Source organism: Neolamprologus brichardi, chromosome 9, assembly GCF_056152115.1.
Source record: "Neolamprologus brichardi isolate AB-2024 chromosome 9, ASM5615211v1, whole genome shotgun sequence".
In the NCBI taxonomy this organism is placed as follows: domain Eukaryota; kingdom Metazoa; phylum Chordata; class Actinopteri; order Cichliformes; family Cichlidae; genus Neolamprologus; species Neolamprologus brichardi.
In genome coordinates, this window is record NC_142112.1 from 30,777,321 (window position 1) to 30,849,409 (window position 72,089).

Below are 72,089 nucleotides of genomic sequence, written 5' to 3' on the forward strand. Positions count from 1 at the left end.
GTATGAGCATGTGTTGTCTTTGAAGAGGTAAAGAAATTGAATTGATTAAGTGTAGCAGAAGATGAAAACAGAAGAGCTTGCTGGTGGAATTCAGATTTACTCAAGCCTGAAGTCTGTGCTCACACTCACGTTTGCAAGTAACCTAAAAATGCCGCGTCACTGAAGACGAGCAGCAGCACGCTGCAGTTATGCTCTGCTTCACTGATCCGATACTGTTTCGTTACCGCTCAGTAAAAATGAACAAAAGCTGACACTTGATCCACTGTGGAAAATAAAGTTGTGGATATCTTCATTGCCCTCCTGTGGTCAACGGGTAGCTGTGTTACAGCACATTCCTCCTCACACTGCAGACCAGGAAAGAACACACTGAGATTTGAAGAACGGTGTCGCCCCGAGGCTGGTCTTGTCTTGTTTGGATTCATTTTACGGCTGAAGCCAGATGCCAGTGCTCAATTTCAAAGCCCCGCCATCATTGTGTGTGTGTGTGTGTGTGAGAGAGAGAGAGAGATGTTTGACCGGTTTGACAACCTGCCCAGCATACAATTTTTGACTGTTGTTGCAATTTTTTGCTCACCTCACACACTTAGCATTGGCAAATAGAAACATGTATTCGTGCACAGAAACACACAAACACACACATACCAGATAAAGGATAATACTCTTTGCAGGAACTGTCTGACCCCATATCCTGTATTCCCAGCTGTTACCCAAGAGTCACGCAGAGACAAAGAAATAGACAGAAAGATAGATAGAACTTCCCTCCTCTGTGGGGGTGTGTCAAAATTGTGTCTATTACGTCCCAGAGGCAGACCTTGCATTTCAGAATTTCTGATTTCCTGAATGCACCTTAGCACACGCACATACTGAAACACAAACACACCTGCAAACTATGCCATCTGATGCCAGAGATGATGCTCCTGTGTAAGAAACAGGTTGCTACTGGAACAAAAAAGAGAAACTGAGGACAGAAAGGAAAGAGAAACAACAAGTTGTGAAATAGACGGTAACTGTGGCAATTTTTGGACTTATGAAAGATGGATGAATGAGAATATGGGAATAAGGAAGACACAGAGCAGAATGAAGAGGACAAGTCTCCACAGGACGCTAGGATACATATATAATTGCGCACAAGCATAAAAAGACTCTACAGATGCTTTTGAGAAGCATCAGGTAAGCCATTTAAAGTTCAAAAAACTTATTTAATTAATCGAAAATATAATGTAAAATACCCTGTGTAACGCTTGTAAAGGATGCACACAATATGAAAAACAGCACTGTAAATTCTTAAATGAAAGATGAGAAGAATGTGTCATGTTTTGATTTCAAGGAAAGCCAGAATGTGGGAAAAAGCAAGGGTTAAGCAAGGAATAGTGCTGTTGCCATTCTTCAGAACAAAAAAAAAGTGATGATGATTTTATTTGTGCTCCATCTACATGTATAATTTATTCAGACACTCCAGTTGACATTCTGCATATTTCATGCAGCAAACCCTGTAGATTAACTTTTATTTAATCAGATTCTTGTTATAATGAAACACAGTAAAGCGTAATGACTTACTTTTGTGAATTGATTACAGACGTTTTACTGGAAAAATGTAGCTGCTTGTCTTTAGCCACTGAGGCCGAGTCTGGAATTTTAAAGGAATAACTCACTCATAGTTGCTCTTGTCTAATATATATCTATACATATTTATACATATTTTGATCTAACATGCCCATAACGTCAATGGGTTTTCAAAATGCACATCAAGCACAAAAGTTTGGGTTAGTTTTAAGGAAGATAATAACTGTTAATATAAAGGAACATTTGTTATGATGGTTGCAATAATAAAAAGAGTGGCTACACTAGAAGAAAGTGCAGAATCACAAACAATATTTACTATTGTCTAAAGAAGGAAAAGAAAAGTGTCTCGTCAGCCTATTTTCACCAACAAAGAAAATATATTTTCAAATTAGAAATGAGGTTTTTGCAAAAATCAATGTCTCCCTTTGCTTTAGCAATCATTAGGCAGTAATTTGTAGTAATAGTTAGGCGACTGGATGAAACAGCCTAAAAGAAATGATGACAGTGTATATTTTCAGATAAATAATGGGTAACAACGACATCGGTACCTGACTTTGGATAAATGATGGGGCAGGTTTTCCAATGTTATTTGTTATTCCACTCAAATAAATCTACGGTCAAGTAGATCAAGTAATTGTCAAGTAATTAACATTTTCAATTAAAATAACACTGTTTCATGCTTGGAAACAGTGTTACTTTAATCGAAAGGGAGGTTGTGTATAGGAAATGAATTACTGCTGTACCATGTGTGAAACAAAAAAATACATAAATAAAAAATTTATATATAATACATATATAATTAATAATGGCCGGTAATGAATGTAAACCCTTCTCTTGTATCTCTGAAAGGCTGGGATGCAGTTGTATTACTTAAATTTTCAATTACTACATAAAGCTTTTCATGTACAGGTAAAGATTTGTACTTTTTGAGCATACTGAGCAATTATCATAGAGCATTAAGTGCTGATGAGGCAGATGGCACATTTAAAAACTAAAGGCATTGGAAAGATTTGAGAATAAAACCTGTGTATGACTTGAAAAAGCAGAATTATGTAAGATGATAGTTTGTTTTGCAAATTCGCTCAGTCATTCTCTATCAGTTATTCTTCACTTAAATGTTCTCTTGTCTAGTCTACACTGCATGTACCTCAGAATGATTTGATTTTATATTATGTTTGGGGGAAAATACTTCTATTTTGATTTTTATTAAAGATTCAAAAATGATTCTTTTTTATTATGAATACAAAGAATATGCCTATATTTTATGTGAGGAGACACACATCACTAATATTAGATAATTTTGCAGATTGATTGATCAGATTGAATTAATTTAGATTTTTCATCTGAATCATCATTATGGTCAAGATTGAAATCTCAATGCTAAATAAATGTTGAATCAATGCAAAAATACTAACCCACTTAATAAAGGTGGATTTATAGTTCACTGGGAAATTATATTGAAAGGCCATTGATTTATAGTTGAGTGTGAAATTAAAGCTATTATTACTTGGACAATTCCATCGCACCCCTCTTTTACAGTGGTCCACCCCATTTGTTCAGTAGTCACTGATTTATAGTTGACCGGGATATGATATTTAAAAATCATGGATTTATGGTTCAATATCACTGAACACAGAGAATACATCAGGTAAGCATTCACTTATTTTCTAATATTTCAATTTTACCAAATCTGTTCTTAACCAGTTATATTTATATAAAAATATTGCTGAACACTCACCACAGTGATACATATTCTAGATGTTTGACTGTCAAAAAGGTCATCAGTTGAAATTAGCTTGCTAATGTAACTGATTACTTAGATGATCAAATTATGTTAGCTAAGATGAATTAGAGAAAGATAGCGATATCTTGAGTAGAAAACATCAAATCTGAAGAAAGCATGCTCATTCCTTATTTTTTCCATTTGCTTTATTCAGGTTTTGGTTTTGTTTTCTGGTGTAGATTGGGCGACTCAACAAATGGAGGAAGTGACAGTCTGAAAGTTCTCCTTTATCTACAGGCAGTTCACAATTACAGTCCAGACCGGGGCAGGACATCATTCACTGCACGAGTGAATTCCCCGAAAAGTATTTTAAACTAATGTGATTCAATAAATTAATTTTTTTTTAAATGATGTCAAGTTGTCTGTTGTCATTTATATGTTAAAGCCTAGTGTTTAATGCAACAGTCAAAATGTTTTAATCAACATCATTACATTATTTACCACAACATTAGATAAATAAATTATATTATGCTGAAGTATTTTAAGTAATTTTTTTAACATCATTTGAAATTCCACTTCACGTCCTTTTGATCTTTAGTTGATCATCATCTCAGTATTGTTTTAATATTAACCGAGGTGTAAAAATGACCAAGAATTAATGTCAGAATCCAATGTTGAGTCAATGAAGTTTATGTTGATAGTAAAAAATTGATTTAACATTCTTTTAGTTATTGTTTTCTGTCTATATATATCTATATCTAAATGTGTATATATATATATACACACATATATGTATAATATTGTGCTCTTTCTAAATTTTACAAGCATGAACTGAAATTTAGCCACAAAATGACTCACACAAATATAACCTACTGGGTTCTTTTAAAGGCGTGAATGTAGTAAGGTGCAACCCAATCTCTATGTGTCCACCCTTGCCCCATTGTCAACCTTTCAGTGCACACAAAGGCACATATAATACAAGATCGTGTCAGTTTACGAGGAGAGGAAAGGAGAAGTTGAATGTAATCCCACAACTGAAACAAAAACTGACACGAATCTACATTTAGAGAGACACAGACGAGTTGTATTACATAAGTACAGTAAGAGGAAGCTGGCACGCAAGTTGTTCTTGTTTAAAAAAAGTTTGAAAATTCACTTTGAATAACATGATTGACGTGTAGAAATTTGCAAAACAAAATAAAAAGAGAGAAACGGATGAATAACTGACTGTGGAGTGTGTTGCCTCTTATTTCCAGGAGGATGTTTGACCTTTGCTTAGAGGGGAGGTGGAGATGGAAACCTTATTTTCTTCTCACCATCTTGCTTGTGTTGCTGAGAGCTGCTCCTACAGGTAATGACTTACTCACATAAAGACAAAAAAAAAAAAAAGGAAATACTGATTTTTATTTAATGGAATATTTTACACCATAACATATTGCTGACTTAACTTCAAATTAAGTGTGCTATTTTAGTTGGCTCTAAGCCACCACTGAGATTTTATCTGTCTCCACTGTGTCGAAGTGCAATTAAAACTTTTTGTCTGGATTTCTTTTACCCATTTGCAGCACTTGGCAATTTCCTGGGAGACACTAAAGCAGTATTAAATGGTTGTAAAGACCACTGGACCCTGCAGGACAGGACAGCCGTGCCCCTCCTTTATGAGATGACCATATGTGTGGACATTCGTGTGGTCCTCCCTGGTGCTTGGGTGGCCTTCTCTTACCGCTCAGCCTTCGCACCCAGGCCCGAGTTAGGCCTGGAGGGAGATGAAAGAGCACTATATGGATGGCTACTAGGAGTGCGACACCGATTTCCTCTCCAGCTGTCCCCAACGCATTGGCACAGAGTGTGTCTAAGGAGGGATATAAAGGCCAAAACTTTTAGTCTAAAGGTAACACTGAAAAGTGTTTGACAAAGCATTCAGATATTTTACTTGCATAAAAAGTAACAATGCAAGATTGTAAAAACACCCAATATTATTACAAATTGATGTATTTGTATGTATATGTGTGTAATTTATTTAGTAGTTACAATAAGAAGCAGCACAAAAGTCAAAACAACAATTTTCCCATGTTAGCACAAACACAAAACAAACAGTGTTTGCAAAAAAGAGAAAAACTGTTACATAACTGAAACTTGCAAAGACACTGCACATAATGAGTGGAATTTGAAATAAAATACAAAACAAAAAAGGACAGGTACTGTTTAGACAAACACAGTTACAGTTTTGCAAGAAGTTGAGTTGCTGAGTCTATGTTTAGCCCTCACAGTCAGGCACGTGCAGAGGGGGGGGGCACCCGCCCCTTTCCTGATGGGTGCCCAAAGTGCCCTTTTGTTGAGGCAACTTTAAAAAAAAAAAAAAAAAAAAAAAATTTTAATGTGTGTGTGCGTGCGGAGTCCTGTCTGGGCCCCTCAACAATAATATTTAACTATTAATCACAGTTTTGCTAAATAAAAGGATCTGGTTTGCATCAGTCACATGATCACATTTAACCAATGATCGCCCTTGACGGCAGAACGCGCTGGTTACGAGCTGGGAGCGAGCTGGGAGCGAGCTCACAAAGAGCACGCGCATTTTTAGCGGTCCGGAGCTGTAGGAGAAACACAAATTAACTCAGAGACACGGACTGATGCTACAAAACCAGTAAGTAGGTGTACAGCCTACACTGTAGTGTGTAGCACACAGGAGTATTAGCTTATTACGTACACGTTGGTAAGCTGTCTTGTGGCAACTGACTAACTGAAACAAACGAGCGTGCTGTGTGTGCAACAGCGCGACAAACATTACCTGTCCTTTTATTAACTGCACAAGTAGCGCTGCTCATAGCTGCTAGCTCACTGTGTAAGGCTGTCATGGGTCTGTAGCTCTGTCACCGTTTTAGGGAACATATTTAGTTTTAAAGTTTTTAGAACATATTTAGTTTTAAAGTAAGTTACAGGGCTTTTCCTGCCTTTCTGGAGGGATTATATTTCACTAAAAACGATCTAATATGCATGTCCACATAATTATGCATTATTATAATATTTTAAAAAACACAAGCTGTATTTTAAAGAACATACATTAAGAAGCAGATTATATTAGATTTATATTTTAAATAAGACAAAATTTGGATTTTACAGCAGTAAAATTATTGTATCTCTACAGTTTAAAAATGTAATAAAGTTTGCCCCTGCACAGAGTGGATAGTGAAACAAATGGAATCATAAATACATTATTTCATATTTATTACTTCCCCCTCCTCATGGCTTTATTATTGTAGCTCTAGTAATAAATAATAATGTAAGGATTCTGGATCAGCACCATGATGCCCATAGTATATACAGTATTCTGAAGAAGGTCTAAAGTGTCACTGTGTGTGCGTGCATGTGTTTGTTTTATGTATATGGATTTTTTTATATTATTACTCATGATATAACATTGGCTGGTAAGGACATGAGGAGGAAACAGTAGGAGCTGTGTGAGGCTACTAAAGGAAGTGCTATAACATTTTTCTGTCATCATTTTATTATAGATTAAGTGCTGGAGTTGTTAGGTGTGGATAGTTAGATAGTTAGATAGTTTATTGCAATAGCAAGTTGTGCCTTGTTCTCAGATAGACAGCAAGTGGAGAGATATGTATGAAATGATGGGATGGAAGGAAGAAGAGAAGCAAAGAGTGATTCACAGGCAGAGCCTAAATTATTTCTCACAGTTTTTTGTTGCCTTATGGTTCCAAGCGCTGTCACCAATCTTTGCATTTTGTTGTTATCTCATGATACTTGTTTAATCAGCTACCATCTCTCCTATGGACTTTCTAATGTCTACAGTCTCAAATCAACACTGCCCTGCCCTTCCCATATTAGATTCTTGATGAATGTGTGTTGCTGTGATTCAGCCTGGTTCAATGTGCCCCTTTTTAACTTTGAGCACCCGCCCCTTTAAACCTCTCTGCACGGCCCTGCTCACAGTGGTATGAAAATAGATTCCAAAGAACTGCTAAGGGAAATATATATTAGCTTGGTTGTTTTAGGCAGGCCAGGCAATGCTAATGACTGCAATCCCTTGCTGTCTCAGTACTTTTTTTGTAGATACACTGTGATAGTTTTATAAAACCATAAATAGCAGGTTAAGCCTGTGAAAGATAAAATTCTTTTTAAACTTTGTCAGAGAAATTGAAAGGATAACATTACTTTATTACAACTTTATCTTATAAATTTACATTTTGGCCATCATTTCTCTTTCTGATAGCATTTCTTTTCCAAATAAAGACTTGACTTGGCAAGCCAGCCATGTATATTAGTGGACATCTACTTGGTCTAAGTTTAAAATGCAACTCAGTGCTGCTTTGCCTTACATTTTACCTACTGTGTGGCTTGCTGGCTACTAGTATGGATATCCTCAGTGTGCTTCAGCTTCATCTTTATGATCTTTAGGTCTCTTGAATGGATAGACTTGTAGTCCATCAGAATATGCATGTGGTTAGGTTAATGAGGATAGTAAATTGACCATAGGCATGAATGTGAGCATGAATGGTTGTCTGTCTCTCTGTTAGCCTGGCAACACTTTGGCAACCTCTACAGGGTGTCCTCTGCCTCTCGCCCAGTGACAGCTGGGATAGGCAACCCCCCCCCCCCCCCCCCCCCCATGACCCTGAATCGGATAAATGAAAAAATATCGATAAAATCGGTATAGTTATGGTTATGTGACTAAATTTGATCTAGTTTTTTTTTTTTAGTTTGCCTGCCTTCAAATGTGAGCAAAAAACAAAAAACAAAAAGGACAGACATAGAAACATCTAACTTTTTTAATTGTTCCAGGTTGATGGGGACATTATAGCAGAGAGGACTGTCATCGCTCAGGCCATCCCCTCCCACGGCTCTCTGTGGATGGGCTGTCGTCCCAGAGATCCACCCCCAGGACCTAATCTCGGAAATGTGGAGCTGTACTTGTTCCGCATGTGGGCAGACTTGGGTGCTCATGGGCCCTGCGAGGACGGCACTGTGATTGGCTGGAACGCCAAATACTGGGGAGTGACCAGTCCCAGCGCAAGGCAAATAGACCCCAGCCTTATGTGTGGTGAGCCAGATATGGAAGAATAACCTTGTCACGGATCATAACTGTTCTAAAGTAGATCTATTAATATTAATCATGAATGGACTGCCAAACTAACAGTGGCTGCATTCATAATAAAATGCAGGGCTGTCTTTTCTGTCACAGAAACAACCTTAATGTTAGCCAAACCAGCATGTTATTAAGCATTTATCTGATCCTGCCTTATTAGAGAAGTTGCTACAGCTTTGGAGTGTCACACGAGAGATTTCACACCAGAAATAAATTTTCAAGTCTTCCTTAAAGAGTTGAGAAAAATACTAGAAGTAAAAGTGATTATTGAAAATTGAAAATGTAAAACAATGAAAAAAAACCTTCCAAAGTAACAAAATAATTTTTAATCATAAAAAAGCAGAGCAAACATTTAGACATATTAGACAATTAACATTTAGACAGTTAACTTTCAACAGTAAGCACCCCCCCCCCCAAAATAAAAACCCAAACCCCCCCCCCCCCCCCCCCCCAAAAAAAAAAAAAAAAAACCCAAAAAACAAAACTACAGGAATGACACTAAAGCCTTTGCAGTACTGAGTTTTAGGCCTGCAAATTCAAGCTGCTACAACAATCTAAACTTGTTGGATGTATTCTCATTACGTGAATCAGACAAAACACTTCTTGCGAATATTTTAATATTGGTATCTCAATATTATTAGTTAAGCATGCCAATATCATTTGCTTAAAACAATAACATTGCATGCAAAACTTGTCTCTGTTATCTTTATGCCTATCACTTGTTCCCATACCACTGCAGTGCATGTTCTCCAAGCATGTTGAATGTTGAGTGTTGCATGTTTTTATGTGTCTTGTAGACCACAAACGGTTGAAACGTGGGGCTCGTGCTTACAGAAGCATTACTGATGGTGTGTATCCATGCGACTAGTGTGACTTAGACACCAGTATGCATGCTGTGTTTATTTCTCTAAATGTATGAATATAAAAGACTAAATATGTGTTTGTCCATTAGAGGATATTTCTATTGTTCATTTAAGACTGTGTAAATGTGGATTCTCACCTAAAACATAAAAAATATTATATTATTTTATTTTTACATAACCAGATGGCCTATTTTTCTGTAAATATGCTTTTCAGGAATGTTATTGCAGTGTAAGAGATAGGAGTACCTTAACAAAAACTGTATCACAATAGCGCAGAAACAACAAAGAAAGAGACTAGAGGAAATCTACCTTGTTTTTACAATGCAAAACCTGTAAAGAATTCCTTCACATTTACAGCAACTACACTGGGAGCTGGCCGGTCCCTGCTGCCTTCATCTGGTAAGCATCACCCTGAGACAAGTACTAAAATATACTCTAATAACAACCCACAGAAACTTCTTGTTGATGACTACTTTGCATATTTTTTTCACTATCTGTATAAAGAGATTTCATTTTGGTCCATTATTTTAGCCAGTAATAATGATTTGTGAGTTTGTCTTGTTACATTGGAGGCAAATCAGAAAAAACAACAGAAATCAAAGGATATTTTGTGGGATTATTTTGAGTTAAGATTTCTGTCTTTCGTATAAATTACAGGTATGTCACAATAACATGAAATCATAGAAGATGGCTGAAATTTGATTTCTGGGCTAATCATTTGCTGTTAGATATGGTCAAATTATTATACTGCTACATACACCCACCAGCCACATTATTAGGTACACCTTGCTAGTGTATTTGCCTTCAGAACTGCCTGAACTCTTTGTGTCATACATTCAGCAAGGTGCTGAAAACATTCCTCAGAGATTTTAGTCCATATTGACATGATAGCATCACAATTGCTGTGTATTTGTTGGCTGCACATCTATGATAAGAATCAATCAGCAAATCAAGGTGCTCTACTGGTTTGAGAAATAGTAACCACAGAAGCCATTTGAGTACAGTGAACTCACTGTCATGTTAAAAAAAACAGTTTGAGATCATTTGAGCTGTGGTCCTAATAGGATGAATACAAAGAGATAGACCTGGTCAGTCATTATACTCAAGTAGGCTGTGGCATTTGAACAACATTCAGTTGGTAGGGGCCAAATGTTTGTCAAGAAAAAATGCCCCACATTGTAGCATTATTATTACTGCTACTACTACTTGACACTGTGGGCGGGCCTTGGAGGTCCAGGGCTATCCAATCAAGTTACTGTGCTCCCTCAGCTGAATTCTACTAGTATACTTTAACTACAAGTTACATTAAGTTACATCATACAATTTGGGAAAAACCCACATAATCAGCCATATAACTGATAAGTTTTTCCAGTCCAGTAGTGTAGTGCTTCTGCCGCAATCATTATAACCGGCATCAGAGAGGAGGCCACTCACTGAGTGGATGGCCCTATGCAGATCAGACTATGGGAAGCACCCCTCATGTCTCTTTGAAACTAAAAAAGAGTTCATAGCTTGTGCAGCTACTTTTAAAGCATGACCCCTTGGAAAACAAATGGAAATATGTTGAGGATGTTGTGAGCTCACAGTCAACTGACCAAATGTGTGGTGAGGTGATTGGCAGTCTTCTGCACCTAGAGTTAATGTCTCTCATCTCTGTCATCTGATTTGTCATTATGTGATTTGAATTTGGCTCAAGAACCAACTGTCAAACTCGGTTGTCCATCCAATTTATATTCTCTGGTGCCGACCCTGCACTAGCCACATCAGTTAATAAAAGGCTGAGTGCACCAGATTTATTACACTAGATTCCTCACTATCTGGATGTCAGAGCAGAATCTGAGATTGATCACATCAGGCACCCAGACCTCCCTCTCCCCAGCCACCTCCCCCAGCATGTTCCACTGGGTCTGCCCCACAGTGTCCTCCCGGTGGAACATGCTCAGAACACCTCACCCATGCAGCATCACTGTCAGAGGCCTGAACCACCACAACTGGGTACTTTCAATGTGGAGAATGCAGCTATATTCTGAGCCCCTCATGGATGGCTGAACTCCTCACCCTATCTCTATCTCTAAGGAAGAGGCCAGCTACCCTTCAGAGAAGGCTGAAGGGTAGCTGCTGCAGCGCCAATCTGTCTTTGAAATTCTAGAAAAGCATTATTGGTGGAATGAAGTCAGATGGGTCATCAAATTAAATTTTTCACACACACAACCATACACAGTATGACGAGGTGGAATGCTTGCAGCTGTGCAGTGCCTGACCATTAAATGACAGTAGGTTTACAGTAAGATATACAAATTTACAGGTTACTACAAAATGTACAGCTTTAACTTAGAAATTTACAGTAAAAATGTGAGAAAAAAAACAGTTTACGTAAGAGATTATTAGTCAAAAGAAATTATAAGTTATAAATTATAGGAAGTGTGCAAGAAAAAAAACCAGAGTGCGTGTGGTGATGTGTGTGAGAGTCCAGTCCTATAGTGATGTGATATGTGTGAGAGAATCTAGTCCTAGACCTGGTTCAGGTCCCAGAATAGCCTGGGGGAAGAAGCTCCTCTTCATTCTCTCTTTTTTGGCCTTAAGGAAGTGGAAGTGATGGGAGAGGTCCATCATAATCTTCCTGGCTTTGGTCTTGCACCACTTGGTGTAGATGGACAGCAGGTCAGGAAGCTCTGATCGAATGATGCATTCGGCTGAGCGCACCACTCTTTGCAGCTCTCGTCTCTCCTGCTTGGTGCTGTTCCCAAAGCAGGTGCAGATGTTTCCTGTCAGGACGCTCTCGATGGTGCAAGAGTAAAAGTTCTTGAGCACCCTCAGTGGCAGATGGAAGTCCCTGAGTCTTCTGAAGAAGACGTGAAGCTGGTGTTCTTTCTTAACGTGCGGCAGGACCATGACAGGTCCTCAGTGATGTGGACACTCAGGTATCAGAAACTGTCCACTCTCTCCACTGGCGTGCCACTGATGATGAGGGACTTGTAATTCCTCGTCTGCTCTAATCAAGAGATTAATGCATGTGGTAGTTTACCATCATGTGATACTTCTTTAGAGGGGAGGGAAAAACAAAAGCAGGTTCTTCTTTGGAGTCATCACTTTCATGCCGTTCTCACACTAGTAGCATCATTCTCTCAACTATTAATGTACTTCTGGAAACAGTTCTCCCAACACAGACCCATATGTGCAAAAGACACTAAAATAATTCTTGAAACTTTTTTGCATATATCAAAACATGTGAAGTCTTTAAGACACCTAATGATTTTAAACTTTTACCAAAACCTTGCTGTCTTTGGTATGAATACCAGAACTACAAAAATGTTGGAATTCAGAGACAAAAAAGAAATGTGAAGGATTTACTCTACAGTTTACTCAGTATGACTGCAGAAACTGAAAAAAGTCAGATCAGACACACGAAACTATCTTCATCTTCTTGTTCTATATTCGGCTGTTCTATTTAGGGGTCGCCATAGCCAATCATCAGCCTCCACCTCCAGCTCTGTCTCCTGTTTTTCTGACTATGCCACTGTCTCCAAACCCTACAACATAGGAAGTCTCACTACTGTCTTGTAAACCTTCCCTTTCACTTTTGCTGCTATCCTTCTTCACAAACCACTCCAGTAAAATATATAAAACATGGAACGCAGCACCAACTACTCTTTGCTACAGTGAAGTCACACATATAATTACAGTATGTGCTTGTGTGTAATTAGCAGTTCCATGACATGCACTTGTCTTGATGCAAGACTGAGAACATGTGTTTAGATTTGCTCTCAGTTGACGCATAATTTCACTACTACTACTGACAGCGTGTGACCGGCCTTACTCTTTCTTACATATTAGAAAAAAAGAAGTTTGCTTTGATTTCATTGCAAAATGCTAATGCAATGATGGAGAGTATCCAGGTAAGTCAGAGATCTGTAGTTCTGTTTACAGAGGTGTAACATTTAGATAGCAAATGCATCAACATGTGCAAATGTGGGTGGGAAAATGCATTCCTGATATGAAAACTGTATCAAAGCTATCAAGAAAACCTAAAAAATGACAGATACTGTCTAAAAACACCCAAAAAGCTAAACCCCCACAAACAACTAGATAATGGGACCAAATAATGGAATGGAGGGTATTCTATTTGCCAAAAATTAAAAGTTGGCACCTGAATATTTGTTGTATTTCAGTTTCCTCCATCATATTCTCAACAAATAGTCTTTCAGCCCCAGCACCAGTTTTACCTGTCACTACTAATCACATTCTCCGCACAGACACTACAGCTTCGCCTCTGAACTCAATCCTGCCCATGAACACCAGTTCAGCTAATCAGATCTCAACAAGCACCCACATACCGCCCGTCACAACTCCGGCAGCCAACCAAAGCACACCTGGAAGATTATTCACATCAGGTTAGCCTTTGCTAACATGCAGTCACTCGACATTTTATGTAACTGGAGATTCTGTTTACAGTTTGTGTTAGTAATGAGAAGAAACAATTTGTAAAGCTGACATTTTCTTTCAGGATCCACCAGATTAGTTCATTGTGATGTCCGTCAACTCTGTTCCAATAACAGTAAGCAAATATTCACTTCTTGTCCTTTCCGATTTCCTTTTTGCATTTGCATGGCCTCACAGATGTATTGCTTTCTGCAGGTGCTTACTATTGGATGCCCATAAGTGTAGAGGGCAACAAGACTGAAGAAGAGGTCCAAAATTTGGTGAGAATGACAAATTTCCCTTGTCCATCTCGTTACGTTTCTCATAAATCTTTCAGTTACCACCCGGTCATTGACACATGCTTTACAAACAAGTCTTGTAAGCACAATGTAAGTTTGTGGGAGCAGCGCATTCCAACCCTGTGAATCACCTGAAAATAATTTAGATTTTTTTACGCCAAATATTTGTTGCTTTATTACTACTTTGACCTTTTACAAATGTTGCTCCCTCTGTGTTATAAATATGGTTCTTTAAACCTCTTTTTTTTGCTTTCTTCAGTGTCTTCTCTTCTCCTTTCCATCATTCCTAACTTAAATGAACACTCCCTACATAATATTCTTACTGACACTTGATATGCAGTTCTCAGCCTATGTCAGATAGACCTTTCTACATTAAGACCATGATTATTAGCTGTCTCTAGTAGCTGTCTTTGCATAGTAAAGCTAATGATAAAACAAACAAAATGTAATGGCAACAGCAGTAATAGATATACAAATTATTAGACACTGTAGATATATTCACAGTCATTTCCTCCCAATAACCCTTTTTGCTTTGTACCTTTTTTCTCCTCTCCTTCAGCTTTGCGTTGCAGAAAGAAACTCATTACCTAACAACAAAGTTATGTGATCAAGATATTGTCCACTATGTTTCTACCCATAAAAGCAACAACCTTACCTGATTTAAATATATAAAATGTCCAGTTATGATTCTTTAATTTTGGGGGTGCTTCAGCACCCCCAAAATGAATCAAAGCACCCCCAAAGATTTCTTTCTTTTTTTGACAATATTTGCTGTTTGTGTGACACACTACTAAAAATATATATATAATATAAAAAGCATACAGTACTGTACTTGTTTGAGACGTAACATTTTAACAACAAAAGTATAGATAACCCCCCCTCCCAAAATGGTTTGTTCCAGCTCTCTCCTGCTCTGGCTCTAGCGCTCTTGCTGCCAGAGCGATGGTGGCTGAGACACAGCGGAGCGGAGGTGTGAGTGCCTGGCTTAAAACAGGACATATTAGCTGCATTTAACCTTCAGTTACTCTTTATATAGTTAGGTAGGAGTCAGACCATGTTTCTTTTTAACTGAAAAACATTACACCCAGGTAACCTGCAGTGTTGAAAACGTGTTTTCCGACAATGTTTGCTACCCTACAATCCGTCCTGCTCTGTAGTAAATTCAGCGACATTTCACCATCCTGTTCCTCCCATTGAAATGTATACAGCCTATTTAAAAATCTAAAACTTTAAATTTTCCGTAGCCTAAAGTTGTTACCACTGTCCTGTTTTAAATGGATACTAACTAGCTAACTGACTGAATGCCCATTAACCTTATAACTCCTGTTGTGTGTGTGTGTGTGTGCGTGTGTGCGTACAGAGAGACAGCCAGGTTCATAATGAATATGAGGAAGTTTTTTTAAAAAAAAGGAGCCACATTCAGGTGAAAGTGTAAAATCAAATGATCCATCAATCAAGAATAATGTTGGATCAGTGTTTCAATATTTATATCTTTTAGTAGATGTTCATGTGGTTTGGTTATTTGCCTTTTGGTTGAAAGTACACTGAGAGAGGACTTTTTTATTAGTGATCTTAAGAGTATTTTTTCATATTAATTTAATTTTCATCTAATTTAATACAATCTATTTGTGTATGATTGTCAGTCCAAAGAGGGAGAGAGGAAAGAGGGGAATGTGAGGAGAAAGGGCAAGGTCAGGAAGAACCAGGTAAGAAAACAGACAGGGAACAGTGACAGGCACAACAGAAACTCACACAATCTGGAAGTCGTGTCCTCCCTATATTAAAGCTGCTATACAGAATCTGCAAAACAAACTGGGTTGAAACATTTTGACCCTCTTTAACAACATTACAACATAACATTATAATTGATTGGGGAGATTAAAATTAATGATATATTTTTATGTGGTTCAGCCACAACTCTTCTAAAACCTCAGCCAGTAATAGGTAGGCCAGCTTTTGGACCGTCCAGTTGTCTGTATGACTGCCGCAGTACATACATCACATTTGCACACTATCAGAAAGTGCCAAACAGCCCTGGTGGAGTGAGGAGCTGTAAAGAGAAGCAGATGCTCTGTTTATATTCTAAAAATGTTTTAAGCTTGTTTCAAAGATTCTGTACTGCAGCTTTAAATGTTTTCCAAAAGCACACATACACTTCTCAGTGTTTCTCAAACTTTTTACAGTGTGTACCACCTGATAAAATGTCAAGCTCTCCTAAGTACCACTATGAAAGCATGAAACTCATAAATCTTACAACAGAAAATTAGTATTATTAAATTAGTAAAATTAGTATCTGCATACATTGTACACATTGTATACATTCTACCACAGGCAAAGTTGCCTCCATTTTTATAGTTTTTATTAATATTATGTAATAATTTATTTGTAACAATTTATTCTGTTTCGGGAGTATTTTTTATGTATCTGTATTATATTATACATACACATTAAATGTGAATCTCTGTCCAAAAAATGCACTCAGTTTACTTCTTACTCACTATGAGCATCATTCATTATTCTCACCCAGTAATTAAGGTTAGGATATGTATTTTTTTTATTCCAATCCATTCTTCTTTAGCAGCATTTAAATAACCTTGATCAGATTTGATGGTTTTGTTACAGACTTTTCAAAAAAGTGTTTTGCTTTTCTTTCACAAATGTGGGGATTAAATTGTGTTAAAATGTACAAAACAGTGATGTCATGTTTTGTGACGAGGACCCAGGCACATAGAGACTTGATGAATTTAAGAATCTTATGATTTAATAAAGAAATTTGCAGACTTACACAGAGATGGTAAAATTATGATGACTGATAATGGAGATGAATACAACAGACGATGAGGACAGGGAGGAACAGGGGTTTAAATGCACCAAAGTGACAGTCAGAGAGAACTCGGGACAACATTTAAGGATGCAGGGACTGACAGAGACAGGTTTATCTTGCCTGGCTGGGCAGCCCTCTGGGTGCTCAGCACCCCCAAAGCTCTGATTCTAGAATCGCCCCTGGATTATACTATACGGTATCATAATGCCAGCTTCCTTTCACCATTTCCTTCTTTTTAAATTATTGTTATGGTTATTAATATATATTACTGAAGAAGAAATTTGTACATAACCATTACAATTCTCAACATGGATCATAAATCAATCCTGCTATATTAAGTCTTTGGTTCACTTTTAATGCTTGATCATTTTGACACAAATCTAGTCATATTTTTAAGGTCCATTGCAAGGAAATAGCATGTAAGCAAAGGTTGTTCAGTGAATTCTCATGCAAGGCTGTCTAATAGTGCTGTGTTGATGCACTGACAGCTCAGAGAGAAGTCTCAGCTCTGAAGTTTTGTTGCCCAGGAGAGTATGAGTTGTGTCCCACTTTTTAACTAAACAACATCCCGGGAATAGCAGTGGGCTGTGTTATTCTTTTCCCATACGTTTTTGTCCAGGAAGTAACACTGTTTACCACAGCTGAGCTGACAAATAGTCATTTCAAGCCAGAGGAAACCCAATACACAAAGCTACTATAGATGATTCAGTATCCTTAGTTTTCCCATGTGCTTAACATATCTAGAATGCATCAGTACACATATGAGTCAATATCCAAATTGTATCCTACTGAAGCCACTATACATAACTGTGGCACTTGTAATCTGGTGGTGGTCAGAGGTCCCGATGGCGCCAGTGTCCAGCAGCCTCGCCTCTGTCAGTGCGCCCCAGGGTGGCTACAACGTAGCTTGCCATCACCAGTGTGTGATTGGGTGGATGACTGGATGTGTAAAGCGCTTTGGGGTCCTTAGGGACTAGTAAAGCGCTATAAAAATACAGGCCATTTAATCTGATCGATCAAAAAACAGTTTCCATGGGATATTTCTCCAGAAGTTGATTCTGTTCATCTGGACGTAGCGTTTTCTGGGAGAAACGTTTCGTCACTCATCCAAGTGACTTCTTCTCAGCTGACTGCAGGTTTCCCCAATTTTATAAACAGTACATTTGCATAATGACTGAAACCAGCCCACTGAAGGAGATATGGGATATTTCGTTATACATCATGGAAACTTTGTGTCAACTTGTTCTAATGGCTTAAATTCCTATATTTACAAACTCTAATTTGACTGAAATACATTATGGTTTCATAATATGTATATAAAAGAACAAAGTGCTTTTACAATTAAACCTGAGTGGTCTTTATAGCTCTCATCCTGACGTCTAAGACTGCAGAAACTAACAAAACGTGCTACTTTCCTTAAACTTAAACTTTATACGTCAAACTCCCATCACCTCCCTCAAACATCTCTATCTGTCTGCTTTCCTCTCTCCATCTGTCACTCAGGTGTCAAAAGCATTTGGTTGTCACAATGACAGTGTTGATGCAGCAAATGGAAAAACAGGCTCTTTGAATTTCTGTCAGGGTGACAGACAACTTCAGGTCAGTACAGAAAACGACAACACCTTATATACTTTACAGAATCAAATTTCTCCTGTAACCCTGGCTCATGGCTTTAACTCTCCTTTTTCTCTTTGCAGGTAGTTGAAGTGTCCTGTAGTGCAAAAAGGAATATAAGGTAAAAAGGATATGATGAGCTGCTTTGTACAGCTGTTACATGTGCAGCAGATCGTGCGTCCTCACATGAAACCCTTTTGTTTCCAGCCAAACTGCCTGCAATGTGGTGCTGCTGCTCAACCATGCTGTCTCAGTGTGTGAACTTCAACAAGCTGGAGACGCTGCACTGCAGCAAGCTGGAGCACCAATGCAAGCGAGAATCATAGGAGAGATGGAGAGAGTCGGTGAGCACTTGTTTCCTTGCATTTGCTTCACTCTGTTTTGTCTGTGAATTAGTTTCCCGGTCTTCTTTGTCCATCTTCCCGTTTTACTTTGGCAACTGCTCTTTCTTGTGTGCTGCTTCCTTCCCTGTTCCCAACTGCAGTAAAATAGTTCAAAATATGACTTCCTATCTTCTTGATAGAAAACATCATGGTGTCAAGGAAACGTGTGAATTTAAAAGGAAAAGAGGACCACAGTACCCAGGGTATCGGATTGCACTTATTCAGTACTTGCACAAAGCTCCTAATAATGTTGCTGATGTGGCTTTGTTGTGTTGAAAACCGCAGTGTCCTGAAGATGGATTATAAAAAGCTCATCTTAGATGCTTTGCCCAGTGTGTTCTTACAAAGTTGTTTCATGCCAAAGAGAACAACCGGTTAAAAATATACGGCGCGGCCGTAGTTTAAAAAATAGACCTAGCTAATGAAAAGTGAATTATGGTAAAGGAGTCCTTCCCACCAAACAAGTTGAGAGGTGTGGTACACTGTGGACAAAAAAATCTGTCACATGGCTAACATGTGACAGACATTCACACTCACATTCAGACCTACGACCAGTTTAGAATCACCGTTTAAACTTTTTGCACATGCAAATTCCACACAGAAAGGCTCCAGTTTCAAGGCTTAAAGTCCAGGACCTTCTAGCTGTGAATCATCAGCTAGATGGTCCCCAAAACATAATCATATCAAAACAAATATTTAACTCATTAAATGGAATCATGTGAACCATCCTAAAATCACACCCAATAATATAACTATTTTTAAACTTATTTATACTTATTAAATTTATAAACTATATGTTTTTCTAAGTTTCTAACTAAGTTTTTTTTTCCAAACATGCAGCCTGCATTCATTTTTGAATTAAGTGTACACATGGAAATATTAGACCTGTTGTAATCAGTCAACTTGACCTGTGATATTACAGCAAACAGGAGTAGGCTGACAGACCTCTCAGAATCTCTAATCGTCACTGGACTTTTTGACTCACACTGTTTACTCACCCACCAAAGATACATTTATCTTCATCTCTGTGTTTTCATAGCTATTCAGGCATACCTTACCAATATCTCTCTCTTGAAAAAAGTATATTAAATAACCAAAATAAGTGTAAAATCAGACATTGACGGATCCAATACTCACCTCTTTGGATTTTCTCCACATCAGGTCGAAATCTGTGTAAGGATGCAGAGCCCTCTAGTGGCGGTTTTGTGAGATGCAATTCCACGTCTTCTCTTGACGATATCTGTCAGTCAAATAAATCCTCCCCACTAACATGGTGAGCAACACACTTTTTTTTAATGTCCACTGGATGTGTGTCTGTACACCCTGTAACTTATACATGTTTAATCTACAGCTTCCTCTTAGAGCCCAACTCTAACCCGGCTCCTAAATTGAAGACAGACTCTTGTAGCAGTGAGTATCACAAACACAGATGCCTTTTTATATTCACCCCTGTTTATCAAGGGTTTTGCTGCTGTAACCATGTTTGTCTGATCCTCAGGGGAAATGCCTCGCTTCTGTGATTGCACAGCTTTCTGTAATTCTACACGTAAGAAAAATAATCACAATATTGCATTGACATTTTTAGAATCCAGGCTGCTGCTGCAATATGTGATGAGTGAATGCACCATTGTTATTCAAATTTAAAGAAAATATTTAGGCTTTTGGAAAACATAACATTGCTTCTATGAAGCAAGCTATCTGACAAGAGAACTTCTCAGTTAATAAGTATTTTTATGGTGTCTCAGAAACTTCACCCACATACTAACCATCCCTTTTCTTTATCGCTTTCTCAGGCCAATTTTATGCTTTTAGAATCAATGTTACTAGTGAAGCTGTTAACATTCAGTCCCTAAAAAGCTTGGTATGTACCACACTGTATGCTTAAAGTATGCTTTATTAATATATAATTACTATATATATATATATATTGTGCAACTTTGTAACTTTGTAACTCTATTTGACAGTTACTAAGTCCTGCACTCCTCACATGTCCCACAAAGCAACAGTAAGTCTTGATCCAGTTACATTACATACAGTAAGTGTAGATTGTGTTGATATTTACTATGCATTTGTTAATATCAGTATGTTGGTCACAACAGCAGACAAAGCAACAGTAAGCAGTAAAAAGTTCTGCGGTTAAACTAAACTGTCCTGGTTTTCTGCCTCAGTCATGCAGGCTTAGAGACCCCCTGCCAACCTCTGGTTGATAGGGAAAAATCTATATTGCCCAATCAGCGGTTGACAGTCCTAGTGACTGTCAGTCACCTCAAGAAGCCACTCACCAACCATTTGGGAAATACACATTTTGACAACCGGTTGTTGCCATGGCGTTGGTCTTTGGGCCTGTGTAACTAAGGCCTACCTGGGAACATGGTTCTGGGTTTGTCTGTCTGTTTTTACAATAGAGAGAATAAGAATTGGCATTTAAAGGTCTCCAGGATGTTAAATGTGATTGCTTTTAACAAAATCTTATTATAATTTACACATATTAAAAATTCTTTCTTACCAGGTGCAGTAATTATAATATTACAAAGCAATATCAGGTAAACCTTACTGTAAACTTGTATAATGATCACTTGTGTAGCTCTATAATTATTGATCATACTTCTATAATTTGAATCATGTTTTGACTTTCATTACTCAGGGTGCTCATATAGAATGTCATGGGACAAACCAGAGGTAATCATGTTTTGTTTTGTTTGTTTTTTTTGTTTTTGCATTTTACCTGCACGTATGCTAATGGCAGAAAGAAAAAAGAAATTCCACTGACAGAGTGTAATGTCAATCCAACTTTTTCCTCTTTACCCTGTTGTCTTTTGGTCTCTAGGTTGTACAGCTGTATGGTGATATTGGAGATGTCTGGACCCGTCAATGTTTGCTCCTTAAAAAAACTTTTGCAACAGATCATTGCGAGCAACAATTTATTTACAGCTGAAAGTTCGCTTACTCGCCTGAGTTAGTTTGCATGCTTATTTTGTTATTTTCCTACCAACTGCTTTACATGATATAATAATTTGTCACTGTTACTCATGGTACTCTGTGCTTTGTCAGTGGTGTGTGGTGCTCCTGGTTTGCCTGTCCAGAGACTGTTGGAATCCAACCTGACCTGGGTTGCCAGTGACCTGCGGAGCTCAGATGTTTGTCAACCTGACCCTACACTACTTGCATGGTAACAAGAGTATAAAATATAGGTTTATATAAAATACAGCCTTTGAAAATTATGCTCACATGGCTTCATAGTCATGTACATTAACTGTAAGTAGGAAATTTAAATGTTTTTTTTTTTCATATTTTCTGTAAATACACAAAAAAGTGCAAGGTTATTGGGGATGTACTCTGTTTCTTCAACATAACATAACAAATACAACACAACCAAACCATTGTATGTTTATGATAATCATAAGAAGTAATACATTTTTTGTTTTAACATCATTTACACTTTTACACGAGTTTTTTATTTTGTCATTCTTAATTTACAAGTTTTGCTGAATTATCTCTGTTACTCTCCTTCAATATTAGATTACTTTACTATCGATTTATTTATTTTTTTGTTTAAGACAGAAGAGCTCTGTGTAAGAAAGTGTTTTCATATATATGTTGATGTCACTTACTATATTGTGAAAGTTGTTAATTTTTCCCAAAATTGTATACAATCTGTTAGAGGAGATGTGTTTTATGTCCAGTAGACTCTAATAGGATATAATTTCTAACCTATTTATCATATTATTTTTCCCACAGTAAAGCAAGTGAGACACTTGCTGTTCTTCTGACTGACAGCTGCCCTTCAGACACTTCAGCTGTTCCAACCACAACACAACTTTCAACTCTGGCCAACGGCATCACTGCAGCTATGCAATCTTTGACTGATACCACCAAATCGTTGACAAATACAAGTGGAGATATTTATGCAACAATTGAAAATACAGTGCAAAAAAAAGAAAACACAACATTTTTTCAAACAACTGCCAGTGCAAAGTCCCCATCAGCACAACCTATTCTTCAGAATAGCACACAAATAGTTCCTTCAACTGTGTTTAATAAAACAACAGTACAAAATACTTTACCTAATGAAACCCAACTAACCAACACCATAACCAGTGCTTTCATAGCAGTACACAACAGCACAACTGTTATGCCTGATTCAGTGCTTAAGAGTACTACACTCTCTAAAATAACAAATGCATCTACACCATCTCCTAATCAAACTGTACAAAATGCAACTACAACAGCAACATCTCCAGATCTTACAACAATATACAATGTAACTACAGCCACGGCATATGCCAAAGATTATACAACAAAGACCAATGTAGTTGCAGTTACACCCTCTCCCATCAACAATGTAACATCTCCAGATCTTGCATACAATGCATATACCACAAATTATACAACAAAGACCAATTTAGTTGCAGTTACACCATTTCCCACTGACAATTTAACATCTCAAGATCCTGCAGCCAATGCATATACTGACAATTATGTAACAAAGACCAATATAGATACAGATACACCCTTTCCCACTGACAATGTAACATCTCCAGGTCTTGCAACGGTTACGCCATCTCCCAGTGGCACAACAGTGTACAATGTAACCACAACTAGAGCATTTACTCCCACTGGCAAACATACATTTGTTAACAATGTAACCACATCTGACAGTAATGACACAACAGGGACTCTAAACAATGTGTATAATGTAACCACAGAAAGCAAAAACAAGGCAGTATATAATAGTTCAGAAACTTCAGCTAGCAGTACTACAATGTACATTTCAAATGCAGTTGCTTACAATAAAAGTGCAACCAGCAACATTAACACAACAGCCTACAATTCAGTTGTATCAGGCAATAATTACAATACAACTACAGCTAAAAATAATTATACAACAGTGTACAGTGAAACTACAGCTGGTAACAGTTACAGAGAAAATGTAACAAAAGCAAACGATACAACTACAGTAAACAATAATTACAGGACATTAAGCCCATTTTTAACATCTCTGAACAATACAACACCATACAATTCAATTACATCCGGCACCAGTGACAGAGAAACTGGCAACAGGTACAACGCAACTACAGCCAGCAACATTTACGCAATAACCTACAATTCAGCTATGTCAGACAACAATTACAACACAACTACAGCCATCAATAATTCTACAACATTGTACAATACAGCTATGTCCAGCAATAATTTTACAACAGTGTACAATGCAACTACAGCCAGAAACAATTATACAACAGTCAACAGTGCAACCATAACAGGTGACAGTCACACAACATACAATACAACTACAGCTGGCCACAGTTATACAACAGTATACACTCAAACGACAACAAGCAAAAATGACAGTACAGCATATAATGCAACTATAACTGGTAGCAATTACACAACAGTATACAGTGAAACCACAGCTGATAACAGTTACACAGAAACTGGCAATATTTACAATACAACTACAGCAAACAACAATTACACAACAGTGAGCCCATTTCTAACAACTCTGAACAATACAACAGTGTACAATTCAATTACATCTGGCACCAATGACAGACAACCTGGCAACAGTTACAACACAACCACAGCCAACAATAATTCTACAACAGTTCACAGTGCAACTACAGAGAGAAACAATTATACAACAGTCGATGGCACAACCACAGCTGGTAACAATTACAAAATACCACAAAACACAACTACACGTAGCAATAATTATACAACAGCGTACAATGCAACTACAGCCAGCAACATTTACGCAACAACTTACAATTCAGCTATGTCAGACAACAATTACAACACAACTACAGCTATCAACAATTCTACAACACTGTACAATACAGCTATGTCCAGCAATAATTTTACAACAGAGTACAATGCAACTACAGCCAGAAACAATTATACAACAGTCAACAGCGCAACAACAACTGGTGACACTTACACAACATACAATACAACTATAGCTGCTGACAGTTATCCAAAAGCATACACTCAAACTACAACAGGCAAAAATGACAGTACAGTGCATAATGCAACTGTAGCTGGTAGCAATTACACAACAGCGCTCAGTGAAAATACAAGTGCCAAAAATTCAACAACAGCATACAATACAACTATAGCAAACAACAATTACACAACAGTGAGCCCATTTCTAACAACTCTGAACAGTACAACAGTGTACAATTCACTTACTACTGGCAATAATGACAGACAAACTGGCAACAGTTACAACACAACCACAGCCAACAATAATTCTACAACACTGTACAATACAGCTACGTCCAGCAATAATTTTACAACAGCATACAATGCAACTACAGCCAGAAACAATTATACAACAGTCAACAGCGCAACAACAGCTGATGACACGTACACAACATACAATACAACTGTAGCTGCCGATAGTTATCCAACAGCATACACTCAAACTACAACAAGCAAAAATGACAATACAGTGTATAATGCAAATATAGCTGGTAGCAATTACACAACAGTGTACAGTGAAACCACAGCTGGTAACAGTTACATAGAAACTAGCGATATTTACAAAAGAACTACAGCCAGCGACAATTATACAACAGTGCTCAGTGCAAATACAAGTGTCAAAAATGTAACAACAGGTTACAGTACAACTACAGCAAACAACAATTACACAACAGTGAGCCCATTTCTAACAACTCTGAACAGTACAACAGTGTACAATTCAGTTACTTCTGACAATAATGACAGACAAACTGGAAATAGTTACAATACAACCACAGCCAACAATAATTCTACAACCTTGTACAATACAGCTATGTCCAGCGATAATCTTACAACAGCATACAATGCAGCTACAGTCAGAAACAATTATACAACAGTAAACAGCGCAACAACAACTGATGACAATTACACAACATACAATACAACTATAGCTACCGACAATTATCCAACAGTATACACTCAAACTACATCAAGCAAAAATGACAGTACAGTGTATAATGCAAATATAGCTGGTAGCAATTACACAACAATGTACAGTGAAACCACAGCTGGTAACAGTTACATAGAAACTAGCGATATTTACAATACAACTACAGCCAGCGACAATTATACAACAGTGTTCAGTGCACATACAAGTGTCAAAAATGTAACAACAGGTTACAGTACAACTACAGCAAACAACAATTACACAACAGTGAGCCCATTTCTAACAACTCTGAACAGTACAACAGTGTACAATTCAGTTACTTCTGACAATAATGTCAGACAAACTGGAAATAGTTACAATACAACCACAGCCAACAATAATTCTACAACCTTGTACAATACAGCTATGTCCAGCGATAATCTTACAACAGCATACAATGCAGCTACAGTCAGAAACAATTATACAACAGTAAACAGCGCAACAACAACTGATGACAATTACACAACATACAATACAACTATAGCTACCGACAATTATCCAACAGTATACACTCAAACTACATCAAGCAAAAATGACAGTACAGTGTATAATGCAAATATAGCTGGTAGCAATTACACAACAATGTACAGTGAAACCACAGCTGGTAACAGTTACATAGAAACTAGCGATATTTACAATACAACTACAGCCAGCGACAATTATACAACAGTGTTCAGTGCACATACAAGTGTCAAAAATGTAACAACAGGTTACAGTACAACTACAGCAAACAACAATTACACAACAGTGAGCCCATTTCTAACAACTCTGAACAGTACAACAGTGTACAATTCAGTTACTTCTGACAATAATGACAGACAAACTGGAAATAGTTACAATACAACTACAGCCAACAACAATTCTACAACACTGTACAATACAGCTATGTCCAGCAATAATTTTACAACAGCATACAATGCAACTACAGCCAAAAACAGTTATACAACAGTCAACAGTGCAACAACAACTGTTGACACTTACACAACATACAATACAACTATAGCTGCCGACAGTCATCCAACAGCATACACTCAAACTACATCAAGCAAAAATGACAATACAGTGTATAATGCAACTATAGCTGGTAGAAATTACACAACAGTGTACAGTGAAACCACAGCTGGTAACAGTTTCATAGAAACTAGCAATATTTACAATACAACAACAGCCAGCAACAATTACACAACAGTGAGCCCATTTTTAACAACTCCGAACAGTACAACAGTGTACAATTCAATTACATCTGGCAACAATGACAGAGAAACTGACAACAATTACAACACAACTACAACCAACATTTCTTCTACAACAGTGTATAATACAGCTGTGTCCAACAACAATTATACAACAGCGTACAATGCAACTACGGTCAGAAACAATGACAGACAACCTGGCAACAGCTACAATGCAACCACAGCCAACAATAATTCTACAACAGTTTACAGTGCAACTACAGAGAGAAACAATTATACAACAGTTGATGGCACAACCACAGCTGGTAACAATTACATAATCCCACAAAATACAACTTCAGGTAGCAATAATTATACAACTACAGGTGGGCACAGTTACACAAAGGTTTACGATGCAACCACAGTGAACAACAATGACACAGTAGTTCATAATGCCACTACATCTGGGACCAATTTTAAAGAAAATACAACTAACCAAAATTACACAACACTTAATTATGCAACTACACCTGGCAGTAATTCCACATTAGTGTCCAGCAACTTTAGTACAGCTACAACTATGAATAGTTCCACAGCAACTACACCTGGTAATAATTATACAGCAATGTATAATGCATCCACAGGTGACATCAATTACACAGTAGTGCATAATGCAATTACATCTGGCAACAATTTTAATGTAACTGCAACTAACAACAACTACACAATAGTTTATAATGCAACTGGATCTGGTAGTAATTACACCCTCGTGTATGCTGCAACTACAGCTGACAACAATTACACAGCAATGTACAATGTAACAACAGCTGGCACAACTTTACACAATGGTGTGGTGACAACCAGTAAAACAACAGTTAGTACAACAACAATATATCCCAACTACACAATGATAAAGAGCACAACTACAGCCTCTAACAATTACACAACACCAGTGATCATTACTCCGACTATTCTATCTCAAAATAAAACAACTGCAATTATTGGAACCACAGAGAAAAGCAGAACTGCTGCAGTGTCTCACAGTACTAAACCTACTTCAGCTCCACTGAAGAACCAGACTGCAAATTTCACCACAGTGAGTTTGACTCATGTCACAACAATAAGCAAAAACGAAACCATGTCCACCACAGCTGCCAGCACCGTCCAAACAGATGACAGACCAGACGCCGGTTTAACGACAACAACGACAACAACAACAGAAAATGCATCTGTTGTTATTATCTCACCCGGAACCACTGCAACTACTATAACAGGTCATGGTCCACAAGGTTTAAATGGCACAACTGCTGAGGTTTCTTTGACTACAACACCGCTCACCAAAACTACTACAACCACCATAGTGGCTGGTATGTAGATACTGCAGTTTAACCTTTTTAAAAAGTTATTACTATCGAGTTTTAAGCTACAGAACAAAAAAATAGATCTACTGATTTAATGATTTGCTCCTGTAGAGAACACTGGAACTTCCACAACTGATGTACAAACAACTGATGAAGCAGTCTACCTGTTGAATCAAACACAGGATGTATCTCTGCTCAACGCCTCTCAAGTAAATGTCACTCTGCTGCTCTGTTGTGCAACTAACATTTAAATGGATAACGACTGTGTTTGTTTATTTTAATGTCTCATTTGGGAATTTTAAGGTGTCAGTGTTGGTTGAGACACTGGAGAAGCATCTGGACAATCCCTCTGTTTCACGATCAGTGATAATCAAAGTTGTCAGTAACTTGATGGACAGTAACCCTGAGGCACTCTCTAAATCTGCAAACAGGTTCAACACACACGTCTGTCTTAAAACAAACAAAGAAAATAACATATGCACATGCAAATGTGATTTTTCCCCTGATGTTTGTGTTGTATTTCTTGGCGACAGGCTGATTCACTTGGTGGATAATCTGGGTGTTAAACTGGCTGTCACTGGTGGCGATGGAATTCTGTCAACCAGTTCCTTAGTTGTTGCTGTGAAAACAGTGAATGGGAGCAACTTCACAACAATCCTTTTTGATGTTTTTAACACTGATCATGTCCAGGTAGTCATCTGCTCATCAAGAGACATTGGTCCTCACATGAGAGCCTTTTTTTTAAATAAACGTATCAATCTTAGTATCTAAGACACGTAAGGGCTCAACCTAAACCAAACCTACCACTTATTTATTTATTTATTGCATGTTTTCAGTTCAGTGGCCCAGACAGGACCATGAAAAGCTCAGAGCCTGCTTTGGCGTCTGTATACTTGCCTGCCTCCCTCACATCTGGTATCAGCCCTGAAGAGCAGAAGCAGGCCAACAGCGTCCAGTTTACTTTCTATGCAAAAAATTCATTCTTTAAGGTGCTTTCTCACTGTCATATCAGAATGTATTCATTTATTTTCTGTTTTGATTTATCTAATTGATTATGACCTATATGAAAGGGGTTAAATTTAAAGTGAATCTTATTCTCCTGTAACTGACCTCTGTATATTTCTTCATTTTTGCAGGATGCATCATTAGATAACAAAACTCTTGTCAGCACAGTTCTAGGCTCAAGTGTGGCTAATCTGTCAATTAGCAACCTGAGTGAAAACATTGAGTTCACCATCCGAAACAGCAACCCAGTTCATGTGAGTGTCATGTGCAGCACGATAGTAGTTTTGTATTGTTCACTTATGATCATAACATTATATCACTGCAATTATAAACAATATAGGCTCACAAAAAGATAAACTGTAATAACAAATTGTTTTTGGTTTGTAGAAAAACTACACAGCCAAATGTGCATTTTGGGATTTCACGCTGAATAGTGAGTTTGCACATTTCAAACAGTGTCTGTGAAGAGCCAGAAAGCCCCAGGTGTAAATATTCCTGCCCTTGATGTTATTTTTCAGGTGGTGGAGGAGGCTGGAGCTCTGTTGGCTGCTTTGTGGTCAACAGCACCCCTGAATATACAATCTGCAGCTGCAGCCATCTTACATCCTTTGCAGTACTGCTGGTTAGTGTGAATTTGTGCACCCGTTTCTGTTTCATGTATAATTTATAACAACCAGCAACGGAAACAAATAGCCTCGGTTTGTGTTCACTGTCTGTTTGTTGTGTATGCCACTTCTCCATGCAGGATTTGTCCAGACAGGAACTTCCTGACCAGAAGAACACACAAATTCTTACTTTCATCACCTACATTGGCTGTGGAATCTCTGTTATTTTTCTTGCTATCACATTGCTGACGTATCTTTCTTTTCCGTAAGGATCTATTTTGGTGCACATCAATCATTACTGTTTAGTCTTATAAATTTCTTAACGTTCTTTATTAAACTCTGTCTTTGTAGAAAATTGCTGAGGGATATACCAGCCAAGATCTTGGTCCAACTCTGTTCATCTCTGCTCTTCCTGAACTTGGTGTTCCTGCTGGACAGCTGGCTGGCGAGCCACAACAATACAGGCCTCTGTATTTGTACTGCCTTCTTCCTGCACTACTTCCTGCTGACATCATTTACGTGGGCGGGGCTTGAGGCCCTGCATATGTATCTCAGCATTGTGCGAGTTTTTACACCCTACCTGAGCCAGTACATGCTGAAGTTCACTCTGATGGGTTGGGGTAGGAATCTTCAAACTTTTACTTGATGATCAATTATTAATTTTTCATTATATCAATATTTTAAATATGTTCATAAATTTCCTTTGATTAACCTTGGGTTTTTTGCAGGTATTCCTCTTATCATTGTAATTATTGTGATATCCGTGGACAAAAACAACTATGGTTTGATTAATTATGGAAAACACACAAATGACACTTCAGATAACTTGTGAGTTAATTTTTAATATTTTGTTTTGTATGTCAAAGCTTTAGATCCATTTTCTTTATTAAACTCACTAAGAAGCTATGGCTAAGTACTGTAGATAGAACACTTATATGGGCAAGATACTGAATTTTGATCGTGTATGTGAATAGTAAATAAGATGAATAAGGCTTGTAGTGTAAAATATTTTGAATGGTTAATAACATTTTGGAAAGTGCAATCTGTGCTTTTCCTTTTGAGAGTAAGCAGCATTCCCATAATGTTGGTTAAACATATTTCTTGAAAAAATATAATCAAGGTTATCTATTTAAATACCATACGATTTTACACAGTGGCATTATTTAACCAGAATTAAGCCAAAATGTACAAGCACCATGTGAAAAACTAAGTATACCATTACTGCTTCCATTAGAATTAAGAGGGTAAACAGCAGCCTGGTTCTCTTAATAAAATACACTGAATTAACTAATCATCAGCAAGTGTTGGCAGTTTGCTGCTGTGGAGCATTCAGGTGTGTGTGAACACAACGCCAAGCAGAAAAGACATCAGCAGCAACCATAGAGAAGTCAGCGGTAACATATTAAATGTTGAAGTTCATTAAAGTACAATTAGAAAAAGACAGAGAAAATATAGCCTATTTGGAAGGGCTGCCAGGAGAAAACCTGTTCTCTTCAAAGGGACATGGCACCGTGGCTTATATTTGCAAAATTACAACTGAAAAAACACAATTTTAGAACAATTCCTTTTGGATAGAGGAGACCAAGGCAGACATCTTTGGACAAAATGCACAGCTCTATTTTTGGCAAAAAAACAGTTTATCAGCATAAACACTGCATACAAACTGTCAAGCACAGTGATGAAAGGCTGATGATTTAGGCTTGTTTTTAAACCATAGGACCTATGCATACTAGTATTCTAAAGGCAAATATGTGTCCATCAGTCCCACAGCTAAACCTTGATGAAAATCCCAAAGATCCCAAAAACAGTAGCAAAGGAAAGTATTAAGGTGCTGAACTGGCCCAGTGAAAGTCCAGTCCTCATCCCCACTGAAATGCTCTGGTGGGACCTTAAGACTGTAGTGCAATGTCAGGAAATCAGCCATTTCCATTTTTCAGCTCCTGAGTATTAAACTGTGCAATAACTAGTTGAACTAATGTCACCATTCCTAAACCAAAGTATTTCCCAGGAGTGGCAACTGTGGAAAAATGTCCTAACTTGATTCTCCCAACACTGATCAGAGATGATGATTTAAAAACACTATGCAACTGCCAGGATTCTCACATTCCATGAGGCTCCTTAATAGCATGGATTATTTACGCTGATGCACATATTGAAACAGGGCCATTATGAATTTTAGAGTGATTTTTCCAAGTGAGGACTCAAAATATCCCAGTGGGAAAGGTCTGTTCAACTACTGTAAATGGATTTTGCCATACACATCAACAAATTAGATGGTCCTGCCACCTTAGCAAAGAACTTAATCTTTGATTAATCACACTGCTTTAGGTAGCAATATGCCACAGCATCTAATAATTTTGAAGCAACCTAAGTGAAGAGAAAGACAACAAGTTATCACTGTTTTGAAGCTAAAATGTTCCCTTGGTCATTTCTCCTTTGTTTTCTTTCTGTAGCTGCTGGCTGAGTAATAACATAGCCTTCTATGTTGGTGTGGTCGCCTATTTCCTCCTGATCTTTATCCTGTGCCTGCTGGCCTTCATCGTTGTTATGGGACAACTTTCACGTATCAAGAAGCAGAACCCCCACAACCAGTCTCCCAAAAGAAGTGTTATGACTGATCTGCGCAGTGTCACCGGCCTCGTCATCATCCTTGGCCTTACCTGGGGGTTTGCTCTGTTTGCATGGGGACCCCTCTACTTACCCTTTGTTTACCTTTTTTCTATATTCAACTCTCTGCAAGGTGACATATGTATAAACACCTTGAATTTCAAAATAGGATTGATTTTTTTTTTTTATCATAATAACACAAATATTTAATAACACAATAATAACACTATAAAATGCATGGATGTATACTATAAGCTACTTCCTTACTGTTCCTGTGTAGGTTTCTTTGTCTTTGTTTTCCACTGCGCCATAAAGGAGAATGTCCGCAGGCAGTGGAGAACTTACCTTTGCTGTGGAAAACTGCGACTGGCTGAGAACTCAGGTGAAATTACTAAATGTTCCCGAAAAGTTCTTTAGAAGCACTTTATAGTAGTTCAGTTGGTTACAACAGAGTAAACAGTGGTTGCTTTAGAACCTTTGTCTTTAAATTTTGTTCTTAATTTCCACCAAAATAAGAACTACTAATACTTCCATGCTAGCTTCAGTTTTGTTTTTTGTTTAAACTGATGGCTAAGCTTCATTGAAAAATACTTTCAAAATACAAGGTGTCAAGATCCACAACGACTATTCAAGGTAGCTACTTCTTAAAAATTGCGTCTTTGTTAGACTTTCTAGCAAGACAAAGTTTGTGCTCAAGAGTTGTTTTCTGCTATCTCTTTATTAATCAGAGTAAAGCTAAATAAAATATTCTCAACAGAAATAAAAAAAAATCACAAGTTGTATTCTGAGGTTTATGATGCTGACACTGTCGACATAGTGACAATAGTTGAAAGAGTCTGATGGCCTTTAGATAAGCCTAAATATGAATGGCTTGATCTAACAAGAGATTTGGCAGAGATTTTAAAGAATGTGACAGGAAAATCAAAGTGAAATCTTGTTGTATTACCCTGCCTTTTCAAAAAGCAGATAGTTTGAAAGCAAACAAACATGTCAATTTTCAGCCTATTTTTGGTTAAACAGTCATGTATTCTACAGATTGGAGTCGAACATTCACACAAAACAAGAAGACTATCTCTCGCTCCAGTGCAATTACCTTGGATCCAAAGTTCACTTCTCGAAGCTCCTCTGTTGTCAGTTTTGGCACCAATAGCAGTGGTATGTGATGCGGTGGCAGATAGTCCTTTTCAAACATCGCATATTTGAATATATTCTTCATAACACATTGTTCCCATTGCCCGCAGGCTCTGTGTTCGCGGACAGCGGAATATCTGACAGCTCCAACAATGATGTCGTCCTCAACGAGATTCACAGGGGAAATCTGACACAAGGCAAAACTACCAAATGACTCTGCCTGAGCTTTCTTTTGTGATTACAGCCAATTCCAAGAAAGGATCTCTGGGAGTTTACAAGGTGCAAATTGGAGGAGTAGTTTTCCTTAATGTTACAAAAAATGAAGGTTTGATGAAGGACTAAAGAGGATCAGGAACAAAGGAGACCTTTGTCTAAATACCTTTAGAGAAGAAGAAATCAAAAAGTGGAGAATGTTTTCAATTCTACACTAATAGTATAGATAATAGAAGAGTCTTGTTAGCAGAGATAAGGTGTACTACTGAAACTAAAACATTATATTGAACTGCATTTACTTGGTAGCCGAGAACAGATACTGTCAGTATTGTATAGATAATTATCTGGCTATTTCTTTGAGGATATATTCATTTCTTGAACAGACAAATGAAGGAATTTCCAGTCTTAACTCTACATTTCAGTGCCTTTGCCAAATTCTAAGTTTATTCTGGCAGTGTCAAATGGCACTTTGGGATGTATTTAGCTACCTATAGAGACAAGGATTGATGCAAAATGTGCACATGCCAAACTCCACTGCTTGATCATATCTGATAAAAGTTGATATCTGCAAGATTAAGGGTGCAGTTCTGTGTTAAATATTGTATTATTCACTACATTATAGATTTTTTTTATTTGGTTCATACATGCTTTTTATGAAAAAGAATAAAGATTTGAAATATTTTCATGTGGCGAACTGAAGCACAATCAAAATATGGGATTTATGTCCTGTGCTTTTTAACAAGGACACATTTTGCTAAATGTCCTTGGAAGGCCATTTGCATGCCATGAAAGATGAAATAAAAAAGAAAAAACTAACTTCAACTTGTCACCTGCCCAGCTGCTCTCTCTTTTTCTTGCATCAGACTTTCACATCTACTCCACATCTTTACATCTTTAATCAAACCCTTTCAACAGGAGGGGGGAAAAAAACTACAATTATGATCCCAGCAGACAACCCTCTCATCACCGTGTTGAGTAACCTTCAGCAGAGCATCTCACGCCCACCCAGCGCCAGTTCAATTGCAGCCTGTCAAGGTTAGCCTCAGAGGTCGGCAGCAGTTAGCTATTAAAAGTTTTACATGATTTCCAACCTCAGAACAGGGCGACCTCTAATGTTAAGCCCATGAGTGAGAGATGCTGGGAGAAAAATGAAGAGCTGGAGGCACAGATGTTACACTGATGAGCATGAATACCATAAATTAAATTTAATCCTGAATGCCCAATGCCAATCAATCCTAATTCTGCTTGAAATCATAATCACTGTTTTTTTGTAAACCAAATGTTTTGTTTACCAGCTTCTTCAAAATGCCTTCTACTTAGAGTCATTTTACGTTCACTCAAAATTTTAAGGGCATATACTGATGCAGTTTAAACGGTCTTTATTTGTGGTATTGACAGTCATGTTATGCAGTGCCATTATACCTCATCACCTTTGTTTTACCTGTTTATGTTTTAATTTTTGACTTTGTGACTCCACTGCGGTCTTAAAGATCCTTGACGTCATGTCTTTTGTCTCTGTTGAACCCTCACATGCAGAAAACTCCAAATTGGAGCTCAGGAGTTTATGCTTCCCGGTTCACATGGAATGAGGCTAAAAAGGCTGTCACGCCAGCTGCCATACTTTATTGCCAAACAAAATGTGTTTGTATTTGTGCACATATAAATCATTAAATAAATAAAACCGTTTATATTTATATATTTTCTGTATTAATGGCATTTGTAATTGCTAATGGTAATGTAGTCATGGTACCATTTGGGTACTTGGTAAGATTTGTCTTATGGTACAAAGCTATCTTAGTATCGTAGTTTCAATAATTATTCGCATATTGTGGTGTAAAGCACTTTTATTAAGGCTTATGAACCCTGGCTATAACGAATAAAAGTCAAAACTAATAGGGTGTGTGTTCTCACAATGTTCTACAGAGAATAAAGTTTTTATTTTAAAGCACTTCTAAAGATGGGCAAATTTCAGTTTCAGTAAATTTCATTAAATCATATCTGTTTATGTATCGTTTTCTATACACCCACTTGTGCTCTTCAGCCTCGGGCAGAAGAGTTTGCATTGACAGTATTAAATGTAAATAAAGACAAATCAAAATCAGTTGGTGTTAAGAGTCATTCAAGCATCTTCTGGGAGCTTGTTTTCCATAAAAACTCTTCAAGTGCTACCATCTTCCACCAGATGTCAGTACAATCCCATTGCTTTGCACTACCTTTAACTCTGATATGATGATGGCCTGTTGGCAAGTGTGCAGTTTTATTACAGCTATTTGGCACGATATTATTACCGAGGCAAATCTTAATTATAGCTTCTAAGTGAAATAAAAATCCCCCAGCTTTAACCAGGATAATATTACAGTTATAATCCTGTTACAACCACTATAAAACAATACAATTTCTGAATGACAAAAATTCAGCAAGGACATCCAAGAATCTTAAATTCTCATTTCCCTTCATATAATTCATATATGCATGAGAATCCTTTCTGTCTGGCTGATGTAATTCTGTCAAATTCTATATTCCACTTTGCTAAAAAAAAAAAAAAAAAAAAAAAAAAAGTGCCATGGATGCAAAATAAACGTGACAGGTTCACTAATTTGTTTGCAGATTTAACAAACTAATCACACATCAGCCAAGGGGGCCGTTTTTTTCTCCTCATCTGAAGTTTTAATTAGATTTGAAGGTTAATTTTTACTGCTCCTGTGCAAGTGTGGCCTACGTGCTTTCACAAACAGACTAACAGTAGCAATGTGGGAAAAGGTAAAGGGAAAAATAAAACCACTAAAACTGATAAAACATTTCATTTCTAATTGGATGTTTTATTGTTAATTTCAGGGAAAATATAAACAAACACTATTAATTTACAAAGGCCATCCATATTTCCCCCAGCTGGAGAAAGGCCCATGCCTCTCTTAGGGTTGCAGCTTGACACTTTAACAGCATTTTCATTCATTCCATACCCGCAGTGCTTTATTTGCAGGTATAAAACCCTACAAGGATGTGAAAAATCTATTTTTTTTTTACACAGGTCTCTCTGTGTATTTTTTCAAATTCTTTTTATGTATTTTAAAGTGTTTAATAGTGAATAGTTAATCTTTTTGCAGTTAAGGAGATGTAATTCACTCAGATTTTTGGGCTAATGTGAGGGTTCACTCCTTACAAAACTGTACTCTATGCAACAACTTTCTTTCCTGTCATTTGCTGTGGTCTTTTGCCCTCAGTGAACAGGTGTAAATGGAGCTAAATCTGCTTATGATGCTTGTCAGCAAATAACTAAACATTAGCAACAGCGTTAACAGGAGGGCAAACTTACATAAACGAAGCAGCTCATGAGCCCAAAATCGAATTCACTCATGGTACTCGGACATCCTCGTTACTAGTAACGAGGATGTCAGCAGGTATGTTACTACGATTTAAACCTGCAAAAACAAAACCACCATAATTCACAGGTTATTGCTGTAAAATGACAGATTTTGCCTTGAGCACAGTTTGGGTGAAGACCTATTAGGTTATCACTGTTTGCAAGTTTCACTACAGCAGAGGAGTGATTCCAGTGAATTGTGGATGGATGGATGATGGATGGCATCACCATGGCATGACCTTATCGGCCCTTTGGCAGAAAGAACTACAAATGGAAGTGTATGTATTATCTCTGTTCTCTTAAGCCCTCTATCCCTTTCTTTAATTGTACTTTTAAACATGGGAGAGGTGTGCATTAATTTTCAAATTTGTAGCTTTTAACTTGACTAACATTGGTAAATCTGAGATGTTGCAGCCTGTGGACTTTAGATTGCAATATCTCAACTTGCATCACACTTTCCACCTCATACATTGAGATACCGTGAGATACCCAGTATTGATTAACTTCGCTGCAAATGTCATAGGGTATATCAATTTTTCCAACTTTGTACCAAATTCAGGTATCCCTGGACCTAAACACCTGTATCTGTAAGGCAGTGGGTATTTGGGATGACTGGAAGAAGGCAGATCAAAGTGAAAACCTGGCTGTACCAAAATGGCTGTATTCACCCATTCCTATAATCTGAAAGTGCTCCTAATGTTCAATGATAGGATAATTTTCTTCGGGATTTTCAGAAAGTAGCAAAGAGTAATACATTTTTTTTAAGTAGTAATGAACATACCTATTACGGTACGAACTTAAGTTATGGTAAAATGAAAACATACTGCAACAGACTTGACTTATATAAATTTTTTTTCCAGTGATGGCTTGAGCAAATAAATAGAACTATTAAATGTTTTCTGTAGGTGTGGTGAAGATGCAGTTAAAGATAAGAAAACATTCCTCCACAAGCCTGAGAATTGTGTTACACCTTTGAACCTATAGCCAAACTTAACAAGCCATTGATATTATCAACCTGTATCACTTGTTATACAACTAAAAGGCTTTCTCATAACAAATGTGCTATTTAAAAAACACTCTCAGATATTTATGAAAATTTGAAGAGCTTTGAAGAACCCTATTATATTAACTCTCAGACATGGTGGTGGAGGGTTGATTTGTTTTGCGGTCACAGGACTTAGGCAACTTGCTGTCGCCGAGTTGACCATGAACTCTGTATATCACTCCGCTGTATATTCTAGAGCAGAGGTGGGGAACTCCAGGCCTCAAGGGCTGGTGTCCTGCAGGTTTTAGATATCACTGTGGGTCAACACACCTGAATCAAATGAGTAGTTCATTACCAGGCCTCTGCAAAACTTCAAGACATGTTGAGTAGGTAATTTAGCCATCTAAATTAGCTGTGTTGGATCAAGGACACATCTAAAACCTGCAGGACACCGGCCCTTGAGGGCTGGAGCTCCGCACCCCTGTTCTACAGTCAAGTGTGAGGCCATCTTTCTGACAGCTAAAGCTTGGCTGAACAATGATCCCAAACAGCAAATTTACATCAGGATGGGTAAAAAAGAAAGGAATCAAGGTCTTGCAATGGTTCGGTCAAAGCCTATACTCAGACCTAATTAAAATGCTTTAGTTCATTTTACCACTCTCTTATTAATACAATGAATCGAGGTTTGTATAAATTCATTTCCACACACTTCAATGAAATGAAGCAACATTGTAAAGAAGAGTGGGCAAAGATTCCTCCACAAGGACATTGGAGACTGATAAAGTCAAACAGAAAATGAATTCTTCAAACTATATCTGCTAGAGGCAGTTCTACAAGCTACTGAATCATGGAAGGCACTTACGGATTGCATAGAGTCCTGTGAATATTGAATTAAAAGGTCAACAGTGCAAAGCAACTGCACTAATATTTTTTTTTTTTTTTTGTGAAATAAATGGTGGCTGCAGGAAGCAAGATATTTAGTGAACTTTTCCAATTTCTTTTAGTACACTTAGCCATAGTAAGAAGTTTTAAAACAAAAAAAAAAATCAAAATGTTAGAAGCAGTTTTACAAACAGAACCAACATGCTGCAGATACTACAGAATCAACAGCATTCTGACTTAAAAAACAAACCAACAAAAGCATTTCTTATTGTGATTTAAGCACTTTGGGCTTTAACTAATTAAACTGAACTCTAAGTTTAGCATCTACCAACAAATGCCACTATGCTGAATACAGCACGAATTAATGGTAAAACTTTGTGTGTGCAGGAGAAATATCTATGATCTAAATAAACATCCAATTGCACATTAAAATTATGAAAATATCATCCTTGTTATTGAAAACGTAGCAGAAAGTAATAATGTGACCTTAATAAAAAGTTTTTCTGATTTCCCAAGCATGTCTTCTTATCAACTGTGTGGACACCATCTAAGCATAATAATGGCATATTTGTGTCTGAACTACTGGCTGAAGACCAATCCAAAACTATATGACCATGGAGGGCAGTAAAACACCAGAATCTGCAGCTCTCCAGCAGCTCTCTGTATACACATATATACACGCACACACACACACACACACACACACACACACACACACACACATATATATATATATATATATATATATATATATATATATACACACATTCACACACACATACACACACACACACACATGTATATATATATGTGTGTATATATATTAAAAAAAAATCCCCACAGGGGCGGTCAATCCTTCAAGCTTGGGTCCTCTACCAGAGGCCTGGGAGCTTGAGAGTCCTGCGCAGTATCTTAGCTGTTCCTAGGACTGCACTCTTCTGGACAGAGATCTCCGCTGTTGTTCCCGGGATCTGCTGGAGCCACTCGCCTGGCTTGGGAGCACAGAGCCAGCCACAAACAAGCGGCATCAGTATTAGTGTGCTTCATAAAATGCACACTAATAATATAATTGGCACTGTTCCTCATTTGCATGACATAAATACAAAATAGTGTGGACTCTAAACCAGCTTTCATGAGCAGTTTTACTGTATTTGAAAGCAAATATTGCCAAAAGCACTCCCCTCAGCATCAGCACAATATAAAACCCTCCTCAAGGAACTATTAGATCAATGAGGCAAAACTCTCAATCAAATGTTGATTGAGGGAGGTAGCTGAATCCGCAGGATTTTTTGCTATTTAGCAAATTGGTGAATTTCAGGCCTTGCTTATTGGCTTTATTGTCCTCCATTTATTAGAAAATAATTCATATTTTAATGTGTGGCAACATTTATTTGGTTTCATTTCCCTTGATGCAGCTGTCAGCGATGTGAAGCAGTTGTAGAGAGTACCACTCAACTCATTCTTTATTATGAGTAACTGAGTACTGGCATAGCTGAATTCTCTTTTAACCTTTGTGGAAATTCACATCTAGGATGCTGAAAGAGCTACAAAGAAAGACACAGTAGAGTTAGAAAATATGGTTACACAATACATTATGACACAAGAGAAATGTTGCTTAGACCTCAGGGGAGGGTTGATTCAATACTTCTTTGTCTAGCTTGTATACAGCATAGGGGAAATGTTCGGTCATCACTACACGATTGATGGTTTGCTTCACTTTATCAAGTATGTATTGTTGTGACTTCATATGACCAGAGCAATAAGGATGGATCTGAGTACTGTGTTTGCTGTATGTCCAGTAAAGGAAGGCTCAAAGAGACCATTATTTGGAGTTGAAAGAGTTGGAGGTTTATTTGGTGGTTATTAGCAAGATAAGTCATGTTATATTGGTTTCAAGCTGTCTTGTTAATCATGCATAATCCAGATTAAGCAAACAGCTTCACATTTGCATATGAAAGGCTGAATCATGTAAGCAGTGTAAAAAACATGGGTATTTAGCCAGACATACACTCTGTTTAAAAAGCACCATCCTATTTCATGTCTTCGGGCAGGGAACTGGTATCAGCCCATTTCTAGTGACCTGCCAGTCAGCCTGTCATAGGTAAGATTACGAGTTGGTCCATTTCATGAATGAGCACCAAAGGTAAACAGTCGCACGTACACTTGCGGCAACACACTAACATGTCTTTTGCATGGAAGCTTATTTTATAATGACATACTGAAAGTGGACATTTTAAATAAGCTTACAAAGGCAAAAAGGCTAAGAGCTCAGAGCCAGGCACAAGCAATCAGCCTCAGTAGGGGCCTCGGTATATGCAATGAAAAGATCAAAGCATGGGAAAATAATGAAGAGAAAAAGATTGATATCCTATTTTGCACTGAATAAAAGTTGATATTTGTTTGCATATGCTTTCTGTTATAGTTCTCAGAAAGAAAATTGGAAAGTACAAGACAGAGTCAGCCAAGGAAATTACAAAATACCAAAACTTTCTGTAAGTTGCAAAAATTAGTCCTAGATTCTTACAAATCTTGTAAAAAGACCAATTGATTTTTTAATATTTTTTAATAGAGATATTTCACTACAGCATCTATTCGGTAAATAGTTTCTTGGTTTTCTTTGCTGATGCCATGACTCACTGAGGAATTCCCACTTATTGACAATGCCAGATGCATCTTTCACTCAAAATGTTTGTAATATATTTTTCAAGTTCAAACATTAGGCTGCCAGACTCAACCTAAGCAGAGGCCCAGGATGATGCCATAAGTGAATACCTAATGCAAAACTTCTCATATGATTTTTACCATGATTTCAGTCTCTCTGCATTCATATGACTTCCTCAGTTCTCATCATATTATATTAGGAAATGTTGCCATAGCCTTCCTTTTTATAATCTTATTTGCTTCAGATATTTCATAAGAGGGAATTCTCTTTACAAGATTTTTTCCCCTCAGTGTAAATTATTTTTGTCATGAATAAAGAAGCAATATTGGGCAATAAGCAAATACCAAGTTTTTTGCATATGGCATTCTTCACATACCCCAAAACAACTTCAATTTCAGATTTAACATATTGTCTCTGTCTTGTCTCATAAATACAAATATAAACAAACATTGTACACATCTGGGTATCCCAAGGCCCCTTTGACCGCTGAACATTATCTCCATTTTCTCACTACTTCCTCATCCTGTCACCCTCAAGGCACCTGTGACAATAGGGTACCAGGGAGTCCCTTAGGCCTTTCAGCATCATACCTCTGTTTTACACTACTTCCATATGTGGTTGCATTCATATTAACACAAATGAACATTAAACAACAAAAACAATAGCAAAACTGCTCTGCAACAACAGTGGATACCCTAAGAATTCTCATGTGACACCACTGCTATCTCTGCTACACTGGCTTCCTGTTAAATTTAGAGTACATTTTAAGATCCTGGTCTTGACTTTTAGAGCTTTGCATGGACTGGCACAGTCTCCGATCTGCTACAGCCCTATGTCCCTAGCAGGTCCCAGACATCATCTGATCAGGGCTTACTTGCTATGAAACAGACTAAGATGAGAACTAAGGGTGATAGAGTTTTTGCCACTGTGGCCCATAGGATGTGGAACTCTCTCCCCCAAACCTTAAGAACTGTGGACTTTGGACTGGACTGGACTTTTAAAAAAACAACTCAAAACTTACCTTTTTAAAACTGCTTTTGATTAATTTTTGCCTGCTTGTATTGTATTGTTGTATTGTTTGTATTGTCTGTTTTACCTTTTATTATTTGTTATCTTATGTGCAGTACTTTGTGACTCTCTCTAGAAAGGTGCTGTATAAACAAAATCTTATTTATTATTATTTATTTAACTGTACTCTAGAGTGTATGTAAATTTCTGTGTTTGCTAGTAACTACCATCAACCTAAGGTCTCAGCTAATTTATATTTGCAGAGATGTTCATTTGATTGTAACAGCAGTAGGAAAGAGCAGTAACAAGAGTAGGACAGCTAAGCTAATTATGGTTAAACATTTGCAATTTAGTGAAAGCAAACATTTGCCTTGCAAAAATGGATAGGTTTATTTAGAAAGTCAGCTATGACATTTAGCTTTTTGTGTTCGTCACAAGTAGGAGATTTTGAATTGAGTCTAAATTGACCGCAAATTTACTTAACCAGTTAAAATCAAACAAACTCAAACTAAAAGAGTTCAAAATGAGAAAACATTGCTCTAAAACATGTTGACATGGCAATGAACAATAATCAAAATTGATCATGCAAACTAAAAGACTAAAACTTACTATGTTTCTCTTGTTACTTCATTAGCCTCGGTGTTCTCAGATCATTCTTTACATCAAAGCACCCAGTTGTCTTGCAAAAAATATATAAGATTAGTGAAATCACACACATTCAAAGATACTGGTAGTTATTGTTTTAAATGTCTATTTCATGACAACCAGGCTAAAATCATCTAAGGGAGTATGAAAGAGATTATCTGGATGCTGAAATGATTGTTAAAATACATTAGGCAAATAATAGTAGACCTGTGCTACATTTGTCCAGCTAGGCAACGCATATTTCTGCATAAGAGATACATGAGACACCCTTAAAATGAGCAAATTCCATGCTTAAAACATGGAAATGGAGCCAAAATGGACCATACAATGGCCTCAGTGAACACATCAGCACATAAGTAGAGATGAAGAAACACAATCACATTAGATAGTATGAGTAAATTATATATATTATATATTCTGTATTCTTCAAACCATGTAACAATATGATAATCACACATGAGAACGCCATTTCCAGTTATACACATTTATTTTATTTCACTATTAAAGAAACCAATTATGTGAATAAAAGCTCACCACAAGAACATCTCCCAACCCAGTCTTACAAAGTTGCAATCAGGTAAACAGACGAATGTATTCGTTCAGTGATATGAATGATGGACAATAAAAACTGGGTATGGAACATGAACTGTTGGTGAGCTAAAAAACAATCCTGGTGCTGATGCTTGTCATTGAACGTTTTGGACAGAGCTCTTGATTGAAATGCCTACTGTTGCGTGTAGGCATTTCAGTCCAGATGTTATGGAGTTCAGTTCACCTAAAATGTATTTCTAAAGCACCGGATCGCAAAAATAGCCGCTTCACGGCTGTTTATATTGTAAGGTGAAGACCATACAGTATAAGAGAGAAGACCCCCAACAATCAGATGATCCCCTGTGAGCAAACCCTTGATGACAGTGTCCGTGAAGGTTCTCAGTCATCAAGGCCATAGTAGTCTAAGGAGCTTGGAAAGAAAAGCGCCTGGACTTCTTTAAGTTAAACTTAAAGAAGTCCAGGCGCTTTTCTCCAAGCTCCTTAGACTTAGTGATGGTGGGAAAGAAAAACTCCCTTTTAACAGGAAGAAACTTTCAGCAGAACCAGGCTCAGTGAATGGCGGCCATCTGCCTCAACCGGTTGGAGGGCACAGCTGTTATAACCCCTGACGCAGCATAGCTTCTAAGTCTGAAAGATACGTAAATACCTTAAACCTGCACTCTATGCAGGACACCAGGTGATGACAAGACTTACAGTACTATACGAGTCTATGCAGAAACAGTTTTCTCTCTTGAATCTCTGTAATTTTTTTGCTACTGAGTGTCTGGGTACAGTCACTCATTTTGGGCCAATTAAATCAAATGTCCATTGTCTAAGTTATACCCCCCTATTGAACCTGCATTAACTAGGTTTAATAGGGAGTGCCAAAGCTGTAGTTGTGCTAAAATTCCTCGAATTCTCCTTGGAGATTTTCGAGTAACTGCCTTTGTTATGAAAAGTATTTTTCCATTTGTCTCATCGCTTCCCGTCCGTTCCACACCTTTTTGGTAAGGTCACTAACCTTATTTTCTAAGGCCTTATTTTGTTGTAAGAGTGCGTTAACTTGGACATCGCAGTTGTTTATCAGATTGTTATGTTCTTCCTGTGAAACTTTGGGAGTCTGAGCTTGGGTTTGCAACGTCATGTCTTTTGCTTTCATGGCTTCCTGTATCACACAGATTTTTCTTGACCTCTTCAAGCCCTCTTTTCAGTGCTTCACATTCATGGTACAACAACTCCTTTTCTCTGTTGATCACGTTCAAATAATGTTCGTAGTCTTTCTCAGTGGCTTTGAACATCTGTGATTCTCCTTTCACACCCTCATCATGTGGTTTCAGTTCTTTTTGACAACCACCACTCCTTTTGGAAAGCTCCCGGAGAGCCTATTCAAGAAGTTCGTTATGCTGCCTTAATATGTCAATTTCACGTGCAAAGCATTGGAGTTCCAGGGTCTGTCTGAGCTGTGGAATGTTCATTGTTTTGTTTTCCTCATTCATGATCCTTTTTCTTTCTTCACTCTCTTGTAACTCTTTAAAGGCTGTGTTTGCATAATGGAGTTTATTTTTAACAGCCTGTATTTCCTGTTGCATGTCATCTTTTTCCTTTTCAAAGACCCTTTTCAGCTCACACATGCATTTTATCGTCACATCATTTTCTTTTCTTAAAGACTGGTTGTCCTTTTCCATGTCTCCCACTTTTATAACCAAGCCTGCCTTGCTGCTTTGCAACTCTCTGATTTCTGCCTCCATTTCCTGCATCACCTCTTTCTGTTGCTGAATCTCTTTGGTTTTGGAGCTGTTTAAATCCTTTAGAATTTGGTTCCAATATTCCAGGTCTTGAATTTTGAAGCGAAATGTTTCGTTATCCAGTTTCAGGTCTCTTTTCTTCTTGTTTTTAGAGAACCCACTTTGTTTGAAGAGAACATCAATGTTTTTTTGGATAATTTTGTTCTCATTTATGAGATCCTGATGACTATTTGAATCATATATTTTTAATTTGATTCATCACTCCATCAGACCTGTTGCAGCCAATTTTCACTCCAGTTCTTGTGTAATCTAGCATACCTCAGCTGTTTCTCCCTGTTTCCTTTGCTTAAGAATGGCTTCTTGTCCGTCCCCCTTCCACTGAGACCATTTCTGATGAGGCTTCAAAGAACAGTAGCTGAATGAACTAAAGGGACGTATGCGTCTCTTAGATTCCTTGTCAGTCATCTGTAAAATACAATGGAGCATTTGTTGTAGTTTGGGGGTTCATTTCAGCCAGTGCTGTTGGGGATGTTGTCAGAATTGATGGAAATATGAAGACAGAAAAGTACAGTCAGATTTTTATAACTGATGCAATACTATCTGGAAAGCGTCTGATTAGGATTGGCTTTTTTTCAGCATGACAGTGGTTCCAGATACATACCTGGATAGCAAAACATACATTAAAAAAAACTATTAGTAAGATTGGTTTCTAGTGCTGGTTGTGATTAGGATTGTTTTTCCAGGCAATAGAATACCTGTTCTTCTATATCTGCTTCTCAGTCATCATTCTCACTTCGTCTTGTATTTGCCAACATACAAGAAGTCACTTGCTACAGTCCAATGTCTTATACATCACATACTATGCAAATCCTTTAAAGATTAAGTAATAGAGCTTGTTTCTCCACATTCTGTTGATAGCTTTAGTTAACATTAGAATTGATAAACTACTTTTAAACACAGAAATGTACAATTAGTTAGTTAGCATTTTTAAGAAAAAGGCTTCACTATTTTGTGAATTTTACTAATAGTAGTAGGGGAGATTCACTATTCCAGCATAACATGGTGTAATGGTACAAAATAATTATATTGGAGAGGTTTTGACACTGAAAGTGTACAAATAGCTTTTCCTGTGAATCAGAGCTGAAGTATTCATACTGTTGAGCCACACTGCAAAATGATCGGTCTTCTGGTAATTTATGTTATAAATAGTTGTGTTTTTGTCTTTTCTACCAGCTGATAAGAGAGAGTCTGAGCTGCAGTGTTTGCATGTCTATAAAACAAGATGCTGAAGTTTTCTAATCACACACTTGGGGGCCCTTCATGTTTAGTCTGAAGTTAAAAAGCTCCAACTCTTTTCTTCACTAAATGTGACAGTTTCTCAAGCCAAGACACTACAAGGCACACAAAGTGGGACAGCTGGCTGATTGGCACTCCTTGCAAAAGTGCAAGCTAATAATCAGAGGACGGTATTTGAATCAAGCAAAGAGAAAAGCTAAGTGATAAAATAATAATGTACTCTTGAAAGCTAAAAAGAAAAGTTGTTTACATCAAGGCTAAAGGAAAGAGGCCATTTGTGAAGTATCTACACTAACACATCACTTCTTAGCCGCAGTTTAATACAAATAACTAACCAGACAATCAAATTACAGCAACTCAATGCATTTAGGCATGTGAAGACAACCCAATGAAGTTTAAATCGAGCATTAGAATGGCAAAGAAAGATGATTATTGAGACTCTGAAAGTGGCATGGTTGTTAGTGCCCGGATGGAAATTTCTGATCTTCTGGGACTTTTGCCACACAACCATCGCTAGAGTGACTATACAAATACCTCATTGATACCAGAGGTCAGAGTCGAATGGCCAGACTGCAACCAAGGTATGCAGAAGAGCACCTTCAACACAAAACACATCAAAAAGCAGATGGGCTACAGCAGCAGAGGAAGACACCAGTTGCCACTTTTGTTAACTAAGAACAGGAAATTAAGGCCGCAAGTCACACAGGCTCACCAAAAGTGGACAACAGAAAACTGAAAAAACTTTGGCTGATCTTGTGGGTCTTCGCTCTGCAACATTCGGATGGTATGTTCAGACTTTGGAATAAACATGATAAAAGCATGCATCTATCCTGCCTTATAGCAATGGTTTAGGGTGGTGGTGGTGGTGATATAATGGTGCGGGATATATATTTTTTGGCCACAGCCTACCTGAGTATTGTTGCTGACATCCCTTTATGACCATAGTGTATCAATTTCTTGATGGCAGCCTCTAGTATGAAAGTAGCAAGTACCATACAAACTTTATTCTTTATTTATTATATTTTATACATTCTAATGAATGTCACAGATTCAACATCTGCTGTGTGAAGAGATGAAGCAAATGGAATTAAAAAAAGCTCTACGATGTAGGCAACAGTCTACATTGTAGATGGGTGACATCACACCTAATACAAAATTAGTATAGTCATGGGTTAACGTGGTATTCAGCAGGCAGCCCTAAAATCACTTAGAAATAAGTCAGAATAATTTGTAGTGTTACTGCTATTTTTGGATTTAGCCAAACAAATTCATCAAGATACAAGCAGATGTTATATGAACTTTCATGAGTGATTTGGTATAAAGCTAGAATTTAGTGAAGAACTAATATATATATAACTTTACATTGTATATATATATATATATATATATATATATATATACAATTATATTTTTCTTACATGTTTTTCAATCTCTGACTGAAGTTATGTCAAATTCTTTTCAATCCCTGAAAAATAAAGCAGCTGGACATTTAACTCACAGACACATTATGTGACTGTTCACGAACAGTTTGTTTGCTGACATCTGTTGAGCTATTTGAAACCTTTCATTTGAAATTATCAAAGTATTTGTACTTCGTTGCTTCTCACCTTTAAAAAAATATCTGTAAAACTTTCTGGTCCTTTGGGTTATGTACAGAAATGACTATAACGTTAAACTGAATCTTAACTCTTTACTTTCAGCCTTTCAAGACCAAGCCATTCCTCATTTTTTCCCAATTGGCCCCTATTCAGTTCTCCTGCTAATCACCCAGCCTGCGCCTCCCTACACATCTGCCCCTCATTACCTCATCAAGCCACACTTGTTTTTCATCAAGCAACTGTGTATAAATTCAAGCCACTTGCATCACTCCTAAAAACTTGCCATTTCTTTTTCTGACTGTTTTGTTTTACAAATCTTTTTCCCTGCAATTTAGATTTTTGTTTGCATTTTATTGCTCCCTTCTGTAAGCTAGCTTTATACTCTCTATAGTCTCTAGTAAGTTGAATTTTATTCAACCTGCTTTGGCTGGATTTGCTTCTTTTCCTCAAGTTACTGTGCAGCTTAAAACTAGGAACTAAATCATTCTTGCTTGCACCCTCATCAGCACTCTTTTCATATCAGTTTTGCTTAATACTTAATCTGAAATCTAAAAAATGAAAGAAGGGATTTTAATTCAGTGGACACTTTTTTTAAAATGTATCTTGTTTTCTGACAAGCCAGCACATTTAAGCTTGTACTGGAGATGAAGGAAATTACATCCTTCTTAGGGCTGGCCATCAGCTGTCCTGGCGATGTGATAAAGAGCTATTTGAAATGCAGATATTAAATTGACATCAAATGGCCGTGCAAGAAGCATCTAGTTGCTTGTTTTTGCATTGATCAGCCTTAGAGATCTATGGCATGGAAAAATCTACTGACACAACAGTATTCACACAGTGGGATGTGTTTTGTGTGCATAACACTACACTGCGAATGCGTTTCAGTAAACAGAACCAGTGGGGTTCCATGACGGCAAAATTATTAGTTTGTTTGGTGGAGAAGCTGCAGAAAAAGTGATTAAACTTTATCCATTTAAATGTCTGGTAGCGTCCAAAAATTCTGGGGTCAATAATTGTGTGATAGACTGAGAGGGTTTTATATTTTATAAATATTTATTTAAAAAGACCCTCCAGTGATGTGGGGAAAAAACTAAAGTAATGCATCCAGAAAAGGACAAGGTTGTTCTTATTTGGAAAATTTGTTTTCTGTTTATCTCCTCAAGCATGAATACATTGGAGTAGTTGAATATTCATGTGTTCATGGAAATGTTTTCTCTAACAAAATTCTAAGTGGTTAGAAGTATAGATTTAAGATAATTGTACTTTCAAATGTTTCTTAAACTTACATTTCAACAGTAATCCTTTCTAATTAAATACAAAAAATAAGGACCTTTGTGTTTTGGTTAATTAATGAAAACAAATTGTGGTGACAATTCTTCTTGGTAAGTATTATATTGTTGGAATGCCTGTTTATTTCCCCTATACAAGTGCCCCATTTGGGTGGGGGGGATGCATTTGTGGGTTTTGAATGTGGGTTGCACCAATTTAAAAACTTCAAAACTACTACTGACTTTTGTTTCTTCAGAACTAAATCCAATAAATGGCGCCAAAGAAGACATATTGGTAATTTGACAATTTAATAATTTAACAAACAGGAACCATACGTGGCAGGGGCTCCATCAAGCTGAACGGAAGTGTGACAAATTGGTACAAACCGTACGGAGGGAAGAAAGCCATTTTTTCCTTAGACTCTGCAGACAAGGGAATCTGCCAGTAGCCCTTGGTTAAATCCAGTGTCGTGAAAAATTGCGCTGTACCTACCAACCTATCCAGGAGCTCGTTGACCAAGGGCATGGGGTAGGCATCAAACCGTGACACTTTATTCACCTTGCGATAGTCTACACAGAACCATATAGACCCAACTTTCTTTACTACAAGAACTATGGGGCTACGCCAGGCGCCGTGTGACTCTTCTATTACTCCCATTTTCAGCATTTCAGCCAATTCCCTCTGAACAATTTTCCTTTTATGTTCAGGTAGCCTGTAGGACCATGAACGCACCATCACACCAGGCTGCATTTCAAAATGGTGCTCGGCAAGGCAGGGAAGAGAACAGTGCTGTTGCAACATGGCAACATCCACTCTCTGGGCCTGTGTGAGATGGCTGTTACAATGGAGGGAGGCAGGTATGGTGGAATTTGGCACCTCTGGCCCCAACTCATCTCTCTCCTTTACCAGGCTCAGCAGAGAAATGGTTTCAGCCTCTCTCCATGCTTTCAGGAGGTTGAGGTAATAAATCTGCAGGGGCCCTCCCCTGTCTGACTGTGCAACCCCATAGTCGATGTCCTTCACTCCCCATGTGCCACGAAGGGCACTTGCCACTTGGAGTAACTTGGAGCTAAAAGAAGGAAGTAATACAAGCACCGTGTCTCCCAGTGAAAATTGCCTAAGTCTAGCCCCTCTGTTATACAGGCATTGCTGAAGCTGCTGAACCTGGAGCAAATTCTCCCCTGACAACCTTCCCAAAGTATGGAGTTTTGCTCTGAGGTCCAGCACATACTGAATCTCATTTTTTGCGGGGCTCAGACCTTTCTCCCAGTTTTCTTTCATGAGGTCGAGCACCCCACGCGGCCTGCTGAATAGCAGTTCAAAGGGAGAAAATCCTGTGGAGTCCTGGGGCACCTCTCAAACTGCAAATAACAGAGGTAATTCATACAGTTCTTTCAGTGTGCATAACATGAGTCAGAAGTACAAACTTGGGATATGACCTGAAACAGCACCTGCGCCACACTCTTTGCAGAAATGGTGCGCAGCAGTTCTGCCTTTAGGTATCGCATAATCCACCACAACTAATACAAAGCGATAACCGCATGCACTCCAGTGAAACAGCCCAATGAGGTCCATGCTGATGCGCTCAAATGGGACCTCTATTAATGGGAGCGGGTGCAAAGGAGCTTTTGGTATGGCCGGCTGATTAACAAGCTAGCACACCGGGCAGGATGTGCACATCCACTCGGATGCCCGACCAATAAAATCGGACCATTATTCACTCCAGAGTGTTGTCATATCCCATATGCCCTGCCATGGGGTTGTAATGAGCCACCTGGAATATCATTTCCTGGTGGCTTTTAGGCTCCAACAACTAAGTGTGTGTCTCCTCTATGCGACAGGTGTGGGCTTGATTCTATGTGTTTTTCCCTTGTATTTTAATATCAGCGGCACTACTGGATACTTGTGAGTATCACCATGAACACACTTCACCTCCACCCACTCTGCTTTCAGCAATGCCCGGGGGTGAACCAAGCTTTGGCACACAAGGGTCTGCATGCAGCCTGTGCTCACCAAAACATACTCCCTTGACTCCTTACCGGAACACTGTAACACTGTACGTTCCCCCGGCGACACGGAACACCTGATCCAACTCCATCAGCAGACACTCCCACCTCAGGTGTCCCAGCCGCCCGCAATTCAGGCACTCCAGCACTTCCAGACTGCCGCTGGCTCGAGTGCAGTGCTGGCAGTGTCTGGTCCCTGGGGAGACAAAGCGGGGGAGAAAAAACGGTTAGTGGCACGCAACACCAGGGTCCGGTCTACCGGGACAGGTGCGGGGATCCCGAGTCTAGGTCCCTGCACCGGGCCCTGTCTGTTCAGTGGCTGGCTGACTCTCTCCAGTCCCTCTGCCCTGGAAGGCAGATGGTCTTCTGCAAGTGTGACTGCTGCCTCCAGACTCGCAGGCCATTGGCAACAGACCCATTGCACCATTTTCACCGGCAGCCGCTCCATGAATTGCTCTAGCACAATTTTGTCCAGTATGGAGCCTCCCCCATCAACGGTCCCAGCTGTAGCCATCTCACTGCTGCCCCTCCCTGAGCTTCATATTAGGAACACACGGAGAGAAAAAGACATTTCTAAATATAGTCCTATACTTAAAAATAGACAGAATGACAAAGCTAGAGACTCTGACATCAATAGTCAAATGTATTCCAGTAAACTCTAAGGACAAGCATAGATTTAGTAAAAACATACCTGCTGCTCAGTCTTAGAGATGACACGATACTGCTTTTTTTAAATGTACAATACCAATATCATCAAAAATAGTCTAATTTTTTTCTTGCTGCATTTTGGATATGTTCATACTCAAACTTAAAAAGACACAACACTCAAGCTATTTTATTATATGCAAGAAATACACTGCACCCAAAATATGGCTCAGTTCAGCAATACTGATCTTTTTATTTAAACTTTAGCACTGTTTAGCTGTCACCAGTATCCAAACATCCATCCTGAAAGTGGGCAACTTTATGCAGCTTTACATCTAAATATTAAAAGTAGTAGTCACGTAATTAAAAGTGCCAATTTCAAAAACTCTGTCTGCTAATATTGCACTTCATTTGGTTTTTTTAGAACCAAAGCAGTAGCTGCCCAAACCCTAAAAAACAACAACAAAAAACCCCAATCAACAGTCTTCTAATAACACATTTGTTATTGTACAGTACCATTGTACAGCCAGACTTAGCAATGACAACGGACAAACATCAGAGTTCCAGATATCAGTTGTTAAGCTTATCGTGGGAATGCTTTCCAAACATTCAGAGATGAACACACCTGCTTGTACTTTTCTGGGATAGCTTGCTCAGAGATGAAATGCCATTTGGCAGCACGTAGTGAGGCTGCAAATGCTCAATTAAGTGTTGAAAACCAACATTTTCCATAACAGAAAGGGGTTGGTCATCAAGCACAACAAATTCAACAATTTTCCCCGTTATCAGCTTTGCTTTATTGCTTTCTGGGGGGAGTTTCTCGTGCCTCTGAATGTTTTCCAAAAGCATTTGTTGATACGGTACACTTTTCTTCTTAGCATTGGAGGCCTGGATAAATTCTGTGTACTCCTTTCCTTGTTTTTTTTCTGTTTGTGGTGTTAAAGTTCCCAACACTGCTACCACCTCGCGAAACGCTGACTGATCTCGCACATGATAAGTGCTCTATCACGTGACGCATACTGCTCTGACGTGCTAAGGTCATGACCTGGGTTATACCATGTTGCAAATTTTGGCGCTTTTGTGATAAATTATGTGATTAATTTTTTTTTTTTTTTTTTAAACAAAACACTTGGACACTGCTAGCACGGGCGCCCACAGAAACGCAAAGCAGGAGATGAAGCATTGCTGAATATGTTTCCAAGCCAACTTCATTCTAAGCCAAAGACTAGAAAATATGGTGAAGCAAATCTTCCCTTTGGCTTCACCTGCACAAGTGCCGAGGTAGGTCTCCCCTGCAGAATTGGTTTTCCCTTCGTCGGGAGCAGCGCTGGGCTGTTTAAATCACGGACAAACAGTATCCCACATTCTTGATTTTTAGTTCACAAACACTTATTGTAATGACTAACTACTCCTGACATTTTGGAGATATACATACTATACTATACTTTATACAGTAAAGTTACAGCGGGATACAAATAATATCAGGCTGATCCTGCCACGATTTATTCCCCCTGTCTAAATCACGGACTAACAGTATCTCACAGCTGTTTATGTTTTTAAACCCATTTTGCACAGAGGCATTTTTTGAAAAATGTATTGATAGCAATGTTGAATATTATTACACAGGAAAAAAAACCCAACTACACGTAAAATAATCACACCATGATGCCTCTGCCTTTGTAAATGGAGGGACAGTAACTGCGTGTGTATGTAAGCGTGTAAAACCTGCAGATAGTCAGATTAACAGTAGTTTGTCTCCATCTGCCATTCTGCAATTCATCTCATGTAAACAATAATGTGGCGCACAGCGTGACGTGAAAAAAGGCACATACCTTTGACGTTGCTTGACGAACTCTGTATTCCTCATCCACACGTAAACGCCAAAAAGGAGTTTTAAAAAATCTCAGTTTTTGGTGATTCCAAACGCCGTTTACGTGTGGACGAAACAGCTGCGTGTTCAAAAATACCCGTGTAGGTGTGGACGTAGCGTAAAAGTGTTAGTAGTTTATTTTCTTACTACCTGTAATTTATTGCAGATTACTTGTATTTGCTTAATTGTTTACTAAATGTTTGAGGTGTGAAATAAACCGCAATGGAGTGTGTGCGTGTGCACGCGGGGGGCGCGAACATTTTTCTTGTAAAACAAAGGGGGGCCCAGCAAAAAAAGTTTGGGAACCACTGCTGTAATGAATCATTGAGTGACGCCAGTGACCAGCTAATCGATGACATGGAGTCTGACATTAGGTTTTCGGATCGCTTGGAACCCTGGTGGAGTAGGTACTAAAAAATTACCTGTTACCAGCTACTATGACCTAGATCCTGAAAACCGTGGCGAGCCGACCCAAGTAGGGCCTAATGCAAAAGGGGCTAATATGTATCAAGAGTGAAAAGAGGGGCAGAAATGGATAAACTAATCCAAAAGCAGCATAACTATAATAAGGGATGGCTCAGGGTCACCTAATCCAGCCCTAACTACGAGTTACATTTAAAAAAAGAAAGTTTTAAACCTCATCTTAAAAGTGAAAAGGGTGTCTGTCTCCTTAACACAGACTCTGTAGGCTGCTTTCATAGCAGACAAGGCTAATAGCTGAGGGCTGTGCCTACTTTAGGAAACTAGAAATGTCCACAAGCAAGCCCGCAACCTTAGAGCACAGCTTTGAATTCAACTCTGAATCATTCAGGACAATGTTTCTAGAAGAATACTATTTAGTATAGTATTTTTGCACTAACAATGCTATTCCCAAAGGGCTATTAACTGAACATTTGGCATATCTTAGCATAGTGTGCAGTGTGTTCTTAAAAAAATGAGAGGAAATTAAACAAATGGAGGACACAAAATTTGCAGGCCTGGAAAAAAAATATTCTCTAACAGATGGAAACTGACAGTGATGTCCTTAAGAAATAGGAGGGAAAAACAGACCTGAGAAATGCAACTGGCCATTCACCTGATCCAACATTATTACAAATGGTCTCAGTGGAGGGAGAAACAGCTGAAGTATGCCAAACTACACACACACTGGACTGAAAATCAGTGGCAAGCTGTATGGTGTGTTGAATCCAAAGTTGAAAAGGTTGCTTCAGTGTTACTAACCACACTGCCAATGCAGTAAAAGCACACCTGGATAGAGAAACATACAATGCAATAGTCATGGTCTGGCCTCCCTACAGAGACCAGACCTAAACATGAGGGGACAAGTGTCGGGACATCTTGACAGAGAACAAAAGGCAGCAAACTTTCAAACATGAGCTTTGAATGTCCTTCAAGGAACCTGGAGAACTGTCTGAAGACTACTTAAAGAAACGTTTCCTAAGAATTCAGCTTGTGTTGAAAAATAAAGGTGATCAGAAAAAACATTATACATTTCTAATTAACTTGATGTTAAACTCTGTTTTTGTTTCCACATATACTCTATATTCATTTATTTGCATATTTTAACACATTGCTGCACCTATTTCGCAGTTTTTTCTTTTTGGCAAAATATAAAGAAAGGAGGGTGGCTCAATACTTTTTCACAGCACTGTAATTTTTAAATGTTTGAAATATATAGTTCCATCTGCTACTCCATAATTTAAATGATTTAATTTAAGGAGCAATATGAAAGCTGAAGATCTATATAATCGTAATATACATTTTTCACCATTTTCCAAAGGCTTACACGCCTGACACAATTTAGTGATTTAACTGAGAAAATAAAATAATCAGCAGATTTATCCATACTGTTAATAAGTAACAAAATGAGCACAGAGTAAAATGCTGCTTATACTGAATGAGTCAAAAGTCATCTAGTGACAGATACTGAGTACTTTGAGTTCTCCAGTTTCTAAACTTTAACGTTGCATTTCCAAAGCAGGACTCCCACATGAAGTATTCAGATCTGTCCTTGACAAATATTCATAGATGTTGATGGCAAACCTGTCACAGTCCTCTCTCAGCATAACTTCCATCCCCACTTAGTTGAAAACAGCCTCGCTCTGTCATTGCACTGACATCCCAACCCTGCTGTGAAGGCTTATAAGTATTTGACCTGCTCCTTTGGGCACCCGGTGTGCTCTTTTTGGAAAACAGAGGGTCATATGAGCCTCAACCTAGGAAAGTTAGGTCTTTTATTCCCAAACCATATCTATTCATCTATAGATAGAGATTAGAATTATAGATCAGATATAGAGATAACTAATCTCTATATCTAAAGGAGGAGAAAAAATATCTATCCATCTATAATTTTAAAAGAAAGATCTTGCATCTAATTTAGGCCTAAAGAAATGTTAATCTCTGCATACAGTGCAGACTTATTCTTCTTGTGTCAAAAAGGGAAAATCAATAAAAGAAGCTCTAAAACATACATGTAGGTGAACCATCTTAGAAGATTTATTGACATTGCAATAATGAACTGCAGGCAGCTGAGGAGTTCCATCATGACTTCTAACCAAACCATGTCCAAGATACACCAAAGTTAAAATAAATAAATAAATGCATGAAGCTTGCTCAAATCGCTTCTATAGCAAACAGCAGCTTTATCTGTCCCATGAAAGGCTTACCTTAAGGCAAGGCTTTAAAAAAACTGGCCACTATCACTTCCCTTGCGCTTTTGCGTTTGGGTTATATATAGCCGTTTGACTTGGTTGTCAGTTAGCAGCAGATGTCTTAGTTTTTAACGCAGGGACAGACTAAGCAACAGACAGAGGAAGAAGGAAAAACTGTCCCAAGAAGAGGGTTAATGTTACATTTCTGACTGAAACAAATCCTCTTGTGTAAGGCTGAAGTTGCATCTCCCTATGTAAGCTCCACTCATTCTGACACTGGCTTTAAAAAAAAAAGGAAAAAAAAAACTGTTCTCACATTTTACTTCAGTACACCTTTTGTACTGACAGACACTGAAATATTCTTACAGCTCTGAGTTACAAAGTTTTAATATGCATAACACTCATTATTTTCCAAAGAAGAGAGCCTGATGTGACAGACTAAACTCCTGTCTTGAGATGATGCAAGTGTTACATTCTCCTTCCACTCCCTCTTGTGCCATGTTGTGATCTAGTTGGTTTCCCCTGACAACTGCAAGCACCGTCAAGAAAATCAGACTGGCACATTGATTTATTCTTTTGAATCAGCCAAATCTATGCCAGGAATAATGGGGAGCTGTGTCCTTATTGGGGTTATAACACTTCTAATTAAGAAAAAATCTATATGTTAACAGTCAGATTCATAATTATAACTAATGGCATTTTCAGAACACAGAAAAAGGTCATCATTTCAGGTCAGTGTTGCCCCAATAAAATCCACACCTGACAGTCTGCAAGAAACTTTTAATCAATGTCAGAAACGATAATGAATATAAAATTGGCTGGCGCTCTATTGATTAAGACCAATTCCTCTTCAGCCCGGAGCTGATTCAAATATTCCATTTCATTAACTCTAGCAGTAAATTACTGTAGTTTCCTAGGTGCCGAAGTGAAGCTGTCATAATACAGCCTCTACAGTAATAGAAAGTCGTGATATTTTGTTCCCTGGAGCAGCTCTTGCAATATCAGCAGGATGTTGCATTGGAAGAGAGCCGGTGATGTGCAGAGAAGTTATGGCTCTGGCTTTAGGAAAAAGAAAATCAAGCTCTGTGTGACAACGAGGTGGCTTTAATGAGTGCTCTTTTATGCAGAGGACACTGTTATTTACTGCATATTATTGGCCCAAGGCCACACAAAATATCTTTGACCCTCACATCCTTTCATTTGAACACAGTCTTGCAGCAGTTTGGAATCACAATTTAATAGATTAATTTGTGTTCCAGGGCACAGCTTTCTTCCTCTTTTATGTGTTCCAGATTTAAAAAGCATAAATGCCACATTTGACGTTTTGGTGAAGAAAAGGGGAGGAACTATTCAGTTACAGTTGGGAAAAATATGATTTGAGTTCAAATACAATAGTTGTCACCATTTTTAATTCAAAGCTGTGTTTTCTGGATTGTCATGTTGAGCCATCCCCTTAGTAGTCTTTTGCAGTGGCAAGACATTCTTTTGAAGTGCATTTTTTTTCTAAGCCGCACTGTCTGTACATGAAAACATGGCACTAATAAATTGTATTTTTGTGACCATTTAATATTTTGTTATCAGACTAGGCTAACAGTCATGTCACATGAGCCACATGGGGATAGCTGCCAGATAAATGCCAACAGTGTGATCAGTGGGGTATAATAATGCTGAATGTGTTTGATCTTGGCTGTAGCCAGTAACTAACACAGGTATATTACAGCCAACAGGCATGAGAGGAATTGAATGAGCGGTTATACCTGCTAACAAGAATGGATCCCCCAATGAGGTTCAAAAGGGAATTCGTTTAGGTTTTATTATTGTCCTTTTATTATTATTATTCAAAAGTGAAAACACAATGCACACAAATTCTGGCACTTCAAATGTAAATTACGACTGAATTCAACAAGTCTGAAGTTACTGGATAGATTGTAAAACATATTTGATTTTGTTTTTCAAAAGAAAAAATAAGCAAATTAGTAATTGTTGGGCTGGCTCTCAAACTGTGTTTGTGTTTTCTCTTTGCCTACCAGGAACCTTCATACACGGAACATGCAGGGCCAGAGTACTTAGTTAGCTCATGGCCACAGCAAACTGAATTTTTATATCCAATACAAATAACAAACATTAACCTTAGTGTTGCAATGACAAAAGCAATTTTATATGTCTTTGTCTTTTATGTTTTAGTTTGTGAGTGCTCCATATGCCAGGTGTGATGTCACGAAAGTCCAGTATCCACTGACAATTTTCAGGCATAACATTATGTGCACTGACAGCTAAAGTGAATAATATTGATTATCTCTTCATCATGGCACTTGTAAGTGGGTGGGTTATATTAGGGAGAACTTTTTGTCCTCAAGGTTCATGTGTTAGAAGCAAGAAAATGGATAAGTGTAAGGATTTAAGCAAGTTTGACAAGCGTCAAATTGTGATGGATAGATGACTGGTTCAGAGTATCTGCAAATATGCAGTTCTTGTGGGATGTTTCCAGTCTGCATTGGCCAGTATCTCCCAAAAACTGTTCAAAGAGTTTATCATATTTAGATACATTAGAGTTTATCATCTTATGTATCTCAGAGATAATTTATCTCACATTGTTATTGCTGGTTCTGATAGAAAACTGTCAGAGTAAACAGCACATCACAGTTTGTTGCATATCGGGCTGCAGAGCAGCCAGGGTGCCCATGTTGAACCCTGGCTACTCCCAAAAGCACCAATAAAAGGACACATGACCAACAAAATTGGAACCAGGAGAAATGGAAGATTGTGGTCTGAATTGATGAATCATGTTTTCTTTTATATTACCTGGCTGGCTAGGTGTTTGCACATTGCTTACCTGGGGAACACTTGGCACCACGATGCACTATGAGAAAAAAAGTAAGCCAACAGAGGCAGTGTGATGCTTTGGGCAATGTTCTGCTGGGAAACCTTGGGTCTTGTTCCCATGTGGATGATACTTTGACTTGTACCAGCTTCCTTCAGACCACATACATCCTGTGGCCTCTTTCAGCAGGATAATGCAACCTGCCACAAAGCAAATGTTCTGTCACCATATAACTGTGTTCTGTTTAAATAGATTTTCCCTGAGACAGTTACTCTTTAGTGCCCCCTTCTGGCATGACCTGGTGTAACATGCGCAAATCTGTCTCTGTTCTATGATGTCATCAGAAAGTGCATGCTATTGTTTGGGGAAAAGACTTCTCCTGTTCTCTGCTGTAGTGGCAATTATCTCCCTTAAGATGGTCTTTAAGGGCATTGTCGGTATGTAATTCTGTTCCATCCTTACTAATGAACAAATCTACTTGAAGAAATGTGATTGCAGTGTTTACTTAATAGAAATGTTTGTAAAGAGAGGATTCGCTAACGCTTTTGGCTAGACAAGTCATTTGTACTGTTATTGTGTATTTGTCCTCATCTATGATTTCTAAGAGCATTTCATGTTATTTCTCAGTTTTACCCTACTTCAACTGGCCTAAGTAAAGGGAGTGAAGTCAAACCCTCTCGTCTGCATGGTCATTTTGAAGAGGAGTTTAGTCTGAATGTCGACTCTAGCAAGGCGTTAGAGGCAGAGGACGTTACAGCAAAAATGGTTCAAAAGTGGTTTGAGGAGCAAAAAGAGTATGAGGTACTGATTTGTCCTCCAGATTCCCCAGATATCAATCCAGTTGAGCAACTGTGGGATGTGCTGGACAAACACATCAGATTCATGTGGGTCCTAACTTGTAACTTGGAGCACATAAAGGATCTGTTGCTACCATCTTGGTGTCAGATACCAAGACATACCTTAAGGGTTGTATGGAGTCCACATCTTGACAGGTCAGGACTGTGACCAAAATATTTGCTTTTGTGCCATTGGGACAGACATCTCAGTGTAGTCCTATTATTATTTTAGTATACTTTTTCCTGTTGTCCTTTTATCTATTGCCCCTTTTGTTTGCACTGGCTGAATCTGTAAAACACTTTGCTCAACTACAGTTGTTTTAAGTGTGCTATCCAATTAAGATAAAGTTGAAATTGGAAATACCTTTCCATCTTAAGATGATAAACCAACTTCTCTCTTCTTCTCTTTCAAGTCAGAACAGCAACAAATATAATTTTATTGGCGATAAAATAATTTAGACCTTTTCTTCCACTCAGCGCTACCTCATTACTTGTTTGATTTTTAGGAACCAAAGAGTTTTTAAACTTAAGGTTTATTCACTCATTTACATGAACATGTACAACAGTTAGCATATACAATATATTCTTTGACAATGTTTTTATTGGTTAGGTTAGTAGGATAAGTTGTGGTGTTGACATTAAGAAGTTTTGAGTAAAAATCCCAAGGTGAAGCATATTAGTACTTTTATTTCTTGTAGTTCTCTTCCCAACAAGCTCCTTCTTTCTACAAAAAAACAGGAAAGAACTCAATTTGTTTGAGTTATTCAGAAACTTCTCCCTGTACTTTTTTGCTATCATATTTGATGTTGCTACACTTGCATCTTGCTGACCACCTTGTAAAACACTCTGTACATGCAGTCTATGTTCTTTGTACTCTTTTTACAGAAGGGTCTAGTACGCTGATCCAGAGTTACAGGAGCCCCCTCAGGGTGCTGATTTACCCTGCAGGGGCCTTATTAGAGCTAAGACTTTTGGCTTTCAGGGATGTCAGAACTGGATGTCTTTTTCTAAGCTAGAAAAAAGGAGAGTACACATAGGCAGAGGTGAGTGATACTGCAAGGAGGCAATCCATTAATGTCTGTTCATGTTTCGGCTTGTCTGTAGGAGATGACCAACGTCAGCAAACTGCCAGATTCTATCCTTTAGTGCTCCCTCGCACTCTGCAACCTTTTTCCTTTTGGGCTGCCACACTTTTTATGCAATCACTTCAATCTTGATTTCCCTGGGCCCAAAAAATACTCACATGCTTTATGATAAAAGGTTCATCAGTCACACAACAAGAAACATATCAAGACTTCTAATCTGATCATGAACAAAAAAAAAAACCCACTGCTGGAGAGATTATCTGGATGTCTATGATAATACTCAGGATGGTAAATTAGGTCATCAAAATGTTCATTAACAGTAATTATCTCATCACTGGCTGATTATGACATTACATCGTAGTTGTTTTGTTATCAAGGGGTTCACTAGAGCCCAGTATTTGTCTTTGAGCCTGTTAATGCAACTAGTTTTGTTTAATTTTGATATCTTACCTCAAAATTATTTGAGAGAGAGTCAGTCATCCAAATTATTATTTTTTTTAATTTTAACATAAATACCCAAACCTGTATTTATCATGTTGATGAGCAGACTTCTTCCAAAAAGTAGCTATTGCAGCATTGGTTATTTCCACACTTTGTATCATACAATATCAGCAGCATCTCTCCTCTTTAATCATTCCTCAAAGATAGATTTAGTGTTTGGTATTATTGCAACTCACCTTGAACACATTTACATTTGAGTTTTACTCCAAACCTCATCAGTCTTAAAGCTTTTTTTCCTAACACCAAACACTGATAGTAGTAGATTTATTCTCTTCCAGGTTCCTTAATTCAGACTAAAAAAAAAAAAAGCCTGGAGCTGATGGATGTTGGTAGCAGGTTTCAAAAGTGTCTACTAATGTCTACTCTAAACCTTCCTCTTCAACATATCTGGAAAGAAGTATGGATGATGTCCGAAAAAACCATGAAGGCACAATTATAATCGAAAGATGAACAATCACCTGACCTGCTTCTGGCAGATGTCACTGATTATCTTGCAGGCGAAGGGAAAGAACTTGCTAGTTTTGTGTAACACATTGACAAAGCAGTGTCTATCAAGGGTGTGTGTGCAGGCAGGCGGAGATGAGGATCCAAATGCAGGACTCACAGACTGAATACAATTCAAAACCAGCCACTCTTCGTCTCCGCTGGGGGTTCAGGAGAACCTCTCCAGCCGCTCCTCGTCTCCGCTGGGGGTTCAGGAGAACCTCTACAGCCGCTCCTCGTTTCCGCTGGAGGGTCCAAGACGCCACCGCCTGGTCCAGCCTCATCCAAGTCTTCATCCTCGTCTGGTCCAGCCTCATCCGAGTCTTCATCCTCATCTGGTTCAGCCTCATCCGAGTCTTCATCCCCGTCTGGTTCAGCCTTATCCGAGTCTTCAGCTTCGTCTGGTTCTGCAGCTGCTAAGCTGGCATCTGGTCCTGCCTCGTCTGGTCCTGCAGTTGACTCGCCACTTCCTCGTCCACACCTTGCATGGCCTGCTCTTCCCCAAGATCTCCTTCGTCTGAGTCGCCGCCGCTGCCTTCCGCACGGTCGGCCCCCTAACCTGTTTCCACGCCGCCGCTGTTGCCGTTCGCACGGTCGGCCGCCTGAACTGTTTCCACGCCGCCGCCGTTGCTGTCCGCACGGTCGGCCGCCTGTCTCCACCGTGTCAAGTTCGCGTCTGTGTGATACTTCCTGTTTTACTTTGATGGTCCGTGTCTTATGTGGATGCGTCCTGCTTTGCTTGTCTCGTCAGTCCTGATTTCTCCCAGCTGTGCCCTCCTTCTGTGTCTCATTCCCCTTGTTACTTCCCAGTGTATTTAAACCCTGTGTTTCTCTGAGTCAGTGTCGCGTCGTCCCTCATGCTGTGTGGATCTCCCTGTGTCTCACTGTGAGTTTAGTTTGTGAGTTTCCAGTTTAGTTTAGTTTGCTTTTGTATGACTCTCTCCTGCCAGCAAATAAAGCTGAGTTCTTTGTGTTTAAACCTCGTGCCTCAGTGCCTGCATTTTGGGTCCAACTCCTGCCTGCCGCACAGCGATCCATGACAATTACGGCTTCCTTGACACCACAGCAGGTAGCTCTACATGTTTGATGTGGGGGAGTTTCACATCCTGATGCAACCCTTAACAGGACTGGTGTCTCTAGTCATACCAGTGACCTTAAATTCAACGCAAATCGTGTAAACCATTATCCTGTGAAGCCATAGTCGGTGCCACTGTTTAATGGCAGCATGACTTTCAGATTTCTATGGTATTTATTTCATTCAGCTCCGCCACTACACCATCCATAGCCTCATGACAGAGATATGGAGATAATTTTAGTTTTTGGCTAAGTCAAAGTGAAACTAAATTTTTTTGAATAATAAACTGCAAAGAGACTGATCAATTTCAATCTGTTTTCTGATTAGCCTTAATCCCTGTGTAAACTTACTTAGTAACTAGGACCAGGCATAAAACATATTTCTACATTTTTTTGTATCACTATCTAAATTTGTGCAAATATTCATAGCAATGAGTCGCACAATATACAATGCTGTAACATATGGCTCAAGGGGTTGCATGTATAAAATGTATTCCTTTAGGGGCAATTCTTTCAAATATGCTGCTTACAGCCAATTTTCAACTGAAGCTCTGAATATAATCAGCAGTTATGTCTTCAGGCATGACTATGGCAATGACTATGCTGATCCAGGATAAAAGAGCGAAACCTTTGTGACACTGAAAACCCTTATTTCAAAAATACATCTTTCTTTATAGTAAATCCTCTGTTTTGCCAATAGCAATAACATAAACAAGTTGCATCTTCAAGAAAAACAAATGTTTTCCTGTATTTTGAAATCAAATTACAACAATAATCCCAAATTAAAACTTGCATTACAATATACACCAGACATATTTGGTTATATTTGAATAACAACTTGCATTCTTCTTTTGGATTCTGATGCTTGCAACATAATAACGAAATAAACAAATTTTAAGAACTGTGCATCAGCCTCTTATGCTTGGTACTGAATGGGCTGGGAATGAGGTGCACTGGCCACACAAAAAGCAAAGAAGTTGTCCAATGATTGTTGTGTTTGAAGGTCAGTACAAAACCTCTTTGAATATTATCAACATGGTCACCTTTCCAGTCAATTAGTTAATAAATGCTTAATTTCAAACCAGCTTCTATTCAGTTCTCAGCTCTGCAAAATACACACTCACCTTCTATTTCCCCTTTTCCTCACAACACATCACACACCCCTTTTATTTGTAGCCTCAAATCCCCCGTGAGATTTGCCAAACATTGCTGTCTGCTCCATCTTTTTAATCCACAGTAATGAAATATTGTGCTCTATGACAAAGAAAGGAGAAAGCGGTAAAAAGCCTGCCATTGATTAGACTACAGTCACTGTCTGTGCCATCTCTGCTGCATGTTCAATAACAATGGAGCGTTTCAAATGTGATCCCAAAGTCATTTGAATGGCTCTATAAGTTCAAAGTCTGTCTCATGTTTGATTTGGTGTGAGGTTACAAACAGGGTTCTATATGATCCAGATGGGCTTTCATTTCTAATCTGATCAGTGCTATCTGAAATATTTAAAAGCACGTTCAAAAGGTCTCTCCATCTTTGTTCTCTGAATCCTTCACCAAAGGTGTCCTTTTCATTCGAAGTACAATAGTATACTAGCTGTGTCCTCAAATAATATCTACCTCACACACTAAAAACTGTAACTGAGGTAGGTTTGCCAAATTCATTCAACTGTTTTCTTTTGTAGTTTTACATGTTTGCATTTGTTGACATTTAAACTGAGGATGTGGATTTGTCTACCCATGTTTTTCATTCTAGGAGGCACCATGTTAGCCCATTAGCTGGGTGTGCTTCAATATATTCTAACTTCTTTGCACAGTTTGCTCTAGTGGTTGGAGTATTTTTATGTATTTTTTTGATAATACAAAGTTTTGTGCAAGACTGAAGTTAATGAAACTTCATAAATGCAATGTTTACTTCATAATCCCATCTATTTTTTTTTTCAATAAATTAAATTTCATTTTATTTATACAGCACTGATTCACAGAACCAGAAAAACACAGGAAGGAACCTCCAGCAAAACCAGGTTCAGGGAAGGCAGCCATCTGCTTTGAGCAGCTGGGGTAAAAAAAGAGAGACTGAGAGAAAAGGACATGAAGAGACCACAAACTATAAGCAATGTGCACTGCAGTTTGGCAGGACTGTCACAGCAGATCAGGAACATGCTGCATCAGAGTAAGAGATACCTGTATCTTATGGCGTTATTTTAGTGCTCAGAATAGAAGCACTAAAATAACGCCATATTATCTCTCTTATCCCATTTATTGAATATTTAAAACTGGCATAAAAAATGTGACCTCATTTTTAAATATGTGATTCAAATAAAAAAAAACAATTGAAATACAGCTCTTACATTTTAATAAACCAGTTGACTTTGACGTTTTTTCCAATTGCTTAGTTTTCCATTGAACATTTTGAAGTCCTCATTGGTAGGCGGGTTATTGTGTCCCTTCCGATGCTCAGACCAAACTGGTTTCTGTAATCCTCCACAGTCCACTAGTCCTTTGAAGTTCATCTTAACATGTAGCAAAACCAAAGGATCATCTCTAAAGCTGAACAATGGCAATGCTCCAAATGGTAGTCAATCCCCCATACACTTCCATATTAAAATACCCAACTTTACAGCATATATATATATATATATATATTAGGGGTGCAACGATACACAAAATTCACGGTTCGGTTCAGTTCGATACTTTGGTGTCACGGTTCGATATTTTTTCGATACAAAAAAAAAATGTTCATGCCTTTTTAATTTGTCATTTATTAAAGTTATAAATATATATTTTAACTCAAAAGTACAGTTTTTAAATTTAATGTTGCTGAAACAACAAAGTAATAAAAATAAATCTATCTGATGGAGAAATCACTCATCTTTGGAAAAGAGAGTTTATTACAGAGAAATGTCTCTTTCCAAAATAAAAGCTATACTATACGCTTCTTCTGGGCTATATTCTCAGCAGCATATTAAACATATCAGGTCCCCATAAGGAGAATCATGTGCTAACGGCTGTCTAAATGACTCTGGTAAAGTTTGTAGCATGCGTGCTTGTTGTTTTTGTCTGCTTCCACTTGTCTTTGCACTAGGATGATGTCGGAGTAAATGTGCAGTCATATTCGTTGTGTTCCCACTAGTGCTGTCAGCGTTAATCTGAAATGACGTTAATGCCACAACACGGCAAATCTCGGTTAACGAGCTACCGCGGATCGCCCCGTGCGTGTGGCTGGACGGCATCAACACGTTAACGAGCTAACTGCGCTAACACAGTAGTTCCCACCAATGTAATTGAGCATTCGTGGCACATCCAACATACTGTTTTACTTTGGTCCATGACTCGCTTACCTTCAGGGTCATACGTCACATGAAAACCAAAATAGTTCCAAACGCCAGATCTGAATGAGGGTGGGGGAGGTTCAATTTGCCATGTTGCAAGGAGAGCTTAGCTTCTGTCTCGCTAGCTTGCTCTGCGCTCAGTGAATCTGCGTTCGACTACTCTGCCTAGGCTGCACTGTCGAGCGCAGATCCACTGAGCGCTCAACACAGACAGCACCGTCAGAAGAAAAGTTGATCAAATAAATTTTGTATTGTTCGATACATATGCGTACCGAACCGAAAGCACTGTATCGAACGGTTCAATATCGATACGAGTATCGTTGCACCCCTAATATATATATATATATATATATATATATATATATGGCCCCATAAAAAAAATTTTTTTGACCTCTCTCCTCCTTCACAACAACTCTGTGAATTTATGATTGATTGACAAGTTTCCTGACAGAGCCAGCTGTCGTGCCTGCCAGGCCACCTGCATTAACATGAATACTGATGTCAGAAAATGATACCTGGTTTCTTTTGTTTATAGTGCTAATAAGCATCACAAAAAAAGCCTATGAGCATTAGCAACTGAAAAAATATTAAACTGCCATAAACAATGTTTGAAATCAGAACCACATATTATATTATGTGTACACTAACAGATAATTGCCATGGTGGGAATAAAACAAATGGTTTGTGAGTACATTCTGTACATCGCTGACTAGATTCTTAATGTATATTAATAGAAGGGTATTTATTAGACTGAATACATAAGACTCCTTTCAGGTCAACAGCCTTGGAGATATCAGCCTGTGGTAACAACATCACTCCTGAAAGGATGAAACCTATGCTGTACAGGCAATACACAAACAGCTCCCACTTAAAGCAGCTGCTTTCATTTAATTATATATATTAGGGGTGCAACAATACACAATACACTTTGGTGTCACGGTTTGATATTTTTTCGATAAAAAAAATGTTCATGCCTTTTTAAATTTGTCATTTATTAAAATAGATATCTTAACTCAAAAGTACAGTTTTTAAATTTAATGTTGCTGAAACAACAAAATAATAAAAAATAAATAAATCTATCTGATGGAGAAATCACTCATCTTTGGAAAAGAGAGTTTATTACAGAGAAATGTCTCTTTCCAAAATAAAAGCTATACTATACGCTTCTTCTGGGGTATATTCTCAGCAGCATATTAAACATATCAGGTCCCCATAAGGAGAATCATGTGCTAATGGCTGTCTAAATGACTCGGGTAAAGTTTGTAGCATGCATGCTTGTTGTTTTTGTCTGCTTCTACTTGTCTTTGCACGAGGATGATGTCAGAGTAAATGTGCAGTCATATTCGTTGTGTTCCCACTAGTGCTGTCAGCGTTAATCTCGTTAAAATGACATTAACGTCATAACGCGGCAAATCTCCGTTAATGAGTTACGTGCGTGGGGCTGAACGGCGTGCGTGGGGCTGAACGGCGTCAACACGTTAACAAGCTAACTGCGCTAACGCACTAGTTCCCACCAATTGAGCATTGCGTGGCGCATCTGACATACTGTTTTACTTTTGTCCATGACGCGCTTACCATCAGGCTCATACTTCACATGAAAACCAAGATACTTCCAAACGCCAGATCTGAATGAGGGTGGGGGGTATATATATATATATATATATATATATATATATATATATATATTTTTTTTTTTTTTTTTTTTTTTTTTTTTTCTTTCCTTCATTTGTCAATGTTATGTGCAATGTGGACTTTTTGTCCGAAAGAGAAAATCATTTCATGGTTTTATATTAATAAGAACTGGCTTCATTTTTACCCTGGTTTTAGTGTCCCACATTAAGTGACTCTATGTCCTCCAGTTTGATAAAAAAAAAATTGTAAAGGCATATACACACTTTGTGTTTTTTAACACTAATAATTTCATTGCAAACTACACTGGCCAACATAGATCTAAAAAAAACCTGAGTAAGACATTACATTTGTAAACTGTACAAAGCTGCATTCCTAGTGATTGGTTAGTGGGTATAAGTTGTAGCAGCTTGCCAACAGCAACAACCAACTCTCTCACTGTCTTTCTCACCGTCTTGTTAAATTATATAGGACTACTTTATCCTATGATGAAACATTTCAATCCCGATAAGAATCCCACCTAAGATGAGATTGCCCCAGCAGCTGGAAAGAGGTGTCAGTGATTCATTAAATAAGTTAGAAAATGATGTGAGTCACATAAAATGGCCTTTAAAGCAAAGAGATCTGTGATAAGAGAATGTCTAAGAGATTTGTTTTTGTGTGTGTTATGCAGCATGCTATACCACCATAATCAAAATTTCAAATGAGGGAGTAAACATTACAAGGATATTGTTCAATCACTGAACTTGCAGAGACCAGAACTAGTTCCAAGCAGCAGTGAAGCTGCTGTGACAGTGCATGGTGGCCCAACCCCTTATCTAGGCACTTTGTCAGTTTTTCTTCTGGGAATGGGGACCCATCACCTTCCCCTCTAAATGTCAGTGAGTCTGTTTGGCATTTTTGAGAAAGAAATATGAGGATCTTTGAAGTGAAGGACAAATATATCCTATTTTCAGAGATAATTCAGGTTAATTACAGTTTAATGAAGCCAGTGTGTACTCATCATATAGACCTTGCCACTGGCTGTAATTTAATTTTGCATGCACAAACAGCTACATAATCTATAGTTTCTTCAGTGCGTTCATTCAATATGTCCTGGAGGTTAGATATGAAAACTTTCCCCCAAAGAGCTGTGTTTGCGATTGTGGCTCTTGTATAATACATGACTATTAATGGATTCAGCTCCTGGATGAGCACTCAGCCTAAAATTTGAAGAGGAATTCAGTCTGCATTAGTTGCTTAGTAAAGAGGTTTGCGTTATATATAGTTGTATAAAGTATGTGTGTCTTAAGTAAACTTTTATCTATATAGCATCTTTTTTTAAATGAATACCGTAGAGTGCATCACAACAGAACACGAAGTTAAAAAAATAAAGTGAAAAAAATCATGTTTTAAAAATCTCTTGTTGGCTGCTTTTTCAAACGTAACAGATGTCAGCCTCGGGGGGAGAGAGTCTGGGGGCCACTGTGACAAAAGCTCTGTCTCCTTTAGTTCTCAGCCTTATATGTTGCATGGCCAGAAGTCCCTAATCACAAGAACCTGATGGGGATGTATGGATGTAAAAGTTCACTGTTGTACACCAGTGCTTGCCCATGCAAAGCTCTAAAAGTCAAAGCTAGAATTTTAAAGTGGGCTCTGAAGTTGATGGGGAGTCAGTGCAACTGAATTAGGAAAGCTGTGACATAAGAGTACTTAATTAGAATCCTCCCCATTGCATTCTGAACAACTTGAAGACATCCCAAGGAGATTTTGTTAAGATGAGTGAAAAAAGAATATTAAAAATCCAGACAAGAGGAAATCGATGTAACAACAACTATTTCTAATTCAGAGTGTATTACTAGGAGAAGAGTGAATCAAAATTTTAACAAGATCATCTTAAGCTTGAGGCAGAAGTTACCCCGAGATTCCTGATAGAAGATTTTAGCAGATGTTGAAAGGGGACCAAGAGTTTCCATCACCTTAGGCACCAGTCTGTCAGGGGCACAAACAAGGACCTCTATTTTCTCTTCATTATACCCGAAAGTATCAACGGGGCCCGCAGGCCGGTACAAGACGTGGACCCAAACGCAGAACCAGGAGTCAAAAACAGTCAAATTTCAAAACCAACAAAATTTTATCGTCTGAATCACTTTAGTATTTACAACTAATAAAAAGCCACAGGGAATTGTCAGATGCACAGGTGAAGGGGAAGCCTGTGATACGCGGAGCTCTGGAACAGAGGGAGATGAGTTTTCAGTTTTCAGTTTCAGTTTTTAGTTTTATTTGTCATATGCAAGTTAGCACAGGGTCAACATTGCAATGAAATGTGTTTGACGAGCAGCAGTCACTCAGCAGCATGATACAGTAGGAGAAAATATAATAAAATATAATAAAATAAAATCTAAAAATAGTAAGGAGCAAAATATTAGAGAGACATGGTAAAAGAGAAAAGATGACTAAATATATATGTATCTATAAATATAAATATATGTACACTAGTGATTAAATAAGAAAATCTTGAAAAGAAATATGACGGGAGGGCAGATGGGATATTGCACAGGAATGAGCAGCAGAAAATTACAGTATTGCACTTTTAAATATAAAAATCAATAACAATAAAGTGAAGTGACCAGTGCAGATTAAACAGAGTACTTGTGAAGCTCCAGGGTAGCTTCTGAGTGCTGTGTTGTGTGTGTTTAAGTGTTGTGGTTGAGGTGTCATATGGCTTGGTGGTAAAAACTGTTTTTAAGTCTTGTAGTCCGAGCAGACGTCTGCCAGATGGTAACAAGGAGAACAGCTGATGTGCTGGGTGGCTGTGGTCCTTGATGATGCTGTGTGCTTTACGGAGGCATCGCTGGAGATAAATGTCCTGAATGGCAGGAAGCCTCGTGCCAGTGATGTGCTCTGCTGCCTTCACCACCCTCTGTAGTGATTTACGGCTGCTGGCAGAGCAGCTTCCGTACCAAACTGTGATGCAGCTCGTCAGCAAGCTCTCAATTGCACACCTGTAAAAATTTGAGGTGATGTTGGCGTTCATGCTAAACTTCCTCAGCCTCCTCAGGAAGTAAAGCCGCTGGCGAGCTTCCCTGATAGCAGTGTCTGTGTGAAGGGTCCAGGAGAAGTCCTCGGTGATGTTGACTCCAAGGAACTTGAAGCTGCTGACCCTTTCGACCTTGACACCGTTGATGTGGATGGGCTGGTGTTCTCTGACTGGTCATTTCCGGTAGTCCACTATCATCTCTCTAGTTTTGCTGATGTTGAGAGTCAGGTTATTTTCCAGACACCACTCGTACAGTGCCATCACCTCCTCTTTATAGGCCGTCTCATCATTGCCTGTGATGAGGCCTATGATGGTTGTGTCATCAGCAAA

The 72,089-nt window shown here is 38.2% G+C and overlaps 1 protein-coding gene across 1 annotated transcript; it reads left to right on the forward strand.

The window, feature by feature from the left end:
- Positions 1-3,167: 3,167 nt before the first annotated feature.
- On the forward strand, positions 3,168-35,913 carry adgrg2a (adhesion G protein-coupled receptor G2a). The gene is made up of 38 exons (XM_087845514.1): positions 3,168-3,211; positions 4,543-4,637; positions 4,852-5,177; positions 8,084-8,342; positions 9,185-9,235; positions 9,608-9,649; positions 13,504-13,641; positions 13,755-13,805; positions 13,886-13,950; positions 15,612-15,674; positions 18,296-18,391; positions 18,490-18,527; positions 18,614-18,750; positions 19,951-20,062; positions 20,141-20,199; positions 20,288-20,335; positions 20,583-20,650; positions 20,754-20,794; positions 21,299-21,332; positions 21,434-21,468; positions 21,617-21,744; positions 21,841-21,958; positions 22,528-23,447; positions 25,263-28,277; positions 28,383-28,480; positions 28,575-28,702; positions 28,805-28,961; positions 29,108-29,260; positions 29,408-29,530; positions 29,664-29,709; positions 29,795-29,898; positions 30,022-30,146; positions 30,233-30,501; positions 30,610-30,709; positions 32,335-32,621; positions 32,769-32,870; positions 33,524-33,643; positions 33,730-35,913. Exons 1-38 carry the CDS (start codon positions 3,168-3,170, stop codon positions 33,831-33,833), a joined length of 7,899 nt encoding a protein of 2,632 aa, XP_087701640.1. The 3' UTR covers positions 33,834-35,913.
- The last annotated feature ends 36,176 nt before the right edge of the window (positions 35,914-72,089 follow it).

What these genes read in the sequence shown, in the direction of transcription:
- adgrg2a (XM_087845514.1), top strand. Translation starts at nt 3,168, where the DNA reads ATGGATTTATGGTTCAATATCACTGAACACAGAGAATACATCAG. An exon ending in GTCCCTGCTGCCTTCATCTG is followed by an intron (nt 9,650 to 13,503) that starts GTAAGCATCACC and finishes TTCTCCGCACAG; the next exon opens with ACACTACAGCTTCGCCTCTG. An exon ending in AATGACACTTCAGATAACTT is followed by an intron (nt 30,710 to 32,334) that starts GTGAGTTAATTT and finishes TTCTTTCTGTAG; the next exon opens with CTGCTGGCTGAGTAATAACA.